The 72,089-nt window shown below is 29.9% G+C and overlaps 7 protein-coding genes across 9 annotated transcripts; 3 read left to right on the forward strand and 4 right to left on the reverse strand.

The window, feature by feature from the left end:
• Nucleotides 1-3,735: 3,735 nt before the first annotated feature.
• LOC130973832 (dof zinc finger protein DOF5.1-like) lies at nt 3,736-5,919 on the forward strand. 2 transcript variants are annotated; one of them, XM_057898507.1, is made up of 3 exons: nt 3,736-3,953; nt 4,220-5,129; nt 5,516-5,919. In XM_057898507.1, exons 1-3 carry the CDS (start codon nt 3,900-3,902, stop codon nt 5,548-5,550), a joined length of 999 nt encoding a protein of 332 aa, XP_057754490.1. In that variant the 5' UTR covers nt 3,736-3,899; the 3' UTR covers nt 5,551-5,919. The 2 variants fall into 2 exon arrangements, with proteins under 2 accessions (XP_057754490.1, XP_057754489.1); XM_057898506.1 differs by having other exon boundaries at nt 4,220-5,918.
• Nucleotides 5,920-22,457: 16,538 nt separating this feature from the next.
• Nucleotides 22,458-23,792, forward strand: LOC130973834 (CASP-like protein 4D1). Its single transcript, XM_057898510.1, has 3 exons — nt 22,458-22,655; nt 23,106-23,238; nt 23,482-23,792. Exons 1-3 carry the CDS (start codon nt 22,474-22,476, stop codon nt 23,683-23,685), a joined length of 519 nt encoding a protein of 172 aa, XP_057754493.1. The 5' UTR covers nt 22,458-22,473; the 3' UTR covers nt 23,686-23,792.
• Nucleotides 23,793-29,138: 5,346 nt separating this feature from the next.
• LOC130973833 (uncharacterized) lies at nt 29,139-29,972 on the reverse strand. The gene has a single exon (XM_057898509.1). The coding sequence runs from the start codon at nt 29,838-29,840 to the stop codon at nt 29,310-29,312; it is 531 nt and encodes a 176-aa protein (XP_057754492.1). The 5' UTR covers nt 29,841-29,972; the 3' UTR covers nt 29,139-29,309.
• A 1,005-nt stretch (nt 29,973-30,977) lies between these two features.
• On the forward strand, nt 30,978-34,919 carry LOC130973831 (transcription initiation factor TFIID subunit 6). The gene is made up of 11 exons (XM_057898505.1): nt 30,978-31,349; nt 31,425-31,526; nt 31,619-31,727; nt 32,257-32,360; nt 32,438-32,575; nt 32,672-32,767; nt 32,983-33,107; nt 33,443-33,575; nt 33,709-33,834; nt 33,920-34,031; nt 34,397-34,919. Exons 1-11 carry the CDS (start codon nt 31,137-31,139, stop codon nt 34,771-34,773), a joined length of 1,635 nt encoding a protein of 544 aa, XP_057754488.1. The 5' UTR covers nt 30,978-31,136; the 3' UTR covers nt 34,774-34,919.
• A 142-nt stretch (nt 34,920-35,061) lies between these two features.
• Nucleotides 35,062-35,905, reverse strand: LOC130973835 (uncharacterized). The gene has a single exon (XM_057898511.1). The coding sequence runs from the start codon at nt 35,634-35,636 to the stop codon at nt 35,223-35,225; it is 414 nt and encodes a 137-aa protein (XP_057754494.1). The 5' UTR covers nt 35,637-35,905; the 3' UTR covers nt 35,062-35,222.
• Nucleotides 35,906-37,396: 1,491 nt separating this feature from the next.
• On the reverse strand, nt 37,397-39,744 carry LOC130973829 (heat shock 70 kDa protein 4-like). Of its 2 annotated transcripts, none has more exons than XM_057898504.1 (3): nt 39,574-39,744; nt 39,190-39,436; nt 37,397-39,097 (listed from the first exon to the last, which is right to left on the reverse strand). In XM_057898504.1, the coding sequence occupies exons 2-3, from the start codon at nt 39,407-39,409 to the stop codon at nt 37,479-37,481; spliced, it is 1,839 nt and encodes a 612-aa protein (XP_057754487.1). In that variant the 5' UTR covers nt 39,410-39,436; nt 39,574-39,744; the 3' UTR covers nt 37,397-37,478. The 2 variants fall into 2 exon arrangements, with proteins under 2 accessions (XP_057754487.1, XP_057754486.1); XM_057898503.1 differs by having other exon boundaries at nt 39,190-39,426; nt 39,574-39,714.
• A 1,199-nt stretch (nt 39,745-40,943) lies between these two features.
• Nucleotides 40,944-51,823, reverse strand: LOC130975950 (heat shock 70 kDa protein 18-like). Its single transcript, XM_057900662.1, has 7 exons — nt 51,604-51,823; nt 50,351-51,358; nt 43,976-44,173; nt 42,265-43,878; nt 41,411-41,620; nt 41,313-41,346; nt 40,944-41,202 (listed from the first exon to the last, which is right to left on the reverse strand). The coding sequence occupies exons 1-7, from the start codon at nt 51,821-51,823 to the stop codon at nt 40,944-40,946; spliced, it is 3,543 nt and encodes a 1,180-aa protein (XP_057756645.1).
• Between the last annotated feature and the right edge of the window lie 20,266 nt (nt 51,824-72,089).

The following is a 72,089-nucleotide window of genomic DNA, read 5'->3' on the forward strand; positions in this document are numbered from 1 at the left end:
ATTAATTGAAATATTTTAAGAATTTTGTTAGGGTTGTGGTTTTAGGAACGAAACATTTTGGAATGGATTGGGATTTTCTTCTTTTCTTTTTCTCTGCATAATATAATTTATTTTTGTTTTTTAAAAAATATTAACAAATTTTAAGCAACACTTGAAACGTGAAGTTTAAAATAAATCTAAAAGCAACTTTTAAAAAAAGTAATATATTATTTTTATGAGGAGTGCTACACATACAAGTCTTACAAGTTGCTACACATACGGGCCTTTTAATGCGTTATTCAACCATTTCTTGTTTTCAAAGCGCTACACTCAGAACGGTTCTTCTTCTTCTTCTTCCCCTTCCTCTTCCTCTTCCTCTTCCTCTTCTTCTTCTTCTTCATTTTTTTCGATTTTCCTGTTTTCAAAGCGCTACACTCAGAACGGTTCTTCTTCTTCTTCCTCTTCCTCTTCCTCTTCCTCTTCTTCTTCTTCTTCTTCTTCGTTTTTTTTTCTCAATTTTCATGGTTTCTGAAATTAAGCTTTGAAATCGTTTTGAAGAAGAAGAAGCAGTAGAAGATGAGGAAAAAGAGAAAGAGTTCTGAATTATGCAACGAATTTTGGGTGTATTTCTTAAATCTTTTGAGTGTATTTCTATAATCCTTTTGAAGATAATGGAACTTCAGAAATACACCCAAACGATTATAGAAATACACCCAAATGATTACAGAAATACACCCAAACGGTTACAGGAATTCACCCAAAATGATTATAGGAATACACCCAAAGGATTACAGAAATACACCCAAAAGATTACAAAACTACACCCAAAGGATTTAAGAAATACACCCAAAATTCGTTGAAGTACATCTTATGCATAATTCAGAACTCTTTCTCTTTCTCCTCTTCATCTTCTGCTACTTCTTCTTCTTCAAAAACGATTTCACCATGAAAAATCGAAAAAAACGAGAAAACAGAGAGAAAAGAACGTAAATGAAGAAGAAGAAGAAGAGGAAGACGAGGAAGAAGAACGTGCAGAAACGAAAGAAAAGAAGAAGAAGAAGAGTAAGAGGAAGAAGAACGTGCAGCAAGAAAAAGAAGAAGAAGGAGAAAGAGAAGACAAAAAACGAAAGAAAAGAAGAAGGAGAAGACGAAGAGGAAGAAGAATGGTTCAAAGCGCGTTTTGAGTTAGTTTTAATTGAACTTGTTAGGTTTACAAGCTTTAATCGCTTGTATGCGAAAAATAACTCTATTTTTATAATAGTTGTTTTTGTATATTTAATATAGCAACATTTGATAAGTGTAATATATAAATATTATAAATGTTGTTTGTTTAATTTATTAAAGCAACGTTTTTTATATGTTTTTTAAATTGATAAAAAATAACATTTATTAACAAGGTGTTGTATTATTAGCTTTATTTTTTTGTAATAAATTTTAAGTGATGCTTTTAACCACTTTAGACAATATTTTTTAAAGGTTATTTATCACATATGTTACAATAGCTCAAAAATGTTGTAGTGTCTTGTATAGTTTTCTCTTTGGACTCTAAACATAATTGTTCTATTTCCTGTTAAGGCTCAACTTCTATATATAGCATGTGCTATAACTATCTAAAACACAATTCAATCTCTATCAATACACCGAGTTACGTTCTATTCATTTACATTTTATCACTACTCTTCTTAATTCCTTTAAGTAATGTTTGTTTTGAGACACTTAGAAATTGAGAGACTGAGATTTAGTATTATTTTTGTTGGTTCAGAGATTGATACTAAAATTTTTGTCTTTGTCTCCAAAATTTCAGTATTTCAGTACCTTAAAAAAGTGGGAACACAAGAGACTAAAATTTTTAGAAATGGAGACTGAAATTTTAATAACATTTTATATCTAAAATACCTTTATTTCAATTAATTAATTCCAATTTTATCCTTTGTACAAATTAAATTAGAATTTTATCATTCTTGTTTCAATTTCTGTCACTCACTTTACACTAAACAAAATACTGAAATTTATTTCAATCTCTATCTTTTAATCTCTGTCTCTCAGTCTCACTCTTTCTATTTTTGTCTCTCCACCAAATACTACCTTAGTGTTTATTAATTCTAATTTTCTTTGATATAGTCACTAAAAATAGCATTTCTCATCGTTCCTTTGATTTTACTTTTGTTATTCTTTTCCAACTAAACCATATAAAATAATTCCAATTCCTAGGTATCATTCTCTTTGAACTATGTAGCTTAATAATAAGGTGTGAGAAAAAAGGGAATAAAGTTAATACTTATTAATCAATCAATAAGTTTAGTTTTTTGCTTGGTTATATATAGTGCGCTATAGTTTTATATTCGCCATCTTTAATTTATTATCTACTTTATGAATTTAAATCATGATTGTGAATTTATTATAAACTGTAATAATGCTATAAGCCTAAGATGGCTAGTAGGGTAACTAAATAATTCTCACAATAATAATATGCAAAAGGTATGTGAATTTGTCACAATAATAATTGTTAATGAATAGTTCTACTACACCGTAAGGAAAAAGCTGTTGCCACAACAATAAAGTTTAGACTAACAAAATAAATAATAAAAAATAATGACTTTTTTTCTTCTTCTGCAACAAAGCCAAAGGGAAACCAAAGGTACATTCGATTGTGACACTTCCACCCAAGACCTCCCCACCATGAGTCCATGACTCATCACCTTTTTTCTTTTAAATTCCATGTTATTATGCTAAAAGCTTTTCTAAGAGACCTAAAAAATCATAGAATATAGAAGAATATAATGCCCATATATTATTCATATGGATATTAATAACAAATATTACTATATTATTCAATTTCCATAGTGTTAACACTTTTATAGAGGGTCAACACTTTTATTAAAATTTGGTCAGCACTTAATCATCAAAATAAAAATGATTAATCCTATATCATTAGATATCATCTCATACCATTAAAAACATTAATGATGGCTAATTGATGGCTACACATCACAAATTCTACTGACCCCTAACACTCCTCTATAAATATTTATGTGTCTTTTCTTATTAAATTAAATTTAAAAAAATGGTATTATAACACTATCAAATTTTTTATGACCGAAAAATTTAAAATTTAATAATCTTTGTTAAATCCTAAAATATTCATTAAAAGTACAATTATATGTTATATGTATACAAAAAATCAGTTATTAAATTAATATCCATATAAAGTAAATATTAAAATATAAAATATATATATATATATATATATATATATATAATAAGTTATTAAATAACACATGTTTATAAACAATATATATTTTTTACGTTTTTGTTAAAAATATATAGTTCAGTGATGAGAAATTTCAGATATATATAGTATATACTTAAAATTATAATTTTAATAGATTTCATTGCTTTCAATATATAATATATAAACTAGGGCTATGGCTTCTCTCTTTCATAACATAATTAATAACATGCATGAGAGTAAATAAAGTATTATTTTATTTAATAATGTTGATGCCACAGTAAAAGTAGAGAAAATGATAAAGATGCTTACAGAATAAGAAATTCATTCAGTGCCCTTCAATTAATAATCCCACAAATTTTAATAAAAACAAAAAGAGGAGAGTGTGGAGGAAAGAAAGAGAGAAGAAGAGGAAAAACAAGTTAAAGAACAAAAATAAATAAACATAAACTACCACTATACCCCCACAAGGCTAAGCCTCCTTTATCTTTTTCTTCTTTTTTTTTTTCCTCTCCTACTTGGTTGTGATCTCTTTCTTTCTTTCTTTCTGCAACTCTCTCATGTATGTTGATGTGATTCTCCACCCAAATACACACTCACCACTCCAAAGAACCCATCAAACTTTTACAAAAGAGAAAGCTCTCTCTCTCTTTTTCTTTCTCTCTCTCTCTAATTAAGAGTAGTAGGAGCCATGGTCTTCCCTTCTCTTCCAATCTATCTTGATCCACCCAACTGGTCACAACAGGCAAGGATTAAATTCTTTCATTCTCTTCCATAATTATTTATTTTAATTTCTTTTATTTTTTAGGTCCTTGCTTTTTCTTTAGCTTATTCATCAATAAAGCTACAAGAACAAAATTAATCAAAAGCAAACAGATATTCTTTACATACTTTATCAATCTTTACTTTTCTTTCTTTTTTTTCTTGAATATACCCATGTATATTTGTTTTATCTCTAATTATTTTTTTATTAATATTATCATCATGTACTTATAAAAAAAATTGAAACAGGCTAATCAGCAATTAGGAATTGGCTCTCAAAATCTTCCAGTTCCACCAATTTTACAGCCACCACCTCCAACGATTACATCATCAGTAGTCGTTGGAGGTGGTGGCTACCAGGGCTCTATTCGACCAGGATCAATGGCGGATAGAGCCAGACTGGCAAAAATACATCAACCAGATGTATCACTCAAGTGTCCGAGGTGCGAATCCACGAACACCAAGTTCTGTTACTACAACAACTACAGCCTCTCGCAGCCTCGCCACTTCTGCAAGACTTGCCGCCGGTACTGGACGAGAGGCGGCGCACTGAGGAATGTTCCGGTCGGCGGCGGATGCAGAAGGAACAAGAGAAGCAAAGGAACAACAAATACCAACACCAACAGATCTAGGTCTCCTTTGAAACCTGATCATCATCATCATCATCATCATCTTAATCTGCATGGTGGTGCAGTTGGAGGTTCTAGCTCCGCAAGTGGCAACTCTTCTTCCAGTGGCCGCAATAATAGTAACAGCAACAACAACAATAATGATCTGAATGTGATGAATCATATGCAAACTCCAACACCAACCCATCATCATCATCAATTTCCGTTCTTGCCAACAACAACTTTGCATCACTATAGTAGTGATCATGCATCATCGCTTCTTTTTGGCCCAAACCCTCCTTCATCTTCTTTGTTGGTTAGAAATGGTGGCAACACAGGTAGTGATGGCGAGTTTCAAATTGGAGCTAATAACAATAACAATGGTGGTTCTGGTTCTGTGTTACAGCAATGGAGGCTACCAAGTTTGCAACAGTTCCCTAATTTCCTGAGTAATTTGGAACCGCCACAACCACAACCGCAACCGCCACAAATCGGTTTGTTTCATCAATTTGATCAAGAAAATGGTGAATATGTGAGGGACCATCATGGAGGTAGGTTTCGTTGTTCTAGTAATAGTAACATTAATAAGACAATGGCTGATGATTCTAGTGTTGTCGTTGTTGGTGGAATGATACCTCATCATCATGAGGTTAACAATAATTCGGTGAAAATGGAAGAGAATAATAATAGTAAAAATAATAATCAAGGAGGGTTGAGTTTATTTTCTAAGAACAATGTTTTGGGTAGCAATGATCTATTTTGGAGTAGTAGTAATGGTGGAAGTGGCAATGTTAATGCATGGAATGAAGCTCCTAGTTTCGCTTCGCCGACGAATCAGTTATTGTGACAGAGAAATACTTGCATGTTTTTTGAGTATATTTAATTATTGCGTGTTTTTAGAATTATTAATTTTTTTTTTGTTTTGTGATCATCATAGAAATTATTGTCCAAAGTATAAAATATAAGAGCTAGAAATCAATATCATGCTAACTGAGGAATGGAATTCTACATACCATCTTTGAGTCTTACATCGATAGATGGAAAGGAATGAAGAAGGATCATGAGAAACACAGTTTTTAGCATTGCTACTCCCCAAGATGCATGAAAAAATGGTAAGCAAGTCTTGGAGTTATTTTCTTTAATTTCCCATCATCAAAGTATGGGTGTCATTATTATTAATATTTTGTTGTTGTTGTTAGTTGTTGTTGTAGAGCAATATTATGAACATGCTATGAGATTATTATTATTATTATTATTATTATTAGGTTGATGTATTAGTTTGTTTATTATGGGAATATAATGTTCGTGTGCAGCCATATATATGTGTGTTCTGGAAGGCTTTTACGTGGTCATGTCATTTTATATTAATTCACCTGAGCATTTAAATTTTCATTTTGTGTTTAGATTAAAGAATATACTTAGTTGCATATCATTAATGTTAATGTTATTGCTTACTAAAATCAGTTATTATATATTTATGCATAAATATTTTTATAATTTAATTTATTTTTAGTATGTATTTTAAATTTTAATATATATTTTAGAATAATAATATTATATATTTAAGTTTTTTTATTTATTAAATTTAATTAAATTGATCTAACATAAACAAAAATCAGTTATGCCTAGTATTATTTCAAGTCTTATTATTTAACTTGACTATAATTAATTCATAAAAAAATTTAAATGTGTAGTATTATTTTTTATTTTATACCAATAAATAATTTTGATAACTGATTTTGGTGTACACCTGACAATTGTATTATTAATGTGCTTTTTTATCTCTTTCTTTTAGTTAAATATACATGCTACATACATTATTCATCTCGTACTTAGCTTATAGTTATTTTTACCCTTTGTTTTAGATTCATAAGCACAAATTAAGAAAAAATGTGTTCTACTATCTCTTTATTTAAAAAAAAATCACAATTTAAGGGCTAATTGAATAGTGGCGACCTATTTTTTAAAGAATTCAACATGTGAGATTCTTTGTATTCATGCTTTAACAGGCTCTAATTTAATAATTGATTAATTAATTAAAAAGCTTCAAAGGAAAAAAAAAGGACACATAACCAATTTATGGTCTTAGACTCTTAGATCCAATCTTTAGAATTTTGGTGATAAACAAATATTTGAATCGAAAAAAAAAATAATAGAGGTGTTTGTTTATTGTATTTGAAAGTACAGCGTGGGAAATCTTAGCAATGAAGGTCAAGATATACCTGGAGTTGGATATATTTTTGGGATTTGGTCCAATTCAATATTCCTGTGTTTTACTTTTCACTTTGGAAAAATCCTCACCCAAAATAAAGATACCTGGAGTTGAATATTTTAGATTTTGATCTTCTAAAATTTGAATTTCATTTTAAAGAATAAAATGTGATTTTTCTACCTTTGAATGGTTTCTCTTTCATATTTATTTTTGGTCCCACATATGAAATAAATGGTGAGAGATCACACTTTATTTTTTAAAGTAAAATTCAAACTTTAGAAGAACAAATCCAAATATTTTAGGGTTGCATGTCAAATTCAATATTCTGGGGTTTCTTTTTTATCTTTTCATTCTAGGGAATTATTTTACTTTAATATTCTGTTTATGTTTGTGCTTTACACTAATTAATAACTTTTTCTATATATGTATCTAACAATAAAGGGTTATATATCAAAATGTTATACGAATTAAATGAATATAAAAAATATTTGTTCTTTCTTATGAGCACATTATTAAATAGATAAATAAATTAGGTTGCATTTGTTTTGAGGTACTGAGACAGAAACTGAAAGATTAAGAGTCAGTATCATGTTTGTTAGTTCAGAGACTAGTACTAAAATTTTTTTCTCTGTCTCTAAAATTTCAGTATTTCAGTACTTCCAAAAAGTAGGGATATAGGGGGACTGAAATTTTTAGAGATGGAGACTGAAACTTTAATAACATTTTATACCTAAAATACTTTCATTTCAATTAATTAATTTCAATTTTATCCTTTGTGCAAATTAAATTAGAGTTTTATTTTTGTTTCAATTTTTGTCTCCCATTTTACACCAAACAGAATACTGAAATTTATTTTAATATATGTCTCTTAGTCTCTGTCTCTCAGTCTCAGTCTTTCCGTCACTATCTCTCCACCAAACGCTGACTTAAAGTACTATAGCACTAAAATGAAACTGAACAATACTAAGGTAGGCCTTCACATATTAATACATAACATATTTTGTCTAAAAAAAATTTCTAACATGAGTCAACTCTTTTATTGTAAAATTATTTTGTTAATATTTATTTTTGAAAATAAATAAAATTGGTTAATATTGACTAAAAAATTTGACTCCCTAGTTAATACTAAAAGATCTAAAAGGTAACACTAAAAGAGTTCAATTAGAGAGTTAATTTTTTTAGTCAATGTCACTAATTTTTTAAATATTTTTATCTTAAATAACAAACTTAAGATTTTAAATTTTAAATCCCAAACTTAAACCTAAACCGCAAACCCTCTAAAACAATGAGATTATAAAATAATTTTATGATAAAAAAATTAACCAATAATAATAATAAAAATCAATTTTCTGTACTTTTGAAAATTAATTTTTATCATAAATTTTAACTCTTAAATTTTAAATTCTAAATTTTAAATCTTAAACACTTCTAACTCTTCCAAAAATTAGAGTTAAACAAATAATTTCATGGTAAATAAAATTTTCTAATATGAATAAGAATAATATTCCAAATTAATTCTTAAGAATTTTTTAGTCAGATGTTTTACTCTTAAACAAATCTTAATCACTAAATCAGTCTCTAAATTTTTATCTTATCCCACTCAAATTGTTCGTGTATATAGAAAAATTAATATGAAAATTTTAAAATTCTTAAGGATAACTATGTCTTTATAAATAATGATAGAGACTGATTTATCTAACTTTTTATCAAAATTTAACTAAAAAATTGATATGTTTAACAAAATAAAAGATTAGAGACTAATTTAATAATTAAACATTTTGAAAATTAAATTATCTGATTAAAAATTTTTTGAAAACTAATATAGAATATTACTCTTTTAATTAATTAAAAAGTAATCTTTTATATTTATTGAAGCTAAAATTAAAGCATGAAGATTCCCATTTTTAGAGGGCACTGAAGGTGATAACGAATAGTTCCTGATGGTTCAGCAGGTTCACAAAGATTATACATACTCACCAGTTTCCAATATTGTTTTGTCTTGTTGAAGTTAGCCCTAGTTTTCATATGATGAATCACTGTTACATATGTAGAGTACGTCCACCTTGCTTACTTTAATCCTCTAAATAGAAATTTCAAATTCCTAGATAAACTTCACTATTGGTGTGGTCTCATATTTTGAGAATTGAGAAGCCGCTTTTTATTTTTGAAATAAAAATAAAAAATTAATTTGAGTTACTTTTTTAATTTCCAACCTTCAATGGGAAAAGGACTTTGGATAAATCCAATAATTGGGGACCAAGGTGTGTAGTGTTATGTGTGTGAGAGACATTATTTTTTTTTGTATTTTTTAGATAGAAGAGAGAGATGAGTTTTTTTTTTCTTTCTAGTAATACAAATATGTACTAATATATATTGGTGGCCAGAATTTTTATGATCGTATTACAAGGAAATTGACCAAGTGGATCGTACTTGTTTGTTTTACATGTGAAGATTGAGAGTGGTGCAATAGAAAAGGAAATAAAGGAGCATATAATGTAACAAATCCGAGTGCAATAATTAAGACACTAATTAAGTGAAGTGTCTATATATATATATTTGAAACTTGTTATACATAGTGTTAATAAGGCACTAATATTGGTGGATTTACATTTATAATTGTTTGAAAAAATTTATTTTTATGTATTGTTACAGTAAAAATGTAACCTCTTTTTTTGAATTGATAATAATCTTTGGCCTGTCCCTTCTATCTTTTGGGATCAATAAAGGATAGTACAAAAATATTCACATGTTGTTCATCGACTACGTTTTTTTATCTGATCTTAAATTTTGCCTCACCTTTCGTAGACAAACCTTATGGAAAAACCCTTAAGTTTTTGAGACATTGAATTCTCACTAATATTGACGTTATTCAAGCCGACATTCTCGCTTCCTTCACATTAATAAAATAATTAATATTTAAATTTATAACTTAAATATTTTCTAACGACATAAATTTAATTGTATAATTGTATACATTTTTTTATTTGCATATTAGTATATTAAAATCAAACTTATTTTTATATAATACATGCTCAATAAACCTTCAAAATAAATATATGCATATATATATCATATATTATCATGAAATCACTTATTTATTCATAAAACATGAGTTAATTATTAAGTAACATACATAAATGACTATAAATGTAACACATGTGTCTATGTCATGTAATTTTTTTAGTAGTTTGGTGTGTGTTTGCATCTCTTGTCGTGTGGTGTGGTGTGTGTCTCTCATCCATATCAATGTTGGCAGGTAACATATATATGTTATGTTTTGGCGCGAAGAAGTGCCAAATTAACATTCCACTCAAAACCATGCAATATTAGTGCATCAACTTCTATTCCATGGATGGATGACTTTGTTGATCGAATGAAAACAAAAATAACTAAATAGATATAGAACAATTCCAAATACTGCTATAAGATATAGTCATTTAATTATTAATGTCCAAATTGATAAATAAATTATTGAAGTAGTCATTTAGTTTTAAGTGATTGGAGGCTTAATTATCATTATCAATAGACTTAATTGCTTTGCTTAATGAAATTTAACTTTCCATTTATGTCATGAAATCAGTTAATTATTTCAAAAATTTAGATCGATAGAGAGGAACACATGGGATTTTTTGGCTAATTATAAAACTTATGATATCATATCATACAAAAAAGTCAAAAACCTAGAATTGACATGTATATGTAAAATTAATAATTTAATCAAACATGCTAAATAATCTAATAATTCTTAATTTTATATGATGATACGGAGATAACTTTATGTGAATTTTTACGCATAAAATTAAGTTACTTATTTTAAAAATTTAAAATGATAAAAAAATATATTTGAGTGATTATGTGTTTAATATATATCATATAAGTATAATGTTATATAGTAAAAAATAAAGTTTTTATGAATAATGAATATTGTTTTTTTAATTAAAAAATAAAAATTATCATGTACATATAAATACACGTATTTTTTATAAATTTATTAAAGGTGAAGTATATTTTTTATTCTCGAAATTTGGTAAAAATTTTAAAAGTATCCCTAAATTTTATTTTGTTTTAACTTTATCTCGAAAATTTTCGATTTGTATTAAATATACTCCTGATCGCTAATTTTTCAAAATATTTAGGACCAATTCAACAACAATTTTATAATAACAACCTTCAACACAAATAAATCAAGTATAATTTTCATGTATTTTTATTGGATTGGTCTTGAATTTTTTTAAAAATTAATAGTCAAGAGTATATTTGATGCAAATAAAAAATTTATGAGATAAAATTAAAACAAAATAAAACTTATGAATATTTTAAAAATTTTTGTGAAATTTCAAAAACAAAATTTTTTTTTACCCATTTATTAAAAATCTTAGGTCTTCACCAAAAATTTTTCAACATATAATACTACTAGAATTAAGCACATGGGAAAGTAATGAATTTCATTCATCATGGGGTTTTGCGATTAATTAACCTAATTGTGATTATGATGTGAGTGATAGTAAAGTATGGTATAATTGAAGGGGGGCTAACTTGAATGTATTATTAGATATGGAATCTGGGGGTTGGAGGTGTTGCTTTTTTGCAATTGCCAAAGCAAGCTAATTTGCTGGGTTACAAGGAATAAAGTTGAAACAACACAACACTACTAGTCAATAAAGCAAACACGTACTACTCTCTCTCTCTCTCTCTCTGTTAGTGTAAACAGTAAGTGAAGGAAGGTTTTCTTTGGTCGGTTGGTCGATCTATGTTGATGTGATACTCACGCTTGTTATTTTTTATGTGGGAGAGAGAGAAGTGTATAACAAGAAGCTGTGAACAGAAACGTATTTTACATTGATATGGGATGTACAAATCGGATGCACCGATTTGTTTGTTTTATTTTTTTTTTCAAACAAACAATCACAACTCGGACGGTCCGTTTTGATTTTTAAAAAAAAAAAAAAAAACCTAAAAACGGAGGGTCCGTTTTGTTTTAAAGGAAAAATTAAAAAAAAAAAAATAGAAAACGGAGGGTCCGTTTTCGGTTTTTAAAAAAAACAAAAAAAAAACTGTACACGGAGGGTCCGATTTCATGTTAAATAAATAAAAAAAAAACAAAAACTAATCGGACGGTCCGATTTGTGATTAACGAATTTTTTAACAAAGAACTCGGACGGTCCGATTTCTCCCTGTCCCACACTTGTGTCTAACACCTGTATATACCATAATCAAGCACAACTCACACACCCTTCCAATATAAAAAAAAATTAGCCTGATACTCAATCCCTAAATACTAAATAATTATATAATATTCATTTTATTCACTTCATTTCTATCTATATATTATTGAAAAGTTTTTAAATATGCTGGTATACTGATATTTCATTAATTTTTAATCGTTGATTTTAATTATATATTATATAAATTTTTTATAATTAAAATCAACCGTTAAAAATCACTAAAATATCGATATACTAGTACACTTGAAAATTTTTTATATATTATTAATGGTGTTGCATGATTATTGACACTACTACGATGCTACTAGTTCTTTTACTGTCGACTCTGTCTTATGATATTATCAATAACAAGGACAAAAAGAAAAGGTCCCCACTACCACCTAATTTTTCCAAAGAAAGAAAATATGCATTTCATTTTAATATTCTATTAAATTTAACTCTTTACTGAAATTAAAATTATGTGAAATAATATATTTCATTGTGTTATTTTATTTCATCCAACAATTATCATTCATCTAAATAATTTTTCTAGGCAATAGAATTCAGCTAAAATATTTATGAGACTTTAAGACTGGACCGATCCGATTAACTAATATGATTTAAATAATGTTAATTACTATATTCAGTATTAAATCACTAAATTTTTCCTAAATTTTATTCACTACTTCTTTTCGTCGTGTTACGATTATAATCTCAAGACTAATTGTGCATGTCATTCATACCTCTATACAATAAATCTTGTGCATGTTGTACTTTTAGGGTTTGTAATTAAAATGGTGTTAAAAAAAAAAATTATTTATCATTACAAGAAGAGCAGAAATTTGTGGCTGGTTTTCTGTGATTAACGACAATTTTAAACCATCGTAAATATTAATACCAACGGTTGAGTGAACTGTCTTGGTTAGTGATGCGGACAGTATTTTGCGATAATTTTCAGCAACCGTAGATATTTGCCATTGCTAATCAGATAATATATTAATTTAATTTTCAAAAGATTAAACACTCTAAATTTGTCTTTAAAAAATATAATATTAAATTAAATTAAATTATTTTTTGTTGATTAGATGATAACTATATATCGCAAAATAACTATACCACGACCGTCATTATTTTACCTTATAAAAGAACCAATTTAATAATTTAGTTGTATTTTCAAAAATTAATTTGAGATATTTAATTTTTTTTAAAACTAAATTGACACCCATCACTTGTTTTTTAAAAAATTATTTTTAATATTATCTCCTTACTGTTATACAATGTATAAGGATTAAGGAGTATACCAGGGATTTCGTATATAGTTTCTTAAAATATTTTTTATTATATATAATTTATAAAAAAAATTTTATTTTTATTATTTGAATAAAAATAATTAAAATATATTAAAGAAAAATATAAAAAAACGTTTTTTATAATATTTTAAACAATAAATTAAAAAAGTTAATTTTAATTTTAAAATTTAAATTTTAAATTAATTAGATATAATTTTTGTTAATAGATCTAAAATATAATTTATTATTCATATTGTTCGTATATTTTATTATTCATCTAGTGAGATTGAAAAAAATTATTATTTTAAAAAAATATTATTTATCCACTAAAATCAGCCAATAAAATCAACTACTAATATAAAATACATATTAAAATATAAATATACATTGAAAATAAATTAAACCACACATGTAACTCAATTATCGATAACAATAAAGAAACTTGGAAGTTGCATAGGGGAAGATAGGAAGTTGTAGCTAGAAGAAGAAGAAGAGAAGGAGCATGAAGAAATAAAGGTCGGAATCCGAAGCAAGAATTAAATATTAATTATTGTTAAGCTAATAAGTAATAAGGTTTCTTTATTATTTTCATTTTTGTGATGTGGGCACATGTGTGTGTGTGTGTGTGTTTTGTGTAGGCGTGAATATGTTCTCTTCTGTGTTTCCTTTCATTGGCAGCTTTTGCTTTTCTGTAACGTCCTTTCTGTGTTTAATTTGTGTGCATGATCATCATCATCATCATCATCATCGCCATCATCATCGCTCTCTTTCTATGATTCCAATCTCCCTTCATCTTCTGCCCCACATTACCCTCAATCATTAATCTCTTTTAGATTCTTTCTCACTACTTCTAAATCATATCATAATAATCTATATCTTGTACTATGGCTGTCTTTGCTTGCTTTTGATGTGGATGAGAGACATATACATAGTGTTATTATTACAATTTACAAATCTATTATTTAGTATTTTATTAAAGCAAAAATCGTGACATAAATAATATTAAATACGTGATACTGATTTGTATTAGAATTTATTATTTTTTATTTTTTAAAATTTTGCTTTTTACCAACGACAATAAGGATAAAATTAGTTTTTAATAATAAATGTATTATAGATATTGTATGTATTTATATGTTTTTTTTTTAATTAAGAAAGGGGTTGAAGGCCCAAACACCCAAAAGTAGGGGTGAGCACGGATCAGGTTTAAGGTGAAATAAGAATCAAATCAATTAAATTGTAATTGGTTTAATTTGGTTTAAATTTACATTTTTTTTTGTATGTATCCGAACCAAACCAAATCGATTAAGAACGGATTGGTTCGGTGATCGAATAATTGAATACCCAATGAAACAAATTCATAAAAAGAAATGAAATTTTTATCTTAAAAATTCTGTAAGTACAATAAACATGTAAAATCAATAGAAATAATCTCAACATGTTAAATACAAAATACATTAAAAACTAAATATATTAAAATCCAAACATATTAACAATAAAGATATTAAAATTCAAACATATTAAAAGGCATATATATATATATATATATATATATATATATATATATATATATTTATTTAGTTAATACATGGTCGGATCTAAAGGTTGGTTCGGCTTCCGCACCCCAAAACCGTTATCTGAACCAGTTACTAGAAAGAGTCATTAGTTTGGTTCGAGTCAGACCGGATTATCTGTTAGTTCCACATAACCAATTTAATTGGTTGGGTTCAAATTCGGACGACTAAACAGGTACTCGCTACCCGTGCTCACCCCTACCCAAAAAAACTACATTCTTACTATTCTAGCAACAAAATTTTTCTCCTATCAGCCTCTAACAATGGCGCCAGGAAGAAGGGAAGAGCGACAAAATGGTGAATGCCCACCAAAAAATCGTGTGCGTGCTTAGCAAGGGCATCGGCGCTAGAGTTAACTTCCCTCATGACATGGTCAACACTGAACTCGCTAGGGCACGCTAGCAGGCTCTTGATTGCACGAATGAGGGACATGCAACCATGGAGAGGATTCGGATCTCTTTGCAGCAGCTTCATAGCATAAGTAGAGTCTGTCTCCACTTTCACCTTATTCAACTCTATCTCAATTGTAATTTTGAGTCCCATGTAAATTCTCCATAAATTTATAATTGTGATTGTGACCTTTCTTATAACATGTCATTTTGATCTTTAATGAGGCCACCATAGGTTCCTAAACCGGTAGCATGAATCAATGATCCATTAACATTAATTTTAATCCATCTAGTCTCCGACGGATTTCAACCAACCATAATGGAGTTCATGGCTTGCAAGGCTTTAATACTCTTTTCGATAAGCCCCAAAATTTTATCGTACATCTTGGTAAATTCTTTAATCTTTGGAATAGTATGCTGACGAGGGGTATACTCCTGTCTGAGAATTAAATCATTACGCTTTATCCAGATTATGTTGTAGTTGGTAAGGAAAAAAATGGGCCACGAAGTCCCATTCTCTGTTCAAGAGGTCTTGTCCAGGTTCTCTTTAAGCCAACCCGTGTTGTTATGAATGAAGAACGATGCTGGAAAGATCCTATTTGAGCTGCTCATCCATACACTCCGAGCGTAGGAACAGTCTCTCAGCACGTGGAGCAAATTCTCCTCCTGATTCATACACCTCTGGCAATTTCCATTATCAATAAGGCCTCTATTTCTTCTCTTAGTATTAGTTAATAAAGCATCGTGACTTAAATAGCCAAGAAAATATTTTTAGCTTCTACGGAGTTCTAGTTTTCCAATAGATTTTGTAAAGCTGTTCCGAATCATGTTCCTGTATGTAATAAATTTTGTAAGCTGTTTTGATGGAAAATTCTTCTTTTATGTTTAGTAACCAACTGAGGAGTCGTGTCCAATAAAGGGGTGATGAGCTTTAAGAGTGCTAATAAGATCCATAATGTCCTCTAGCACAAAGTGGATTATTTTTGTCCAATCCCAAGTCCCTTCTATTGTAGCATAATCCTTCCAACGTCTTAGTTTTCATCTCCTCACTTATCTGACTATGTGCTAGTTCATTTAGGTTGCTAATCTCTGGGATCCAATGCGCTGTCCAAAACTTGACCTGCTTTGTCTCATATTCTCCACATGAAACTCCTCTGAAAATCCTCCCAAACCTTGACAACCTCCTTCCAAGTATTAGAATAGTTTGCCTTACTAGCTAGTGACTTTGGGGATTAGGCTGTCTCCACACGCATATTTAGCTTTCATTACCTTCACCCAGAGGGAGTGATTATTGTGAACCAACCCCAAGAGAGCTTCATAAGAAAAATGTTATTTGCGTTCCTGAGCTTTGCGCAACCCCAGGCCTCCCATATCCTTTTACTTGCATATTTTATCCCAACTAATTAGATGAATCTTCTTATCCTCCTCATTTGACCCCAAAAAAATTTCTGCAGATTCTATCTATCTGGTTACAAATTTCTTTCGATATCTTCATGGTCTGCATGGTGTAGGTGGCTATGGTGGAGAGAGCAGATTGGATCAGTATACATCTTTCTGCTAGTAAAAGAGTTCGCATATTCCAACTGGACAACTTTGCCTGCATCTTGTCAAGGATAGTTGAAAGTGTTCCTCCTGCATTTTTTGTGAATGAGCGGCACTTTGAGGTACTTTCCGAGGTTGCTGGTCAAAGGGATGCCAAGGTTCCTGCTTAGCTCTTCTTTAACCGTGTGGTTAATATTCTTAGAGATGAATACACAAGACTTGGTAAGACTGACTTTTTGACCTGAAGCGTCACAAAAGACCTTCAAAGATTCTTTAATAACTTGAACTTGGTCTCCATCTTGTGTAAATAGGACAAGATCATCTATAAAATAGAGATGAGACAAACGAGGCCCGCCTCTACTTAGCTTATGAAGTTTCCATTTTTTTTGCTCTATGAGAGAATTAATTAAGTGAGATAACTTTTCAATGAACAAAACAAAAAGGTAGATGATAAATTGTCTCTTTGTCTAATTCCTCTTGTTAGCTCAAAAGATTATGACGAGGATCCATTTCACAACAAATTCATTGATGAAAAAGATATACATTGGTGAATGACTTTTATAATACTATCTGGGATGCTAATATCATATATTTCTGTATTTGTGTATATGTGTGAGTCTTTATATATGTGTCTTTATTACTGTTAAATAGTACACAAACACAATCTATGTGAATATGGGTACTCACCAATTCAGCATGCATCAACCTAATATATAGCGTTTACAGAAAATGAGAGTATTTAATTTATATATACCACGTCATTATTTAATAGTGCAAATTATTACACCAAATTAATTAGGAGTGGTAGCATGCACCTTATCCACGGGTATCCAACTCTATTCAATCAGGGTTGGCAATTCGATTCGTTGCGGATAGGGTTGAGTGCGGAACGGATTTGAGAGCGGGTCGAGTCTCAACCCTATCCGACCAACCCGCACCCTTTATATGTATATATTATAAAAATATATTATAGGTATGTGTTGAACCAAAGACCTCTCACTTAGTGCAAACAATTTTTACCATTGAGCCAAGATCTTCAATTGATAATTTAATACTTTTGTTTATATAAAAATCAATTCTATTTTAGCGATACAACGTTATATCACAACATTTTATTTGTTTGTGTTATTAATTTAAATAAAGACTTTTATGTATAATTGGACATTTGATGGTTATGTTGTTTATGGGATGATTGTATTGTTTGCGAGATGATTGTGTTGTTTGTATTGAATTTTTAATTTGCATGCTCATTAAGTTATATAATATTGTATATTTGTGAAAACCCGCAAGTAGGGTTGGATACTCGCGGATTAACCGCGATAGGGTTAGGGTTGGATTGTTCTCAACTCGTGGGTAGAGTAAGGTTGAGTTTTAGTAACAACTTCAACCCGCGGATAGGGTTAGAGTTAGGTTCAAACCCTACTCAATTGCCAACCCTTCACCAGATTGGATGATTAATTCCACCTATTTTATGACTTTTATTTTTTTAAGTGTCTTCATTAAAAAGTATTATGACATTTATATATGTAATTTTTTAACCGTTAGTATTATATCTGTACGATATCTCTCTTTTTTCTTATTTTTTATTTCTTTAGAAAGACCAAAATCTTATTTGTCGTTGTTTGAGATCGAGAAGATAATACCATAGCCTTGACCATGTTGTCGTTCGCGCTCGCGTTCGTCGTTAGCTCGTCCACCATCTGCCGTCCCTTCTCTTTCCTTCTTTTGCTAATGCGAACCCTAATCTTTGAGGCGGGAATCTTTGATATTATTACTAAGTAAAATTTATTTTGAAGTACAATGTTAATATTTTTGTGAAATTTTATTTTTTTTTTTGAGAAAAACATATTTGATATTGTAGTATTTGTGTAAATATAAACTATTATCTATAATGGAGATAATTTATGTAATAATTAAAAAAGAAAAATTGATGCTAAAGAGATTATGACGGCTTTAAATTCTAACAAGCTTTTAAATATGAAAATTTTGATTTTAAAATTTTTGTGACAGTTTAAAATCACAAAAGCTAATAATTTAATGACTATTTAAAACTAATTCATCGTCAAATATAACAAAAATACTTAAGTGTTACTCATTACCAATAGTGTTACTAATGATTATTTAAAATCGATCATTAAATTCACTGACAATGCTTAAATTAGCGACGTTTTTAAATTTTACAAAAAATTTTATGACTTAAACTGTCACTAAGTAATAAAAATAACTGTTGCGAAAATTCTATTTTGATGTAACGAATAAATGGTTTTAAATTTACTAAACTAAAACAAAATAAAAATTATAAAGATCAAAACTAATAATAAACATATAATTTATATGAATTCAAAATTAAATTTATAGCAGGGTCCCAAATTCCCAACCATGCAAACTAAAAATCTCACCTCCACCACCACGTTCGATGGATCTCATCCGGCGATGTTAGTCTTAGCTTACATACCATCATCTTGCAATAGATCAAGGTCTTAAAAATAAAAAAAAAAAATTAAATAAATAAATAAAAGAAAAAAAAAAGATCAATAACTTAGTACATCATGAATTAAAGAAAGCATCACATATTTATGCAGTTTTGCAACTGTAAAAGCTGTATCCCCTCTCTACTTTTTGTAGCTTTTTTTCATAGTAGTGTATGTGGCTAGTTAAGTGAAAATATCAGAATCTAAATCAAATTAAACATCAGCACTTATTAATTAGTATAGTAGCATATTATATATGTGAAATTAACATAAAATTAAAGTGTTTTTTTTATTTATTCTTCTTTTCCTACTAGATCATTGAGCTACACATAATACAGCAGTCTGAAAAGCAAGAAATTCGTTTCTACCAATGTGATTAATTATAAGAGTAATATTTTGGATTTGTTTCTAATAATTTTGTTTCAGAAAAATATTTAATAAAAAGTTCAATAAATTGATTCTTAATATTTTATAATATTAGACAAATTAAATTTTAATAAAGAGTAAATAAATGGATATATTAGCCTTTAATATTGTATACAAAGAGTAGTTCGTTCTTAATAATTTTTTAAAAAAATAATATGATTGAATGATTAAATTATTTAAAATTAAAAAATAATTAGTTTTATTTTGTTCTTGACTAATTTACCAAATATTTTAATTACTAAGAAATTAGAGACTAATTATTATTATTGTTTTTGTTGAAGATTAATTTATACGAAGCAAAATGATTAAATCAATATTATATTTAACGTAAAATATCATTACGAAAAATATTAAAAGACTATCAGAATTTATTATATTTTATTATTAATTAATAATTATTAATATTTAAAAATATAAAATAATTAAAATATATTATTAAATTACTAAATTAAATTTATAATTAAGTAATGACCAAAAAATAAATTTCGATGGAGCTAATATTTCTCTATTATTATATAAAAATAAATACAGTAAAACCGCTGAGCATCATTCAGGCACGCGTACCCTTTAAAGGTTCCAAAAGGTATGAACCAAAAAATTAAAGAATTATATTGATACGAAAAGCCATAAACTACATATCAATAGTGAAAAGCCATAAACTAATTAATTGTTTATTTCTTATATCCTTAATTGGCTAATATTCGCTATGTCCTTATCCTAATTGCTACTATACGTTTAGGTTCCTTTATTTTAGTTAATTAATATTAGAGATATTGAAATTTCATTTTTATTTCTAGCTACAATAATACCTAGTAATAAAATTAAAGAGATAATAGCCAAAGTAGACTTTGTATATATATCTTCATATGAATTTCCCCGTAATTAATTCTAACAAACTTATTAAACTATACTTTATAAATAATTTAAGAATTGTTTCCTGGCAATGCCAAAAAAACCCTATTATAAGGGTGCTGGAGACACATAGATAGGGATTTCAATAAGTTTTTTTTTTTCCCTCCTTACAATGATGAAACTAGTAGCTAGGTAGCAAGAACTTTCATTCTTGGTTCATACTGTTGACAAATTCAAAGAAGTTGAAAATTGCTGTTCATTCCTTCATCGAAGCTAATATTTTATTCAATGATGATATTATCATTATACATGATCTTTCCTCTTGCGAACACACAAAGTTGTTTTTTAACAGTTTAATTATTTTACTAGTTTTTATAATTTTATTAAATTTATAATTATTAAATTTTTTATACATTTTTTAGTTAAGTTTTTGTATTACTTTTAATTTTATAATTAATTTTTTTAGTATAAAAAATATTAAAATTAACTGAATATTTTTTTTTATAAATTAGTAATATACATAATTAAAAGCTTAATTAGATTATGCATATATTTTTAGAGAAATATCTTATTAATTTTAATATTTTTACATGAAAAGAATTTAATTACAAATTTAAAAGTAGTATAAAAACCTAATTAAAAAATGTGTATATAAAAATTTAATTAAAAATTTAATAAAATTATAAAAATTAATAAAATAATTAAAATTTTTTTAATTATAATGATTACAGTATAAAATATATGTTAAAAACTTAGAATATAAATACATATTAAAAATAAATTAAATTACACATATATTTATATACAAATATATTAGTAATTAATTTTAGTGACTAATTTTTAGTGTATGAATAATATTTTTATTATATTTATTTCATGCGGAATAATTAGTTCGGCCTATCAACTTATTTATTAATGTGTCAATTAGTCAAAAACAGTCAAAATTTACCTTATTTAGTATTTCTTAATTGTTATAATAATTAATAAATATTAAATAAGATAAATTCTGATTATTTTTTTTATCTCCCTACTATTACTAATATTAAAAATAGTATTTATATATTAAAATCAGTTATAATGACTATATAATTATATATAAATACATATATCATTTAATTTTTTTTTAATGTGTATTTTGTATTACAATATATATTTTATATTAATAACTGATATAACTTATTTTGATATGCATTTGACATGATTGTATATATATATATATGTATACTCTAATTCTCCTAGCTATACCCTTGGGATTATAGAAGACAAAGAACTTGCACCAATTTTAATTCAATACCATAGCGTGGGAATAAAATCTAATTAATTGTTAAGGATGGATAATGCTGTCTAGTGCACCCTCAAGTTCCAGAGTTTCAAGAAGTTTTGTTCATTATTCTTGTTCAATAGTCATTGCTGAAACAAAGCTCTAATTATGTAAACGAATGTTCATAGAAAAGTATGTATGTTACACCTAATAAATTAATCAAGTCAATATTATAAAATATTTAATAGCTAGGGAGATTGATCTGTAAATTGAGGATGTATTGCTTTAATTTGTTAGTTAGCTTAAAGTAAACTTAACATATAAATCAATTTTCTTGAATAAATATTTGTATATATACTAACTGTAGTAATATGAGTAGGATCTTATGGGCACAAATCCTCCAGCTAAGGTCAACAAATGGAAAGTCAACGATAAATGGAATGAGAGCTTTCTTAGAAGTTATAGAAAAGAGCAACCTCTGATTGTAGAGTTGAGTCAATGATTTTGGTTTAATTTAATTTGCATGGCACCATTTTTCAAAGTCCTCCGTTTTTATGCGGCACATTCATATTCTTATTATTAATTAATTCCCCAATTGGCTATGTATAATATAAATACCTTAGACTATACCCTTGAGATGATAGAAGACAAAGAAAATTGCACCAATTTAATTTTATGATGGATAGTAATAGTGCACCTTCAAGTTCCACAGTTTCAAGAAGTGTGATTCTCGTTTTGAGGGTCTTAACCTTTGTGTTCCTTCTCATTGCTCTCATTCTCATCTCTGTAACCAAGGGCACTGAAGATACAACAAATGGTTCTGTAGAAGCCAAGTTCAGCGACATTCATGCTTATCGGTAATTACTCTTTTTTATTTATATATCAATCGTGCTTTTCAGTATGGAGAGACTATGTCATTTGAGTTATAATTCGTTGGTATTTGACAGTTATCAAATTAGTTATTTATATAAAATACATATTGAAATATAAAATATATATTTTTTTACCAATAAATTATAACTCAAATGGCATAATTTCATCATATTCATCTAAAACGTTGTGAATTCGAATCCCCCTATCTTTATTATATATATATATATATTGAAAATGTGTGAAATAACATATGTATTTGTATATACAAATACATAATGGTCGATTAATTTGATGACTATTTTTTTGTGTGCATATTATAATAATAATAATAATAATAATAATAATAATAATAAATTAATTAATTAGTTAATGTTCTCATCATCATATAGAATATATAATTAATTAAACGTAATTACTTTGTTAACATTACATAGATACATGATCTCCACAATAGTCATTGGATTTGTATACAACCTCATGCAAATGGTGCTCTCAATCTTCAATGTGGTATCTGGAAAGCGTGTATGCGGTGATTTTGGCTATGTATTTGATTTCTTTGGTGACAAGGTACATATAACAAGTCCTTCGACTTAAGTAATTTATAATTTATAATTAGAATTTAATTTTAATACATTATTAGTATAAAATAGTATTACACGTACATCTAATGACATAATGTTGTATCAACAAAAATAACTATTTTTTATATTAATTATAAAATAATTATAAAAAAATGATATGATTGCATCACTATGTAAAACGTTTTACATTGTTACTAACGCTTATAATTAATTATATTTCTTTGGACAGATTATATCATACTTCCTAATTTCGGGTTCAGCTGCTGGATATGGTGCCTCTGAAGATTTACATAGATTTTTCAAAGCAGAAGATCTTCCTTTCAATTCGTTTTTTGCAAAAGCAAACGCCTCAGCGACCCTTCTCCTGGTTGGATTTCTTTGCAATGCCATAGTATCAATTTTCACTTCATTTGCTTTGCCAAAGAAAGCTTAAATTATCAGATAGCTTGTTACGTTGTTATGGATTTTTTCTTGTTTTCTTTGCTTAAATGATCAGCATCGCAATTGTACTTAATTATTTTGGGTTTTGAATATAATGGAATTTTATTGTTCTCCATCATCCATTTGGATTTTTTTTCTTTTTTTTCGAATTTGGTATATCATTTTATTTGATTTATTTAATTTTTTGGTTGTTATATTAAACTATTTTATATTGACGACGACTTGACTGAATTTAACAAAATAACTTCTTTGGACTTATATAAAGTTTTAGTACTTGTAACACACATATTGTTTTGGCTTCTTTATTTTATTTTATTTTATTTTGGTCATTTTTACTATTATTTAATTTTGTTTTATTGAATATTGATGCAACAAGAGGTTTTACATGAATATTTAATTGGGAACCACTTAGATAAAAACGTTTAAAATGTATTTTTATTAACGATATTTTTTAGTAATTAAAATTTAATACATATAATTAATTAAACCATGTTATTTTTGTCAAAATCATATCAAATAAATTAATTTGACAAAAAATTAGTAAATTATACCTTAAACAGGTCTAAATTAATATTTTTTTATAAAAAATAATTATAATATCTCTATTATAAAAAATGACTAAATTATTATTATTATAATATATATAAAATTTAAAAATTCTAAATTCTAACCATTCTCTTTTTTCTGTATCGTTATAGGATTAGGATTTAGGTTTTATATATATATATATATATAATAACAGTATTTTAGTCATTTTTTATAATAGAGTTATTATAGTCATTTTCTATAAAATTATTAATTTAGATCGATTCAAAGTTTAGTTTATTACCAATTTTTTAGCTAAATTAATTTATCTGATATAATTTTAATAAAAATAATATAGCTTAATAATTATATATATTAAATTTTAATTATTAAAAAATATATTAAAAAAGACATGCATTTTGAATATTTTCATGTGAGTGGCTCTTGTTTAATTTGATAGGTTAGTATTTAGGACACCACTTAGATAAAGATACAAAAAAAATCCTTTTTTAAAGACACATTATTTTTATCCATTAATATTTTGACACGTAGCATTTATCAAACCAAATGCGGTTCATTTTTAACCGATTTTTTTTTCTTTTTTTTTTTATTTGTGGTCATAAACGGTTCATTTTAGATTTTTTTTTCCTCTCGCCGATTCTCCCCTCTTACCGCCGCAGTCTCTCACTCTCACGGCCTCATCGCAAAGTCGCCGTCTCCGTCTGAGGGCTGAGGCAAAGTCGTCACCTTCCCTCTTTGCAGCCTGAACGTCGCCGCCTCCAGCCCGGTCTTCATCGTCATTGCAGCAGCATTTTTGCCGATCTTCGTCACAGTTCGTCCGTCAGCCTCTTCGCCGTTCTCCGCTCTTTCTTCCGATAAATCTTCTGTAATTTTATTTAGTGTGTGTCCTCTGACCTTGATGGGGCATGGTAATTGAAGACAGAGGAATGCTGACGAAGAATATTAGAACCATTATTATAGCAAGAATGTTGTTGAGGGTGCTGATTAGTTTTAGTGATTAATGATCATGATGATGAGATGATTGTGGGTGCTGTTGCCGAAGAAGTTCTATTACTTGTATTATTGTTTTGAAACAGAGTTAAGGATAATTAAGCAAAATGGCTCAATGGGTGTGCCACTTGTGCCATTGTTGAATATGAAGTACAAAATTAATGAATTTCTGTGCAAACAATTGATCTTGTGCCATGGTTAGAATTTGAATTTATAGTTGTCATGCATATTTGTATCTTGCAGTTTTGTATATGCAATGTAGATATTAAAGAAGAACTTGCAGCAATTCATATAATTTGGTGTTTCCTTGACTCATTTTAATATCTTTATTTTGATTATGTTATATTTTCTTTTTTTTTAGTTAGTTCTTTTGAAAAAGACTAGTACTAATGTTGTTGTTATAATTGATAAAGAGAAGAGAACATATATCATCTAATTCTTAATACAATTTATTCTGAGTTTCTATTTGATTATGAGTATTGTTGAAACCTCAGCACAAAAAGGAGTTTTTATAGTTCTTCACTTCTTTCCCAACTAAATGACAAGCTAACACCATGAACAAGAATCATGTATCATTTTGAATTGAACTAATAATGTTACATGCTTCATATGATTCTGTTTTTATATTTCACAAATGAATCAATCTATATACTAGAGTTTTAATTAAAACTAATGAAAATTGACGGGAAAAGTTCAAATGTATTTGACCAAGATCATACTTTGATTACATGTATGAACTTAACCTTTGCTATAAGAGGATAAGCTTCCTCAAGATAATACATTACAGAATACAGATAACTTCTACTACAACAATGAATCATGCCTATAGTACAGTGGATATTAAATATTTGGCCTATGTTTTGCCAATTTTTCCAATCTTTTGTTATTAATTCATTAAAATATATAGAATAGTGGAATCACGACGGATCTAAATGCCAACAGTCAAGTGAGCCTTTCACTCTATTCAAAGCTGCTTGTCTATGTTGCAGCAATGGATGTCAGGGATCTTCAATCTCTTTAGAGCTGCTGCCACCTTCACTTTTGCGGGAAGATTTCGTTGCAAATTTTTTCATTTGATTCAAAGGCACAAGCTACAATGATGAAAGAACACAGTACAAAATATATTAACTACAAAGTCATGCTGTAAAAGTTTAAAGGAGCTAGCTGATTATTTAAGCAAAGACAGCAACAAATTCAAGGTTCAGTCATGATTATCAATAACAAATTCAACTCGATGATTTTTAGCAACAAAAAAAATTAACTCATTGATTATTCAGCAAGACAACCACAAATTCAAGGTTCAATCACTAACAAATTCAACTCAGTGATGACTTTCAGCAACAAAAAAATTTACCTTAAGTAATTATTTAAGTAAAACAACAACAAAATTAAGGTTTAGTGACGATAATCAATTACAAATTCAACCAATTTAGGCATCGAGACAGGCCCTTATATTTGTTGAATGCACTCCTATGCTTTATTGTCTTTGTACTGCCCCTTAGTGTATTCAGGATAACAAAAGCAGAACACATTATTTAAGATGAAGCAATTGATTTCTTGAAAATGTTGACATAATATTAAAATTAATTGTGTACCAAAATAATAAACCATTAAAAGTGAAAATCCATTAGAGCTTAATGGATAGAGCTTCATGTCAACAACCAAAGAACATGCCTGGATAAAGTTCCAAAAAACAATTATCCTGTTTTGTCTACCTTTAGATAGACTTCAAATAGTATGTTAGCTAATCACTAAAATATCTCACAATACATAATATGCTCACACAATGCTGATTCTACCATTGTAATTCTTTATACAAGAATATAAACGAATAACAAATTAATATTAAATTTTATGCTTGCAGCAACAATTTGTACAAGTACTGTTCAGCATCCCCAAAACATATCTATCTAAATAAACCATTAATCCAACTTCTAGACTGAAAAATACATATGGTCACAATTAATTAGGTTCAATCCAAACACAATGTAAATAGAAAATTCCAGCTCAATAACAAATTATTCAAGGTTCAGTGATGGTAATCAATAACAAATTCATGTTAGTGATGATTTTTAGCAACAGAAAATCTAGTTCAGTGATATTCTCAGCAATAAATTTCAGCAACAAAATCAAAGTGCAGTGATGAATTACAACAATAAAATTGAAAAAAAAAAAACAGGAAAATTTATTGGAACTCACTAAATCAGAGACCAGCTTCTGGTTGCGCGAAGGAAGCTGACGGGGAAGTGGAAGTTGATGGCGAGAGTCGAAGCAAGAAGACAACAACGATGATCAGCCCCGGGACCTGCTGCTACTGTCGCTGCCGGCGACGAGCGCAACAAAGGCAACAAAGGCGCGGGATTGAGTGTGAGACGGTGACAAGACAGGGAGCGACGACGATGATCAGTCTCGGGACATGCTGCTTCTGCCGCCGCCGCCGACGAGGGCAGTAAAGGCGCGCGAGCGCGACTAGTGAGAGTTGGTGATGACTGACGACACAAAGAGGGACGACGAGCTTGCGTGCGACACCGGAGACAGTAGAGAGACCGGAGGCGAGAGAGGAAGAGAGCTTGTGCGAGAGCCGCTGAGCCACGGTGACAGAGATGAGAGAGCTCAACTTTAATGAGAAAGTGACGTTGAGGGAGGAGACGGTGAGGTGTAAGGGATAGGGTTGACATTGTTTACCAAAGTTTTTTTTTAAAAAAAAAGTATAACCCGGTCCGGGTTATATAAACCGACCGGGTCGAATCAAATCTAAAGAATAAATTAATCGGTTTTATAAATACACCAATCATCACGTAACACATCAGCATCTTTTAGAAAAAGACGTTTGAATCGTCTTGATGGAAGTATCCGCCTAGTATTTAATGGTATAAAAAACTAGAGACATTACTAAGATAGTTGACTTTTTATTTTAATCAAAATCAATAATTTTTTTAAGAATAGAAATCTTGACTTTTGCAATAATATATTCAGCTTTAACTGCGCTAGAAGCATGCATAACGTGCATCCGATAATCCAAGGTAATTTAAAGTCCACAGTCCGATTTTATTGCTAATCATTGCCATCGAAAATGCTTATAATTTTTGTTTTGGCTAGTGTGTATGGAGTCCATTGTCAACACTTTAACACTAATTAATCAATCAGTGGCAGGATTCTTAATTCATATAACCAGCACACATGGTACATTCGTTTCCAATTACATGAACATAGCAATGTTTAATTTAGGTGTGCTTCCAAGTTCCAAGTAATAACATCGATAAACATATATTCAATTTGTTTATATGTCAAACATTTTAGTGGGTCGTCCATAACTATTTTAGAAAAAAAAAATATGTAAAAAGTTTTAACTTTGAAATTATGTTTGTAGTTGATGTTGTTACTTTTGTTACGCTTTATTTTTATATCCTTACTTTAGATTTGAGTCTGAACATGAGGTTAAAATTTTTTTTTTACTTATATTGGAGTAAAGATGTCGTCATCGGAGAGCTTTAGACATATTTTTAGTAGATTGAGTTTTAAATATACTTGAGTGTATCAGTCTATTTGTAGTAAAATAGATAACCACCTATTAGTATATATAGTTCCATATTTAATGGTGGATAACCGTTCTTTTTTTAAGAAAGTTGTTGAGATCTTCTTTTTAGATAAGTGAGAAATATCTTAAGACTTAATTACTTATTTAACTCAGTAAGATTGAGTAGATGAGGTCACCCTTATTAGGTGGGCTTTTAACCTTTTTAAGCCTGACTTTATTTTGAGTCGGATATGCATAGCCATATTATAACTATATAAAAAATTAGTTACTAAATTTTTTGGTATAAAAATTAGTTACTAAATTAATCACACATATAAAATATATTAATAGAATTTAATTTTGATGCACTATTAATGTAAAACCGTTTTATACGTGTATCCAATCACATAACGTTACATTAACAAAAATAATTATCTTATACATTGATCATATGAATGATCATCTAAAATAACAGTTGTGATTACACGACTGTGCATGTCCATCAAAATTACATTCAAGAAAAAAAAAAGTGACAAAATATTAGCCATAACCGCTAATAACGACTAATCTAGAGGAGGAATTTCATCTGTTGACAAAAAACTATGAACCAAGAAATCCTCAAAGTTTCCCTTGAAATAAATGAACTTCCTAAGCATTCCTTCCCTTTGGAAACCTACCTTTTGCAACACCCTTTGGGAGGCCTTGTTCTCCACAAGGGTAAAAGCTTGCAACCTCTTCAAATAAGGTAACACATTGAACACTTGTGACAAAACAATCTTCACTGCTTTTGTTGCTATTCCTTTGCCCCAATACTTGAACCCTAATGCATACCCTAAATCAGCCTTGAAGTTGTCTTCACCAAGCCATGGAATCACCCAAATAATCCCAATCGACCGGTCGTCCATACAAATAGATCTTTTGAATTCTTGCGCCATGCATTCATCTCTGATGAATGCTATGGCTTGTTCTTTGGACACACAGACATCCAATCGTGTGTTGCCAGTGACTCTATCGTCGCCAGCCCATAACAACATGTCGTCCGCGTCGGCTAGCTTGAATGGCCTCACCGTGATTCTTGAGAGGTCCATTGCCATGGCAAACACAAGTTTTGGAAAAATGTGAAGTTGCTAGTGTTATGAGTGTGGAGATTCATTGATATTGTCCATAGTTCTTTATTAAGGGTTCAATCATAGAGGATATGATATCTGTACTAGTGATACACTAAAAAGATCAGATTATTTGGGCCACATCGATATAGGATAAGAAGTGTGTGGTAACTAATTCATACATAATTTACACATGCAAGGGAAATTGTCTTTTACCAAAAATATATTTCTAATTTCTGTTATTGCCATTGCATGCCATTTTTGTTGAGCTTCACATGCTTCATAGTTATAATCTCTGCTTATTATTTGAATTCTACTTCTAATAATTTGAAAATTTTCTCCAGTCAACTAAGGTCTCATGAAAACGGTGTGAGATTCTCAACAATTGTAGACATTTGCACTCAAAATATCTAGTTAAGAAACCTAGTTAACTGAAACCTACCACATTAACTAATTTTGGATGATCATATTTATTTATGGTGCTTATTTATTTGAACCATATTACATATACACAGAAAATTAATTATTAAATTAATTATTAAATTAATTATTTATATAAAATATATATTTAAATATAAATATATATTAAAAATATGTTAAATAATATATTTTTATTCACAAATATATAATAATTAATTTAGTAATTAATCTTGTATGTATATTTTTGTATTTATTATTTTTATAAATCATATTGATTTTTTTTACATGGGTCATTGGCAGAGTTGGGCCTCTCTAGATACTTTAGTACTATTTCTGTGACTTATGTTAGGCCCATAGTGTCGTCCAAAAACAATGTAAGGCCCATAGTTACTTGGGAAAAAGTTTAATTCGGACCCAAAAACTACTCAATAAAATTTCGTACGACTGTATGAGGCCCTTCCACCACCACGAAGGCGTATTCATTTATTATTATTAGTTTATTACTTATTAAGTTATAAGCCTCTTTTGGTTGGACCGTTGGAGTATTGAAGTTGCTATTTTGTAAATAAATTTCAAAGAGGGATTTCTTTGAAATTATATTAAGTTGCTATTTACTGCATATAGCTATATTAATTGATTAATTAACTAATTGACTAATCAATCCTTGTGAAAATTAAATATTAAAAAATTGGAACTGACACTGGCTCCAGTACTCTGGTATTATAAGAAGGAGCTACAGCAAATTGAAGCGAAGAAGAAGAAGAAGGAGGAGAAGAAGGTTGAAGTTGAAGTAATTTACTAATTTTCAGTTGCAGTTGCATCACTGAAAGGAATTGGACGAGAAATTAGAGAAGGTGAGTGGGAATGAGCATAGTAGGGAAGGAGAGAATAGAGGTGATTGCTCAGAGCATCGGAATTACGAACTTGTCCCCCGATGTCGCTCTCTCCCTCGCTCCCGACGTCGAATACCGCCTCCGCGACATCATGCAGGAATCTATCAAGTGCATGCGCCACTCCCGCCGCACCACTTTAACCGCCGACGATGTTGACAGCGCCCTCTCCTTGAGGAACGTCGAGGTAGGGCACTTTTTCCATTTCTAACTCTCAATTTCGCTTAGCTTTTTTCTTAACAATCTCTTTTTTCATTTTCAGCCTATATATGGATTTGCATCTGGTGGTCCTTTACGTTTCAAGAGAGCTCTCGGACACAGAGATTTGTTCTATATTGAAGATAAGGATCTTGACTTAAAAGATGTAAGTAAGGGACTTTACTCGCTTCAACGGAGTTCAATGTATTAGCTAGTTGTAATTATAGTTTCTGTGTTGATACTTGATTATGTTTATAGGTCATTGAAGCTCCTCTACCGAAAGCACCACTTGATACTGCGGTCACCTGCCACTGGCTTGCAATTGAAGGTGTACAGCCTGCTATCCCGGAAAATGCTCCTGTAGACGGTAGGTCTCCGAGTACCGGTAGTTCTTTGTTCATAGGTTAATGGTTTATGATGCAAAACTTCAAAATAGGTTTGTAAGTTACTGAAATTTAGCTCTTGAGGGAATTAGGAATAGTTGAGGCAATTGTGTTGTTTAATCCATGTAACCTAGCTAATCTTCTGGGAAAATGCTTTATTGTTGATGTTGTTTTGTTATACCAACATAGCTAGAGTAGATTTCTTAATATTACTGCAGTAGTAATCAACTTCTTCAGTTTTTCACAATACTAACTATTAACTAGAAATGCTTGACTTAGAAAACTGTATAAACTTAAATAACTATACCATTTGAGAGATATACATATGCATGTTAGTGGATATATATACTTGGGATGATGCACCTTGTGCAGACAAACATGGATTACTTGGAATCTTAACTTGTCATGGTATATTAATTGATTCTTTGTGAATTTGTGTCATGTGCCTTTTAACTTACACTCCCTTGCCCTTCCATGAGTAGTTAATTTTTCCTTTCTACATTTTATTTGCAGTGATTTCAGTTCCTGCTGAAGCCAAAAAGAATGAACAGAAGGATGATAACCTTCCTGTTGACATCAAATTACCCGTTAAGCATGTATTGTCTAGAGAGCTTCAGGTATGCAATTTACTAAGCCACTATGAGATATCTCGTTTTTCATCTTGTAATTTATTTACTTTTATGATTTCTTGCAGCTGTATTTTGATAAAGTGACTGAGCTAACTTTGACTCAGTCTGAGTCGGTTCTGTTTAAGGAAGCATTAGTAAGTTTGGCCACTGATTCAGGACTTCATCCATTAGTTCCTTATTTCACATGCTTTATAGCAGATGAGGTAATTATATTTGACTTATTATCATTCTGGTGGATAAGAAGGAAAATATCTTGTATCCTAGCTCATTTAGACCGTGTGCTTCTCTGTTCTTCTCAGGTTTCTCATGGTTTGAGTAATTTTTCTCTTCTATTTGCCTTGATGCGAGTTGTTAAAAGCATTCTGCAAAATCCTCATATTCATATCGAACCTTATGTAAGTCTACCTTTTCTGGATTTAGAGTATTTGTTTATATTGCTGTAATATCATGAATATGGTTAGTGTTGAAATTAATGCTTATTTCGTTTTCCATATTCTGTTGGAATTTTCTCAAATCATACAAAAGATTAAGATATTAATGGGAAATTGTTATTTTGTTGATCTTTAACAAAATCTGTTATCTCTGATTCTTTGTATATTCCTTGCTTCAGCTGCACCAGTTGATGCCATCTGTTGTCACCTGCCTTGTGGCCAAGAGGTTGGGTAGTAGATTGGCAGACAACCATTGGGAACTTAGAGACTTTACAGCTAACCTGGTTGCCTCAATTTGCAAAAGGTGAGATGTCCTCAATTGATTCTGTCATATGTTGTGCATCAAGGGAAATGAAAGCAATTTTACTTGAGATTTTTGTTGGTCCTCTATTTATTTTGTGCAATTCGTGCTACATTTCTTCCTTAATTTTAGAGTAGCAAAGAAAGAATCATGTGTTCTAATTTGAAATACGCTATTGTTTTTCAACATCAAGTCCAAAGACACAAGAATTATAGACCAGAAAATCCAGTATTGCTTTTTGTTAAGTATTGTGCATCATTTTGAAATATATCGCATGACTTGTTTGTTGGATAGTTACTGATTTCATTTCAAATTTTGCCTTGCTTCTAATCTTGCAGGTTTGGTCATGTTTATAGTAATCTACAGTCTAGGTTAACAAAAACATTGGTGAATGCATTCTTGGATCCCAAGAAAGCACTGACACAACACTATGGTGCAATTCAAGGGTTGGCAGCATTAGGGCCCAATGTGGTACGCATGTTTCCATGCTCTTGGCAGTTATGAAATTAGTTAAATACAAAAAATAGGATAGGATTCTTGTGGATAAATTTAATATTGACATATGAGCCTTTTGTCTTGCTTTTGACTCATTATTTTAAAATAGGTTCGCCTTCTTTTGCTGCCAAATGTTGAACCATATATAAGACTTCTGGAACCAGAGATGCTTCTTGAGAAGCAGAGGAATGAAGTCAAAAGGCATGAAGCATGGCGTGTTTATGGAGCCTTGCTGGTAAGATTTATTATTAGATACATACTTAAAAACCAAAAGACATCAAATTATAATATGGTTAGTCCAATGATTGTGTATTACTCAGCGTGCTGCAGGTCAGTGTATTTATGATCGACTGAAAATATTCCCAACTTTCCCGTCTTCTCTTCCTCATGCTGTCTTGAAGACCAATGCAAGAGTTCTTATGTCTTCACCTTGTGAGTATCTTACTTCTTGACCAAGAAAATGATGTTCAATTGTAAAAGAATTATTTGGTCTTCTTGTTAGATCTGTTCAGAGCATGCAGACCTGGTGCTTGGGTTGTTAATATAATGAATGCTCTTAGAAGTACTCATTTTTTCCAATATTATTCATTTCTTGCCAAAATATGTTCCACTCGTTTTTCTGTTTTTTATTTGACCGCAAGGTAATTGATATTTTCAGTATGAGCTTTCCACATTATTGAAAGATATAATATGTTTATCTTTTTGAAAAGTTTTCTTTATGAGGGAAGTTGCATAAACTTTTCATTGAAAATGACCGCCTGTTGTATACTGAATCCTCTCTATTTTCAATCATCAAGATAAACGCAAAGCAAGCCTTGAGCAGTTGGAAGAGCAGCCACCTTTGAAGAAAACTAATACTGATGGTGAGGTTGGTGTGGTTCTGACAAATTCCTCACCGTCTCATAAGCAAGGGGAGGCAGGGACTCAAGCCTCTTCAGTTGATTCAATCATTGGCTCATCATCGGCTTCTGAACAGATGAAAAATGACACAATTTCTAATGCCGTAGTTAGAAGTAACAAGGTTGATACCCGGTCATGGAAAACATTGGCTGCCCTTGCCCAAGTTTGGAAGGATGAGCTGAATTCTGGGCGTATCCTGGTATCATTGTTTGAGTTGTTTGGTGAAGACATTCTTCCCTTCATTCAGGCCCCTGAGTTGTATATGTTCTTGTAACTTTGCATGTATTATAGCTTTGCTCACAATTAGATCATGGTTAACCCCCAGATATTAATTCCGGGAGCAAACTAACATTGCTCCTTGTCCTTGTTATAAAATATAATTTTTCTTTTCCAGTTAATGAAATTTCTAGTTCCTTGTTATCCTTATTCTTTTAGACTTTAGAGATTGCATGATAGTTCTTATTGGATTGTGAGTGTCTGAGTGATAACAGTCCAATTGTGAAGTTAAAAAAAAATACAAATATTAGATGTTACCGTGAATTAAATCATTATTGCAAGGACATTTCCTTTTTCCTCTATCCTTATTTTGATGTTAGAACTCACATTAAATTTGTTTTGTTGATACACATTACAGTATATAACGAGAAAACAACACATCACATTACATTAAAATGTTTCTTTACTTGTATAACTTGTAATCCTTTGAACTTGGGTAGAGTAGTATTAAGCAGATACTTTATTGCACTCCCTTTCAACAGCTTTCTTCAGGAGGCTATCTTCTTCCAAGACCATCTGAACCGGCAAGAATCCCATTCCATCTGCCATGGCAAGCATCATCTGCTTGGTTTCCTTCTTGAATTCTTCAAGATCTACGGTCCCATTCAAGTTGTGGTCGAATTGTATGAACAAGGATTCATACACGCGAGCAAGCTCATCTGGGTCAGGCTCCACATCAACACCAAAGTGAGTCTCAAACACCCTCAGGCTTTGCAACTCCTTCAGCATCTCTGCATAGGAGAGAAGGCCATCGTGGTCTGCATCGAGGTAAGCAAACCTGTTTCCTACTAACACACTAAATGCTTCTTCATCTTGAAGGAAGCTCATAATTGTGGCACCATCCAAAATTTCCACACTCATTTTCTCGTTGGGTGAAAAGGAAAGTAGTTTTATGTGTAAGAGAAGCGAAGATGTTTTTTCTGGGGTTTTGAAATGCTTAGTGCTTTGAATAAAGAGTGTTGGATTCTCCTACTATATATATAGCCGTTGGTGGTCGGTTTCAAGAGCATATATTCTGTGGTAAACTAACGTTAAATTGCCAAAGAAGACAATAGTATAAGAAACTTTCTCTTGTTTTTGTGTCCCTTGTTTAACTTGGGTCTTAACTTGTTTATTCTTCAACCAATACCAACCAAATTGGATGCTTCCGTCCCCATTAAGTAGCAATTGTTGGAACTGTTATGATGTTTGCATTCTAGTTAGGTTACAATATGGCCATGACGTATGAGTCATGAGTATCGGGAGGATCTCATTGGGTGGTGTGATTTGAATCAGACGGCTGAGATTAATTGGGCCATGTTGTGATTCAAATCTTGGGCCATTTGCACATCATAATTGTGGCCTATGAATTATGAAATTCAAATTGGCTATGTTGGAAGTCAAAAAGTCAAAAACTCTTGTCTAGTTCTAGTTTTATTGCACACAAGTTGCTGCTTGGAAAGTCCTGGAGAATGATATTTGGATACCCACTGATTAATATAACACGCAATAAGTAGAAACTACGCGACGTAGCCTCTTCTTATTCAAACTGTCTTCTTTACATCAAATAAAATAAAGGATCTTCTTGGTTTATACCTTTAGGCCCTCTCTATCTCTCTTTTAAAGCGGTCAACGTTTTCCGGAGCCATAATTTTGTTTTATTTTATTAAAAACAATTAATAAGAAGCAAACAGAAAAGGTAGAGGGAAAACCATCAGACTTCATAGAGAATTTAAAGTTGGTTAATGTCAACTTGGAAGGAAACCCGGGAAGTTGTTTGAATATCTACTAATTCACAACATACTCTGGTCATTTTTATAACTATATATTTATTTTGGAATAGAAAAATATTCACGAGAAGTACAGATAAAATTTGTTTATAATTAGTAAGTTTTCACAAAGGAAGATACTTGGCAACAGAAAAATTTACTAGAAAAATATTAATAATAAATATGAGGCAAATATAGTTTAAAGAACTAATGATTTTTGCCAAACCATTAAGATATCTTTAGAGATAATGATTTATGATTTTAGAATATGAAAAATAAGTAATAACACAAATCTTTTTCAAGTGATAAGAAATGTTTCGGATATTTAGTACATTTTAATTAAATAAACCCAGAACTGGTGGTGCACAAGCATAAGCTTATGATATTTGATGATGTAGCATGCTAACACAAAAGCCACTCCTACACTGCTTCCATACCTCTGCTGAATGCTGATTTTATATCAGTGAAAGTTTTAACTGTGGAAAATCATGATCTGAGTTGATCTTAAGCTTGAGAAGATTGAAAGAGGAATTATGAGAGAAGATGAGCAAAGTGGAAACTTCACTGAGCTTCATTTCAAAGAAATGGTGAAAAAAAACCCACTAGGGAATCATCTGACTCAACCTTATATACTATGCTCTACATAACTAACTTTACTCTGAACCTGTTGGCACAAATCTTTAACTAACTATGGTGATATGGAATCTACACTGACTAATTAAGTTAACTTGGAGCTAAATTAACTGCTATTTACAATTTGGACCTTGCTGCAAACTACATACTATGTCAGAAACTGCTCTAGTTTACAAGTTTTCTTTAAGAAACAATTAACAGTTCAAAATATAATTTAAGATAAAGGTAATTTAAGTCACATAAAATTTGCATTACATACCAAATAAAACGAAAAGTCTGCACTCTATCCTTGAAAGATCTTAACATGCAGAAAATCAATGATTTAATTTTCCAATCTTGGCATCATGGGCTCAAAAACGATCTCAAGCTCCTTGCGATTCTTCTCGAACACATCTTTTTCATGCTGATCTCGACCACGATAAAGCAAACTCTTGGCCTTAATAATTGCATCAGTGATAATTCCCTTGCCCTTTGCCATACCTTTTAAAGCTTTTTCAATTTTGTAAACATAATCATCCAAATCATTTCTTGCTCTAGCCTTCTCTAGAAACTTTTTATCTTCAGCCTCATAATCTTTAGCTTCTTGAATTAATCTCGCAATTTCCTTCTGCGACATTCGTCCTGTATTATTGCTTATTGTAATCTCATTGCTGTTGCCAGTTATTTCATCTGCGGCAGTTACGTTTAAGATACCATCAGCATCAATTTCAAAGGTTATCATAATAGGGTGACCTCTAGGACCTTCAGGTATGCCTGAAAGATTAAACCAACCCAACAAGTTGTTATCAATGGCTCTTGTCCTCTCACCCTCAAAAACATCAATTCTTACGGCAGTTTGATTATCTTCTGATGTTTGAAATCCTTGTTTCATCTTCACAGGAATAGTAGTATTCCTAGGAATCACTACATGCATCAGATCTCCTCTTGTTAATATACCAAGTGACAGCGGAATAACATCATGCAGCACCAAATTTGGCGCATTCTTAAAGCCTTCACTCAACAAAGCAGCTTGAACTGCTGCTCCAAACGCAACAGCTTCATCAGGGTTGATACTCCTACACAGATCCTTTCCATTGAAGAATTCCTGCAATAGTTGCTGCACTTTAGGAATCCTAGATGAGCCACCAACAAGGACAACATCGTCCACACAGTTCTTGTCCATGTTTGCATCAGTAAGACACTTATTTACAGTATCTATGCACTCTCTAAAGAGGTCCATGTTGAGTTCCTCAAACCTAGTTCGAGTGATTGATGAACAGAAGTCAATGCCTTGAAATAAACAGTCTATTTCGATGAAGGCATCGACATTGTAAGAGAGTACTCTTTTCGCCCTTTCACATGCATTTCTCAACCTCCTCAATGCTCTTGAATTTCCATTTATGTCCAGATTGTTCTTCTTGTTGAACTCCTGCATAAAGTAATTTAACATTCTGTTGTCAAAGTCTTCTCCACCCAGATGAGTATTTCCAGCTGTAGCCTTCATTTCGAACACCTTATCTTTGATGGTAAGTAGTGATACATCAAATGTACCACCACCAAAGTCAAAGACAAAAATGTTCCTTTCTCCAACACAGTTTGATCTCTTGTCGAGGCCATAAGCAATAGCTGCAGCAGTAGGCTCATTGATTATCCTCATAACATTAAGGCCGGCAATGGCACCGGCGTCTCTGGTGGCTTTGCGCTGAGAATCATTGAAGAATGCAGGTACAGTAATAACTGCATTCTTCACAGGTGACTCTAGATATGCCTCTGCAATCTTGCGCATCTTCATAAGAATCATAGCTGAGACTTCCTCGGCAGAAAGGCGTTTCTCTTGACCCTTGTGCTGTACAACAATTGTTGGTTGGTCATCAACACCGGAAATGACTTTGAATGGCCACAAAAGTTTGTCTTTCTGAATATTGGGGTCACTAAATTTTCTGCCAATCATCCTCTTAGCATCTGTCAATAATTATTCTTGGTTATTATGAAGAGAAAAAGTTTATATATAGACAAGTAAAAGAAGACATAAACTAATAAAGATGGTGAATTACCAAAGATAGTGTTGGTAGGGTTGATTGCTGCTTGGTTCTTAGCAGCATCACCGATCAACCTTTGTTTGTCAGTGAAAGCAACATAGGAAGGTGTTGTTTTATTGCCTTGATCGTTGTGAATGATCTCAACTCTGTTGTGGTGTTCAAGCCACACTGCAACACAAGAATATGTTGTGCCAAGATCTATCCCCACTGCAACTCCCTTACATTCTTTTTCCATTGTTCTTTCAAAGTGAACTAATTGAACCTTAATCAGAAGGAAAGTGAAGTCAGTCTCAGGAATGTGAAAAACCAGTTTGTTCTTATTTACTCTGACTATATACTGAATATATAAAAGTCATTTGGGTATTTATACAGGTTGATAAACTCAGAATACATAACCACCTTTGTTGATGATAACCATTCCCTTCATTTGGGAGTTTGTTGAAACGTATGAAGTAGAGATAGGAGAGATTCGGGGGAGGTAGCTCCTTGTCGCGCCCGACCTCTTAAGAAGTCGGGTAAATGAAAGAGGTCACCCTTGGTGGGCATTTATTTTTAATGGGTCAATAAAATCTGTTTATAATTAATCAAGTTTCTCAAGGGAAAATATTGGTAGCCTTTATATTTTTTCTGCTGCTCTTTATCATCATCAAGCAAACTCGGCTTTTAACAATTGCATCACTGATCTTTTTCTTGTTCTTTTCCATGTCTTCTAAAGCTTTTTTATATTTTATAAACGTAATCATCCAAAGCAATCATTGTTGGAATAAATTAATTTAAATAACCCATATCATCCATATTAAATCATCAAAAATATATCATAATGCGGAAACGTACCTTTATTCGTAGAAATTAGAAATTGATGGAAAGACCCGGTCTTGTTGTTCTTTCGGCCTTCTGTATTCCTAGGCGGCTGAACTATTACTTGGGGAAAGAGCGACAAAGGCGGCTTTGGTATATTGGGGACCGAAACCCTATTTATATTTGAGCATAACACCCATTAAACCCTAAAACCCAAATAAAATAGTATCTAAAGTCCAAAAGATAATTATCTAAAGAACAAAAGATAATATCCGGTTTTATTTTCATTTAATTCCAAATCAAAAGTAATAATGACTTATTCAATTTAGCATTTATAACAATAAATGAGATCACCATTATATAAGTCATTTAATTTGAAATAGCATTATCTAAGAAATTAAAATAATTTCCTAACAATCATTGCTCTAGCCTTCTCAAGAAACTGTTTGTCTTTTGCAGATACATTGAGAATACCATCAGCATCAATATCAAAGGTTAACATAACAGGATGACCTCAAACATTAAAACATTCCTCTTCCAACACAGTCAGTAGATGCAGCATTAGGCTCATTGATTGTCCTCATAACACCGAGACCAGCAATGGAACAAGCATCTCTGGTGGCTTTGCACCGTGAGTTACTGAAGTAGGCTGGTATGGCAATAACAGCATTCTTTACCGGTAAATCTAAGTATGCTACTGCAATTTCGGCATCTTTGTGAGAATCATATATGAAATTTCCTCTGCACAAAGCCACAAAGGTTTTGCTCTTACACCTGTATTTATATTATCATTATCATTGTTTATTAAAACAATAATAAAAAAAAGTGAAAAACATTCACAATACATAATCTTAACAAGAAACTGACAATTCAAAATACTCCTAGAATTTACTATAACATGATCAGTCACGTAAGATTCTCATGACATACAAAATTAAAAGATCTTAACAATTATAAAATGTTTAAGGCAATCATGGATTCTTGTTCATCATAGGTTCAAAAACTTCCTTGAGCTGCTTCAGATTCTTCTTGAACACATCTATTTCATGTTGCTGTTTATCACGATCATTACGTAATCCCCTTGCCTTAGCAATTGCATCATTGATCTTTTCATTGTCCTTTTCAAGATCTTCTAAAGTTTTTCTCATTTTGTAAACATAGTCATCCAAATCCTTCATTGCTCTAGCCTTTTCAAGAAACTCTGTGTCTTCAGCCTCAATTTTTCGCCTCCTGAATTAATCTTGCAATTTCCTTAGATGACATTCGTCCTTTATCATTGGTTATTGTAATCTCGTTCGTGTTAACAGTGGTTTCTTCTTCAGCAGATACATTTAAGATACCATCTGTTAATGTTGCAAGTGTATGAAGTTTGTCCTACGTCAAAGAAAGCAAGGAAGAGTGATTAGTTTATAAGATCAGAGACTCATTAACTTATTACCTTTAAGATTTTGAATTCTCTCACTTGATTCCTCCCCGAAGTGTTTCCGGTGGTCGAGAACTCCCCACAGCAGCCCAACACCAAGCATAAATCGGCCCAGCATGTTGTTATCACTGGCTCTTGCCCTCTCACCTTCGTAAACTCGAATGCATGCAGCACTTATCCACAGTTGTGAAGCATGCAGCACCACATTTGGAACATTCTTAAAGCCTTCACTCAACAAAGCAGCTTAAGGAAAGTAGAGTCTAACAGTTCTGTTCTGGAATACTTCATAAAGATATCTTAAGTATAAAATTTTGACAGACTTTTTTTGAAGTTTTAAAAACAATGTTTTACAAGATAAAATAAATATTTCTACTCCTTTAACCATCGTACTTGTTAACTAAATTTATTTTTGGAAAATATAGTTTAAAGAACACAAAACCCATTAATGGATTTCTGCCAAACCATTAAGATATCTTCCGGGATAATGATTTATGATTTTAGAATATGAAAAATAACACAAATCTTTTTCAAATGATAAGAAATGTTTCGGATATTCAGTACATTTAATTAAATAAACCCAGAACTGGTGCACAAGCATAAGCTTGTGATATTTGATAATGTAGCATGCTAACACAAAAGCCACTTCTACACTGCTTCCATATCTCTGCTGAATGCTGATTTTATATCAGTGAAGTTTTTAACTGCTCTAGTTTACAAGTTTTCTTTTAAGAAGCAATTAACAGTTCAAAATATAACTTAAGATAAATGTAATATAAGTCACATAGATTTGCATTGCATGCCAAATAAAATGCAAAGTCTGCACTTGATGCTCGAAAGATCTTTAACATGCAGAAAATCGTTGATTTAATTTTCCAATCTTGGAATCATGGGCTCAAAAACGTTCTCAAGCTCCCTCAGATTCTTCTCGAACACATCTTTTTCATGCTGATCTTTATCACCGTAAAGCAAACTCTTGGCCTTAATAATTGCATCATTGATCACTCCCTTGTTCTTTTTCATACCTTTTGAAGCTTTTTCCATTTTGTAAACATAATCGTCCAATTTATTTCTTGCTCTAGCCTTCTCTAAAAACTTTTTGTCTTCAGCCTCATAATCTTTAGCTTCTTGAATCAATCTCGCAATTTCCTTCTGCGACATTCGTCCCATATCATTGCTTATTGTAATCTCATTGCTGTTGCCAGTTGTTTCATCTTCGGCAGTTACGTTTAAGATACCATCTGCATCAATATCAAAGGTTAACATAACACGATGACCTTTAGGACCTTCAGGTATGCCTGAGAGATTAAACCAACCCAACAAGTTGTTATCAGTGGCTCTTGTCCTCTCACCCTCAAAAACTTCAAACCGTATAACTGTCTGATTATCATTTACAGTATAATATTCGCCTTTCTCCTTCACAGGAATAGTAGTGTTCTTCGGAATCATTACACTCATTATATCTCCTTTAATTAATACACCCAGTGACAGCGGAGTAACATCACGCAGCACCAAATTTGGAACATTCTTAAAGCCTTCACTCAACAAAGCAGCTTGAACTGCTGCTCCAAATGCAACAGCTTCATCAGGGTTGATACTCCTGCAGAGATCCTTCCCCTCGAAGAATTCCTGCAATAGCTGCTGAACTTTAGGAATCCTAGACGAGCCACCAACAAGGACAACATCGTCCACACAGTTCTTATCCATGTCTGCATCAGTAAGACACTTACTTACAGTTTCTATGCACTCTCTAAAGAGGTCCATGTTGAGTTCCTCAAACCTAGCTCGAGTGATTGATGAACAGAAGTCAATGCCTTGAAATAAACCGTCTATTTCGATGAGGGCATCGACATTGTAAGAGAGTACTCTTTTCACCCTTTCGCAAGCATTTCTCAACCTCCTCAAGGCCCTTGAATTTCCACTTATGTCCAGATTGTTCTTCTTGTTGAACTCCTCCATAAAGTAATTTAACATTCTGTTGTCAAAGTCTTCTCCACCCAGATGAGTATTTCCAGCTGTCGCCTTCACTTCAAACACCTTATCTTTGATGGTAAGCAGTGATACATCAAATGTGCCACCCCCGAAGTCGAAGACAAATATGTTCCTTTTCCCAACACAATTTGATCTCTTGTCAAGGCCATAAGCAATAGCTGCAGCAGTAGGCTCGTTAATTATCCTCATAACATTAAGGCCGGCAATGGCGCTGGCATCTCTGGTGGCTTTGCGCTGAGAGTCATTGAAGTATGCAGGTACAGTAATAACTGCATTCTTCACAGGAGACTCTAGATATGCCTCTGCAATCTTGCGCATCTTCATAAGAATCATAGCCGAGACTTCCTCGGCACGAAGGCGTTTCTCTTGACCCTTGTGCTGTACAACAATGGTTGGTTGGTCATCAACACCGGAAATGACTTTGAATGGCCACAAAAGTTTGTCTTTCTGAATATTGGGGTCACTAAATTTTCTGCCAATCATCCTCTTAGCATCTACGATAATTATATTATTCTTGGTTATTACTACTTGGAAACAAACATTAAGAGAAAAAGTATACATACATAGACAAACAAAAGAAGGTGAATTTACCAAAGACAGTATTGGCAGGGTTCATTGCAGCTTGGTTCTTAGCAGCATCACCGGTCAACCTTTGTTTGTCAGTGAAAGCAACATAAGAAGGTGTTGTTTTATTGCCTTGATCGTTGTGAATGATCTCAACTCTGTTGTGGTGTTCAAGCCACACTGCAACACAAGAATATGTTGTGCCAAGATCTATCCCCACTGCAACTCCCTTACATTCTTTTTCCATAGTTATTTCAAAGTGAACTAATTGAACCTTAATCAGAAGGAAAGTGAAGTCAGTCTCAGGAATGTGAAAAACCAGTTTGTTCTTATTTACTCCGACTACATACTGAATATGTAAAAGTCATTTGGGTATTTATACATGTTGATAAAACCACATACATTTATTTTCTTAATGATTATTTATTATTTATTTATTACCACATAGATATCATACCCACAAGCTAAGCATATAGTACCACTGACTCTTGACTCTTCATTCTCAAATTTAACTTTTGCATTCTTCTTGTTGATAAAAAGTATTTTTAAAGAAGAAATGGGATTTTTGCTATTCTAATTTTACAACTATTCCCAATAGCATTGGTACCAGGCAGCTAAACAATACTAGGGAAAGAAATTGTCTTAAATACAAACATTTCATTTGAAAGCCAGTAACCAACCATAGGTGACAGTGTGACTCTACACAAATTCTAATGTTTTTGTGTTCCAAGAAACAAATGATGCGACTATCGGAGTATTATTCTCATTCTCATCCTTTTACAAAGTAGTAAAAGAATTGGAATTTCTTCAAAATTTGACCATGAGTTTGATTTTCAAAGAAAAAATAACGTCTTAGAGAAATTTAATCTCATTTAGGGATATTTTTTCACGTTTGCTTTTCTTTGGGGTCCTTAAAATTTTATAAAGTTGGTTAATTTGCTAGTTATTACTCTGCTGCATACTTTGATCGGTTTTATTACTTGTTTGTATCATTTTTGTTTACAAAAATATTCCTCAAGGGTACAAATAAAATCTGTTTATAACTAATCAAGTTTCTCAAGGGAAAATATTGGTAGCCTTCATATTTTTTCTGCTGCTCTATATCATCATCAAGCTAACTCTCTTAACAATAGCATCACTGATCTTTTTCTTGTTCTTTTCATATCTTCTAAAGCTTTTTTATATTTTATAAACCTAATCAACCAAAGCAATCATTGCTCTAGCAGTCTCAAGAAACTGTTTGTCTTTAGCTGATATATTGAGGATGCCATTAGCATCAATATCAAAGGTTTAACATAACAGGATGACCTCAAAGATTAAAACATTCCTCTTCCAACACAGTCAGTAGCTGCAGCAATAGTTGCATCAATATCTAGGTATGCTTCTGCAATTTCACGCATCTTTGTGAGAATCATAGATGAAATTTCCTCTGTACAAGGCTTTGCTCTTAACTCCCCTATTTATTAGCAATACTAGTACAGCCGTTTGCTATTTTTCTTTATTAGAATACAGATAGTCCAAAAGTTAGTTACCTCTAAAGTAGGTTTTTATGGAAGAGGTCATAAAGCTATTTTCACTTCTTTAACTAATGTGCTTATTGACTAAATTTACAAGTAAACATTTATGCTCAGATTTCATTGTTAACATTCCGATCATTATATTATCATTATCATTGTTTATTAAAGTAATAATAAGAAAAAATAGTGAAAAACATTCAATTTTTATATATTATTATTCAATTAAAACATAAAGTACTAATTAAACATAATAAATATACATTAAAGTGTCATAATAATAATAATTATAAAAATTTCCAATGACAAATATTAAAATTCTACAACTTATATATGTTATTAATACTCTTACTACTACATTATTTAGTCTACTTATGCATGCTACATAAGACTCTACTACTCTTTATTTTTTAATCTCTCATATCAATTAGCAAAAAATTCTTCAATTAAGTTTAAATTTATCATATTTTTTTACTAAATACATTTAAATATATCATAATTATAAAATTAATTCATAATTTTATATTTATATTTTTGTATTTTTCATTCTCATTCATTTTTCTAAACCCAAGTTTAAATTTGACACATCTCCTTAAGAGGTATATTTAAATATAACATGATTATAAAACTAATTTATATTTTTGATGTTTTTTATTCTTATTTATTTTTTAATTTTTTTATTATTATTTGCAACCCAAAAACACCATATGAAAAGACAAAGTATAACAACTAAAGCAAATTAGAGTGAATAGAGCGCAACTTGAAAGACTCTAGGTGCTTCAATGTCACCCTATTCAACAGACACCAGTCTGAGTATAGCGTTGGGAGACGACACCTACCGGAAACTTTTTCTTTGGGACGTATCGAGTTTTCCTTAGGGATCTTCTGAGTATACTGTTGCGAGACGACACCTACCGGAAACTTTTTCCTTGGGACGTATCGAGTTTTCCTTAGGGATCTTACCTACGATTGTGGATACTTTCAAGCTCTCCATTATCCATGTTGCCATGCGATGGCATGTTGTGCCCAGTCGCGACTTGACTGGTCTATCTATGTCGATAAAGTCTACAACATAAAAAAGGTGTTTAGCATATACCAGATGGATTTTGTGCCGCCAATTCCAGAGGGACTTTGGCCACCTTATGATGGTCCAACTGTTATTCCTAATCCTACCTTGAGGCGTTGTCGTGATGGATGACCAAGGTCTACCAGAATTCGAAACACCATGGATGACGCAGATCCTAACCGGCCGAAGTGATTCGGCCTCTGCAGATTGAAGAACTAATAAAGTATCGAAAACACAAAAAAATAACTTACATCTCGACCACCCAGTTAGTCTAATGCAAGAAAAAACTGAATCATTCTTTGTTCCTTCCCATCAGATATGGGTAAATAAGTGGCCCACCTGAAGGATAGTAATATCACATCAATATGTAATTTCAGATCTAGAACGTTAATAACTTGTAACGAAGAATGAAATTCTAAGTGTATTAATGGATACCTGGATGCCAACGGAAAAGAAAAGTCGTCAAACCCATGCGGCCTTAGTATGGGAAACTGCCAAAAGATCCATGACTGTAGCAAATGTAGGAAACTAGCTAAGTTTTGGTCACATTTCTGTTGGCCACCCGACACATGCATCGGTATAGCCATGCCAACGCAGCTGACCCCCAACTATAGTTGCCCATGTCGTTAAGTCTCGCCACAAATGACAGCCATTGAATGTGGACACGATTCCCACTCTTGTCCCAAAACAGCTGGGTCGACAGAAGCATCATAATATATGCACGTGCATATATGCGTACGGTCTCCTCAGAAGCATCAGCCGGTAACACCCTGAACCTCTCATGGAACTATGTGAAGTGGACCGTGTACTGCTTCACCTTCTCCGGTGGCGGAAGCTCACCAAATAACTCCTGGAATCACTCTCACGCCGGTCTACCCCCTTCGATATGCAAGTGGAAGTCTGTCAGACACCCAGAAACAACCTATCTATCTACGGGCAGCCCCAGCTGATATGCCACATCTTGGAGCGTGATAGTGCACTCTTCGAACGGCATATGAAAAGTGTGGGTCTCAGGCCGCCACCTCTCACTAAATGTACTGACCAGATGCTCATCCAACTAGAACCAATGCGTGTTCAGCCTAGCCAAGTGGTACAAACTAGCCCTCTCCAAATAAGATATGATCCTATCCTACAACGACATATTCTGTTGCCCGCGAATGCTATAAACACACCTACTTGACTGCATATTGTGACAAAAATAACGAAAACCTAATTAATTTTTAACACTTACAGATCCAAACCATAATTTATGTTTCAAAACAAAAGCTACATAGGTTCTAAAATTACAAATTTTCATCTGTAACTTAAATTTCAACTTCGGGTCAACAAACTTCACCGTATTTACTTAAAATATAAATATTAAATTTCAAATAGTAAGCCCTATATTTTCAAAAATTTAAGTTTAAAATTTCAAAATTTAAATAATAATTTAAAAAATTAACAACAAGCCACATATCTTACATTTTAAATTTCAATCTTGATTTTTAAATACCTAACTTTAAATTCTCTACATTTATTTTTAAATTTTAAATTTTAAATTTTAATTTTCAAACTCTAAACTAAACTAAAGTTCTGTTTTTCTAATTAACATATCCTGAATACTAAATTAATATATGGATATCATCTAAACGAAAGAGAATAAAAAAAACTTATTTCTTCATTGATGTCACCGACAACGTGAGCAACGCCATTGAGCCGGTACAAACGTCTTTCATCCGCCATGATCCCACTTGAAGAGATTACTCCAAGAAACAGAAAACCCAATTTTTTCTCTCTACCTTCTCACTACTTTCTCTCTCTATCTCACTTTCAAAAGTCCTCAAATGAAATCCGCTACAACCTTACGCGGTTTTATAGAGAGGTCAATCTTTCATAAACCGCTACAAGGTCTTGCGAATTCTTCTAGCACCTTATTCCTTCATAAACCGCTACAGTGTATAGCAGTTTATGAACTTGCAGCATCCAAACGTAAACCGCGACAAGGTGTAGCGGTTTATGTGCACTCTAATTCCCGTCAGGGTGCCGCGATTTATATAAAAATAGAAAAATTGCAATTGTGTCTGGTGTTTTAAAAAGTTGTAATCTGGTAAACTTTATCTTCAATTGTTTTAAATACGTAAATTGCCCAAAATATAACTTTGTTACATATTTTGTTTGTGTAGTTTCGATTCTCCAAAAATTGTAAAGAGCATTTAACCGGGTCCTGTGTGACTCTACACAAACTCTAATGTTTTTGTGTTCCAAAAAAAAAATGATGTGACTATTGAAGTATTATTCTCATTCTCATCCTTTACAAAGTAGTAAAAGAATTGGAATTTCTTCAAAATTTGACCATGAGTTTGTTTTTTCACTTTTGCTTTTTCTTTGGGGTCCTTAAAAGTTTATAAAGTTGGTTAATTTGCTAGTTATTACTCTGCTGCATACTTTGATCAGTTTTATTACTTGTTTGTATCATTTTTGTTTACAAAAATATTCCTCAAGGGTACAAATAAAATCTGTTTATAATTAATCAAGTTTCTCAAGGAAAAATATTGGTAGCTTTCATATTTTTTCTGCTGCTCTTTATCATCATCAAGCAAACTCTTGGCCTTAACAATAGCATCATTGATCTTTTTCTTGTTCTTTTCCAAATCTTCTAAAGCTCTTTTCCATTTTATAAATGTAATCATCCAAAGAAATCATTGCTCTAGCTTTCTCAAGAAACTGTTTGTCTTTAGCAGATACATTGAGGATGCCATCAGCATCAATATCAAAGATTAACATAACAGGATGACCTCAAAGATTAAAACATTCCTCTTCCAACACAGTCAGTAGCTGCAGCATTAGTTGCATCAATATCTAAGTATGCTTCTGAAATTTCACGCATCTTTGTGAGAATCATAGATGAAATTTCCTCTGCACAAAGGCTTAAACTCTTGATTCCCCCAATACTAGTGGCCTGCTAGTAAAGCCGTTTTCTATTATATTATCATTTATGCTCAGATTCCATTGTTATCATTCCTATCATTATATTATCATTATCATTGTTTATTAAAATAATAATAAAAAAAAGGTGAAAAACATTCACATTACATAATCTTAACAAGAAGCTGGCAATTCAAGATACTCCTAGAACTTACTATAACATGATCAGTCACGTAAGATATTAAAAGATCTTAATAATTATAAAATGATTAAGGTGATCTTGGATTCTAGGTCATCATAGGTTCAAAACTTGCTTGAGCTGCTTCAGATTCTTGTTGAACACATCTATTCCATGTTTCTGTTTATCACTAAGTAATCCCTTGGCCTTAGCAATTGCATCATTAAGTAATCCCATGGCCTTAGCAATTGGATCATTGATCTTTTTATTGTCCTTTTCCGTATGTTCTAAAGTTTTTCTCGATTTGTAAACATAGTCATCCAAATCATTCATTGCTCTAGCCTTCTCAAGAAACTCTCTGTCTTCAACCTCATAAGTTTTCGCCTCCTGAATTAAGCTTGCAATTTCCTTAGCTGATATTCGTCCTTTATCATTGGTTATTGTAATCTCGTTCGTGTTACCAGTGGTTTCTTCTTCAGCAGATACATTTAAGATACCATCTTCGTCTATATTGAAGCATATCTTAATAGGATGGCCTCGAGGAGCAGGAGGAATACCAGAAAGCACAAATCGGCCCAGCAAGTTGTTATCACTAGCTCTTGCCCTCTCACCTTCGTAAACTCGAAAACTTGCACAAGATTGATTATCCACAGTTGTCAAGTATTTTTCTTTCTTCTTTATAGGAATACTAGAATTCCTAGGAATCACTATGCTCATAACATCATATATTGTGTATACACCAAGTGACAACGAAGTAACATCATGCAGGACCACATTTGGAACATTCTTAAAGCCTTCACTCAACAAAGCAGCTTGAACGGCAGCTCCATAGGCAACAGCTTCATCAGGATTAACTCCCCTGCACATATTTTTCCCTTGGAAGAATTCCTGCAATAGTTGTTGCACTTTGGGGATCCTAGAAGAGCCTCCAACAAGAACAACATCATCTATACAACTCTTATCAATATCGGCAACAGTAAGACATTCCTTTACTGTCTGAATACACTCTTCAAAGAGGTCCTCGTTGAGCTCCTCAAACCTAGCACGAGTGATTGATGAAGAGAAGTCAATACCCTTAAATAAACCATCTATGTCAATGAAGGTATCAATAGAGCTTGAGAGTGTTCTTTTAGCCCTTTCACATTCGTTTCTCAACCTCCTCAAAGCTCTTGAATCACCTCTTATGTCAACTTTGTTCTTCTTTTCAAACTCTTCTATAAAGTAGTTCAACATTCTGTCATCAAAGTCTTCTCCACCAAGATGAGTGTTTCCACCAGCGGCCTTAACTTCAAACAACTTATCATTGATGGTAAGGAGGGTCACATCAAAAGTACCCCCTCCAAGGTCGAAAATCAAAACATTCCTCTCTCCAGACCAATTATTACCTAGTTTGTCAAGACCATAAGCAATGGCTGCAGCAGCAGGTTCATTGATTAACCTCATAACATTCAGGCCAGCAATGGCACCGGCATCTCTGGTGGCTTTGCGCTGTGAGTCATTGAAGTAGGCCGGTACAGTAATAACTACATTCTCCACAGCTGAACCTAAATATGCTTCTGCAGTCTCACGCATCTTTGTAAGCACCATGGCTGAAATTTCCTCAGGACAAAGGCGTCTCTCCTGACCCTTGTACTTAACAACAACAATCGGTTCACCATTAGCACCAGAAATGACTTTGAATGGCCACAATACTTTATCTTTCTGAATATTGGGGTCAGCAAATTTCCTACCAATCATCCTCTTAGCATCTGTTAAGAGTAATTAATAAATTGAAATAAAGACAATGATTTCAATGGATAATTTATAATTTGTAAAATTGAGCTTTTATTCACAGTCTTTTAACGTGCAAACTAATAAAATGGCAAATGACTTACTAACTTCAATTAACTCAACTAATGACATAAGTTGCATGGCTAATATACAGGAAAATTAACTTAAAATCAGAATGATTATTGGTTTTTATGTGGAAAAAAAAAGAAGATGAAATACTTACCAAAGACAGTGTTGGTGGAGTTGATGGCAGCTTGGTTCTTAGCAGCATCACCAATCAACCTTTGATTATGAGTGAAAGCAACGTAAGAAGGAGTTGTCCTGTTGCCTTGGTCGTTGGGTATGATCTCAGCTCGAGAATGTTGTTGCTGCCACACTGCAACACAAGAATATGTTGTTCCAAGGTCTATTCCCACTGCATGTCCCTCGCATTTTTTGGCCATTTTTCTTTCAAACTGAATGGAATGTTATCAGAAGAAGTCTAAAAGTTCTGTTCTAGGAAACTTAATAAAGATATCATAAGTATAAAATTTTGGTAGACTCTTTTTTTTTTTTGAAGTTTTAAATACAAGGAATTACAAGTTAAAAAAATATTTCTACTCCTTTAACCATCTTACTTGTTAACTAAATTTATTATAATATGATACGATATTGTACTGACGGTTCATTGTCGAATTTTAATTTTTGCATTGGTTTTTGTTGAAGTATTGCCATTACTATCTTTTGGCAACTATTCCCAACAGTATTGGAACCGGGCAGCTAATCAGTTTTAAATACAAACATTTCATTTGAAAATCATACTACGTTTATTTTTTCTCTCTTTTTGGAGGCTGCATCTACTTAATATACTAAAACTGGGTTTTCTCCCAGCTAATAAGGGTGACGTGTCGCTCTCTCGTGAGTTCGTTTCCCTCCAAAACGAATGAAATTTTTCATCTATTCTAAATTATTTATTATAATTATATTATTATTATATTATATTTAATATTTAATGAATAATATATAATTATACTAATTTAAGAACATATCTTCATTATAATTATATCAAATCAATATTTAATGCACTATTAAACTACTTATCAATTATAATGCGTAATTGCTGTACATAATAAAAAATTGCCTTAATAGTAATTAATTTACATATTTATATTTGTTTTACTATGATCTATAAATAGTATTTTCCTGTCGTACATGAATCTAAATTTGAGAGTCAGCTCATAATTTTATATTTAGTATTTTTTTTACTACTTCATAGAATAAGAATGTATTCTTCGTTTTTTATTGAAGTTGATTATTTTAAGGTACAATTTATAATTTTTTATAATGTTTTTCATATACTCATTCTATTATATTATTCTTTTGATAATTTATTTATTGTTGTTACTCTAAGTTATTGTTATCGTCTAATGTTCCAGTTCAATTGTCTTTTGCCATAATCGTTTACAATGCATCACATCCATGAAATACCTCATCGAGTTGTCTTCACTGATTCGGGTTCCAACTACATGAATGTAAGCGTTCAAAGAAGGGGCAATAATCTCTACTTTACCAAATGATGGTTAGATCTACTCACCTATCTAATGGAATGTGGTTAAAGTTAGCTTTCTTGGGAGGAGCTCGATTTTTTATTGAGGAATTGTTTCCACGAATTTCAACGATTCGTAATATATTTAAATTTTCTTATTTTAAGTTTTTCGTTATTAGAATAATTTTATAACATATTGTGATTTTTTTGAGAAATTACTGACTTTCTTTTGCATGCATGTAATGCCATTGAGGGGTTTAAGTAATTACCTTGCCGCATTGCATGGATAGCGGATGATGAAGCTTATTTAACACGATGATGGTCTGAATTTGCACTAAGGACTAGAATAGATTCAACATTGTTTAAGTAATTTTGTTTTAATATTAGTATTTGATTAAATTAGTATTATAGAATTTTAAATTATTGCCTCAATTATATATTATGAGTATTTTCGTGGATGTGCTATTTTTAAATATTTTAATAAAATGAAGTGGTGTCAGATATATTTAAGTTTATTTTTATCCTTTATTTCTTTAATTGTATTTTTATTATATTCGAAAAAAATCTCTACCTAAACATATATTAAATCATTGACCTAAACACAATTTCTTTACCGATAAAAACAGATTTTATTTAGAAAAAATAATAAAACATACATTTTTTGATGATATATATAAAGTGTAATAGAAATATAGTAAGTAAATATTATGTTATAATAATATCTTTAATTGCATAATAAATAGCTCATGAATAATGTATGATTATATTATTTTGGAAAAATATTTTCATTATAATTATATCAAATTAATATTTAATATATTATTAAACTAATTATTAATTAATGATATTTTTATTTTAATAATAATAATAATAATAGTCTATCTTTTTATTAAAACACTCATCTAACTGAATTAATCTAAATATTTAATGAAAATAAAGGATGAATTTGTGTTTTGAATGATAATACAATTGTATATTTTTAAAGACTTTAAGACTGTGAGTAAATAAGTGATATAATAAAAAAAAATGCTTCTTAATATATATTCTTTCTGTATTAATATACGTATGCATGTCACCTCCATATTTATTTTTTAGATCACTTAATTTTCACTAAACGTAATAGAAACCATAAAAACTAATAAATAATTACTTGAGTTTTTCATTTTTTCTATATATAGGCTTTATTTTTTTTAATACAGTTTATATCCATTTATATTTATTTTTTATATAACAATAATATTATATATATTTATATATCACTTTTTTTAACTCATTCTTATAAATATTGGCATATAATTAATATAGATAACATATATACTGAATAAATATCTTATTGAATTAATTATAACAATTGATACAAGATAATAATATAGCAATAACCTAATTATAGCAAGAACTTTTATTAAAATAATTGACTAATAATTTGAATATAATTGATATAGTTAAATTGATATAATCGATATGATTGAGAGTATATGGCAATTATAGCAATTATATCAATTTCAAGCATAATTAATGACTTCATAATAATAATTCACGTGACTAATAACCTATTATGTAATAATAATAATAATAATAATAATAATAATAATAATAATAATAATAATAATTTCGAATTTATATAATTGATATAATTCTAATTCTCATTTATATGTAATAATTTTATCAGTATATATTCACAATTGTAATCAATATATAATAATAATAATAATAATAATAATAATAATATAATAATAATAATAATAAATATATTATTATTATTATTATTATTATATGGACATAAGAATAATTAGTTAACAAATTAAATTTAAATTATGGAGTTTTATTTCTCAATCAAATTTTTAATTATTAGTGATTTTATTTTTTACATTTACAGTCAATTTTGACTATAAAAAGAAAAAAAATTGTTTTGATTATTTTCTATTTTATTTATTTAAATTCATAATTAAAATTGATATAATTATAGTAAATCTCTATAATTATAGCAATATAAACCTGCTTCATATATAACAATAATATTATACATATTTATATACACTAAAACTGGATTTTTTCCCAACTAATAAAAATGAGATGTCGATTCCTCATGAATCCATTTTTTTGCTAAAATGAATGCACTATTTTCTCTTCTAAGTTTATTTTATAAAAATATCTTTATTATAGTTATATAAAATTAATATTTAATTCATTATTAAACTACTTATCAATTATCAATCAAAAATATTTTTAATTATTTTGATAATAATAATAATAATAATAATAATAATAATAATAATAATAATAATAATATGATAATTATATAATAACTGTACCGGTTATTAATAACCAATTTATATTTCTCTAAATAAATTTATTTTAGAAAAATATCTTTATTATAATTATATTACAATATTGTAATTAATATTTAATGAATAATGTATAATTATACTAATTTAAGAAAATATCTTTATTATCTATTTATTCTATTATTTAAAAATCGGATTTTTGCACTTAATGATAAAATTGATGTGGCATGCTCTTGGTGTGTTTTCTTATTTATTTCATTTAATTCGTTAAAGCAAATCAATTATAATTAATTAATTATATCAATTGATTAATTTGATTAGACATTCAAATCTCACAATTTATTATAATTTATATGAATTGATTAATTATAGTTAATTATATCAATGAATTAATTTGGTTAATTATATTAATTATTTGATTTGATCGGAGTAAATATCAAATTTTTTAATAAATAATAAATGTGATAACGAAATATATAAATTAATTTAATTAGTTTTTTTTTTCAATATCATCTATTTATACAAGATCAAATAATTTTTACTCATTCGCTCTCTTTTCTCTCTCTTTCACTCCCTCCCTCTCTTCCTCTCTTTCTCTTTCTTTCGTGTTTAAGGTACAATTTTTATAATTTATTTAATTTTTATTTTTTATCTTTATTTATACATTTTATTTTTTATTTTTTAAAAATTTTTATTTATTTAATTGCTTCTTATTAGGCGCATACTTTTTTTTCTTTTAGCTTCTGATTAACAAAAAAGATGTGTCATCTTTACATTATTTTTAAATAATCTTACTATAATTTTATTTGTAATATTATATTTTGTCATGTATACTTCAATTCATATATATATATATTTTTTTTTTGTGATCCACAATGTTCGTGTATGTGATTTATTTGTTAATGCCTTTATTGATTTTCTTTATTTTTTTTGTGTGTCTCTTTATTACTCTTTATTTTAGTTATATTCATTGATTTCTTTGTATTTATATTCTTTTTATTTGAAATATTGTGATAATTTAGAGTGTATATTGTGATCCATGTGATATTTGTTAATTTGGTATATCTTTTTAGATGGTTTATGTTATAATATGTTTAAGAAGTTGACTTAAAATTATAATATGATAAAATTATACTTTTTTTAATTGCTATTTTTACTTTATTTTTTATTATTTATTTTACTTTTACTTCTCATATATAAATTTATTATAATTCATCACAGGTTCTTTTTTAATTTAAGTGATTTTTTGGGTTATATTTTACCATTGATACTTTTATTTTGTTTAGTGTATTTTTTTAGTTTGTGATTAATATAATAATCTGTAAATATCTATTTTATCTATTTTATTATATAAAATTTAAATTTCTACACTTAATGATAAAACTGTCGTGGCATGTTTCTGATGGTGTTTTTTATTTATTTCTTTTAACTCATTAAATTTAATTTATTATAATAAATTAATTATATCAACTAATTAATTTGGTTAATTATTTAAATATCATACAATTTATTATAATTTCTATCAATCAATTAATTATAATTCAAATTAAATGATTATTTTGTTATGAAATTATTATTTTCTAATCTATTCATGCGTAATACATATATTAATTATAATCGTAAATTAAGATATTTTATATTAAATGACTTATATAATGGTCATCTTATTAATTATCATAAATGCTTAATTAAATAAGTCATTATTATTTTTGATTTAGAATTATATGAGAATAAAACCAGAGATACTATTTTATTTGGCTTTTGTATTTAATGGGTGTCACACTCAGATATAAATAGTGACTTTCGAATTTTGGTCCCCAACACATCAAAGCCACATCCATAACTCTTTTTTTCATAAAAGGAATTGCGATTCAACTCTATCAAGGATACAGAAGGTTTTCAAAGAACAAGGAAATGGTCTGAATTTGCACGAATTCTAAATGTTCGAACTTACGATATTGTTTCAGTTGGTTGTCGTTACGGGAATAACTCTAATCTATACGTGTCTAAGGAGTAGAATAGATTAAATATTATTTAAGTAATTTATTTCTAATATTGATATTTGATTAAATTAGTTTTAGAGAAATTTAAATTTTTGACTCAATTTATATATTACGACTATTCTTTTTGAATATATTATTTTTATATTTTTTAATATAATTTTTTTCTAATTTTTAAGTTTATTTTCTTTCTTGGATATATGTATCATCTTTTTTTTCTCATTTTATATTTTAGATTAGTAATGTAATTATTAAGAAAATTGTATTTAAAAAAATATTAAAACATCACTATTTAAGAAAAAGGAAAGATACGTGAAAAAAAAGAAAACAACAAATTAAAACATCATTATTAGAAAAAAATAATAGAGTTGAGATTGAGGAATATATATGGATATAAAAAATAAAAAATTATTGCATGATTGTTGAATAAAAAATAATTATATATATATAAAACAATATAATTGTAACAAAAAATAATTAATATATGTGATTTAAATGTTTTTAATAACCGGTAATATAGAATTTAACAAAATATAATTTATATATTTTTTTATTTATGTATATATATATATATATATATAATTATTTATGTATATGTATATATATTAAGAAAAACTACTGATATATATATATATATATATATATATATATATATATATATATATAGAGAGAGAGAGAGAGAGAATTATTTAACAAAATTAATATATATATAAATAAATAATTTATTCTAATTTTTAAAAATTACACATGAATTCTTTTTTTTTCTCAAATAAATTTATTCTAATTATATTACAATTAGCTCATGAATAATGTATGATTATATTAATTTAAGAAAATATCTTCATTATAATTATATCAAATCAATATTTAATGCGTAATTAAACTACTTATCAATCATCGATATTTTTAATCATTCTAATTATATCAATTGATATAGTTCTAATTTTCATTCAAGTGCAATAATTTTATTAGGAGATAGTTAATGCAAACATTAATCGTGACCCATTTAATTTGATAATAATAACAACAACAACAACAACAACAACAACAATAATAATAATAATAAGGTCTACATGGTACATGCATTATATTTTAAAAAGGTAAAATATATTTTTTAAAAAAATTAGGGTATCAATAATCAATTGTGATTAATATCAATATATCAATATCAATAATTAATTCTTATTATTTTTGTACTACTAAAGGCTATATATAGTATTTTTTTAATAGAATAAAAAAGGTTGTGATTCATAACATTTTCGTAAAGTTATATTGTATGGACACAAAATTAATTAGATAACAAATTAAATTTTAATTAATATATTTTATTTTCTGCTCATATTTTTTTATTAATTATTTTATTTTTTATAATTACAGTAAATATTGAATGTAAAAAAGAAAAAAATAATAATATTAAATGTTATCTATTTTATTTATTTAGAGTCATAATTAAATTTGATATAATTATAGCAAGTATCTAGAATTAATAATAACATGATACTATAATTTTAAGTTGTATAATATAATAAAAAAAATGTAGCAATTTATGTATGCTTCCTATATAGCAATAATATTATATATATTTATATCTCCTCTTTTGGCTCTTTCCTAAACATATTGGCATATAATTAATGTCGATAATATATATTGAGTAAATATCTCTATTGAATTAATCATAAAGGTTAATAAAATATAATGTCATAAATTCCATCTAATTATAGCAAGTATCTCCATTGAAAATATTTGCTAATTATTATCATGTATAATTAGTATATATATATAAGGATTAATAGTGAATTATTACAATTATTTATCATCTAAAAAATTCGTACCTCATACATAGATCTTCTTTTATTTATTATTTCTCATATCTAAGGACTACTAACTATGATTCTATTAACAATATTATCTATGGTAGATTATGTAATGAAAAAGTTTGAAAAATAAAGGCAAGAATTATAAGGTTATGGAAAGTCCCATCCAAATTTGATAAGAACAAGACGACCTACTTAGAAATGATTCTCATAGATGATAAGGTAAGTTGATTATTTTTCATGATTCTTTCAAGTAATGCTAAGTCCATTTTATAAATATTTTTTGTTCATATTTTAAGTTTATTTGATAAGTAAACCCTTGCACGAATCAAAGACAGTGCAATTTTAAAGATTTATAAGTGATAATAGCCTTTATATTTAATTTGTTTTATATTGTGATAATAGCCAATATATTTGTTGGTGGATTTGACTATTACTATATTATATTTATGATCACATTCAGTATATATGTCTGATTTATTGAAAAAAATAGATTATTAAAACTGATTAATAACTATTTTAGAGTTAATCTAATTAACACTAGATTAAAAAAAAATCAAACAATACATAACATATTATTTTTTTATTAATCAAATTATTATAATTCAAATTAATTTTAAAAATAATTTAAAATTATAATTTCAATCTTATCACGTGCATGGCACGGGTAATTAAACTTGTTAATGTACTAATGTTTGCTTTTTATGTAAAACAAAGATGTGTGACTACTATCGTAGGACAAAGGATTCATGGTTCCAGAACGTTTGGACCATTAAATGGTCTCATAACAAAACATGTTTTTTAAGTTTTTCAATAACTGCTAAATAGTCCGTTTCTAATTTTAATTACAAATTAATTTCATATATTTATTTAATCATAAAAAATATTTTTTATTTTATAAATTATTATTTTATTATTAATCTATTATGTTTATTAATAATAAAAAACAAAAACAATAACAAATTAGATCTTTTTGGTAATCCCAATCGATTAAAAGTTTATCTTTGATCTATTACATCCGTCGAGAATTTTAAAATCGTGTTTCTTAAAAAATCAATCGATTGGATTAACAAAACAATCGATTGAATTTCAGGTTTTCCATAACTCAATCGATTGGACTTCAGGTTACTACAAATCGATCGATTGAAAGTTGCAAGGCAGTATGGTTTTCGCAAAAATCAATCGATTGAACGATGAATAGAATGTGGGTTTTTTATAATTCAATCAATTGTTTATATTACCCAATCGATTGAAGGCCGTTATTAAAATGATATATGAATGTTTAATCGATTGGTATGATAATATAATCGATTGAATTTTATACGTGACTAATGGTAAATTCCAATTCAATCCATTGGTATGATCATTAAATCGATTGAAATGTGACGTAAATAAGTTTTTTTCTGCATTCAATCGATTGGTGGGATAATTCAATCGATTGAATTTTGAATCGCGCCGTGACTAATGGTTTATAAATCGATTGAGTTATAGGAACCTAAAATTCAATCGATTGTTTTGTTAATCCAATCGATTGATTTTCTAAGAAATACGATTCTAAAATCCTCGACGGATGTAATGGATCAAAGATAAACTTTCAATCGATTGGAATTGTCAAAAAGTTATTACGATCAATAGAAGATCTAATTTGTTATTGTTTTTGTTTTTTATTATTAATAAACATAATAGATGAATAATAAAATAATAATTTATAAAATAAAAAATAATTTTTATAATTAAATAAAATATATGAGATTAATTTGTAATTAAAATTAGAAACAAAGTATTTAGCAGTTATTGAAAAACTTAAAAAATATATTTTATTATGAGACTATTTAATGGTCCAAATATTTTGGGATTATCGAATTCGGTACCCTATCGTAATATTATTCTCATCCTTCACAAATTAATAGTAAAAAATTTGGAATTCTCTTTAAAATTTGACCATGAGTTTGATTTTGGAAGAAAAAATACTGAGAAAAAAAAGAAAGCCTTCTAAAATTTAATCAATCTTACGATTTTTTTTAAAGTTACTTTTTCCTTGTCGGACTCACAGAATTTAAAATTGGTTAAAATTAACTTCAATTCAAAGTAAACCCCAGAAGTAATTTTATTTTGATCAATTTTGCTACTTTTTTAAACCATCAGAAACTTATGATTTCACTAGAAAAATATTTATCATGTATTTTTATTGTATAAAAATTGATACCTAACTTCTCTTATATTATGTTTAAGCCATATTTTTTTTTTCTAATGATATTAAGCCAATAATTTTGCTTACTTGACAAATTTTAGAAATCAACAAATCATCTTTTAGTAAAAAATTTTAAAAAATAAAAAAAAATTATATATTATTATTCAATTAAGAGATAAAATACTAATTACATACAATAAATATACATTAAAGTGTCATAAAAATTATAAAATTTTTCAATGACAAATATTAAAATTTTACAACTTATATATATTAATACTCTTACTGCTATATTATTTAGTCTACTTATGCATGCTACTCTTTATTTCTTAATCTCTCATATCAATTAGCGAAAACTCTTTCAATTAAGTTTAGATTTACCATATTTTCTTAATATATCATGATTATAAAATTAATTCATAATTTTATAATTATATTTTTTGTATTTTTCATTCTCACTCATTTTTCTAAATCCAAATTTAAATTTGACACATCTCCTTAATAGGTATAGTTAAATATAACATGATTATAAAACTAATTTATATATTTGATGTTTTTTATTCTTATTCATTTTTAAAATTTATTAATTCATAATTTTATAATTATATTTTTTGTATTTTTCATTCTCATTCATTTTTCTAAATCCAAATTTAAATTTGACACATCTCCTTAATAGGTATAGTTAAATATAACATGATTATAAAACTAATTTATATTTTTGATGTTTTTCATTCTTATTCATTTTTAAAATTTTTTCTTTAATTATTTGCAACCCAAAAACACCATAGGAGAAGACAACATATAACAACTAAAGCGAACTAGAGTAATGAATATATTTTAATAAGTATTATATTGTTTAGAAATTAATTAAAATATATACAAATTAATATTAAATTTGATGTGTTTTTTATTTGAAATATTTTGTAATACAAAAATTTTTTATATTGAAGTTGTATAAAGCTATGTCTCATTTGGTGTTTTTATTTTTGCATTTATTTTAATTGACGAACTTAGCCTTCTTATATGGTGTTTGTCCTAGTTTTTTATTTTTGGTTATTGATGGAATTGTTTCTTTCTTCTTCCTATCATATGTTCTTGTGAAAATATATTTTGAACGGTTGACTTGTACATTTTTTATTATCTTTTTTTATTCCATCTTTATATATATATATATATATCTTTATATATATATATATATATATATATATATATATATATATATATATATTCTTCATATAAAGATGTGTCTTAGATTTATTTATTTTTCTTTTTTCTTAATTTTTTAATTTGTATATCATCTAGGTCGGATGATATTAATAATATTGGTGAAGTTGATTCCTATAAGCAATTAAGAATATAAATAAACAATATAAATGATGTTTTGAATAAATAAAATTTTTGTAATATTACCTGCTTTATTTGTTGTAATAGGAGTTGAGTTTTAGTATTTTTTGTTGGGACAAATATCTTGGTAATAATTATTATTAAAACTTGAGAGCATAGTTAAAATCATTTACTTTGACTTTAAATATAAATGTGAAGTTGTATAAATTTTTTATTGGAATGATGCTTCAGTGTCATTATTATCTTAGAGTATAATTAAATTTAAGGTAGTTATTGTAACAGTTCAGACCACCCGCTAGCACGATATTGTCCGCTTTGGCACACAAGGTCTCACGGTTTTGTCTTTGACGATAGGGATAAGAGAACCATCATTAAATCCAAATAGTCTCTACCAGAACCATCATTAAATCTAAACAGTCCAATATATCATATATCGTGCTTCTATATAGTACATTATACGTACCTTTTGCATGTCACTCATGAAACACCAGTTATGCTCCTGATAAGGACTGATGTCTTCATGCAAAAGTTCTAAGAACCACTTTTAAGTTGTTGTGTTCTCAACAAGAACAATAGTCCATGCCATGGGATAGATGTGATTGGTTGCATCTTGTCCCACGACACACATCAGCCATCCTCCATAAAAAGTCTTCAGAAATGCTACATCCAAATCAATCAACGGTCTATATCTACGTACAAACCCTTGCTTGCAACCATGAAGACACACATAAAAATTCTGAAAGATAGAGTTTCTCTTAGGCTGTACATTCACACCTAGTTTCACAGTAGATCCCAGATTTGACCCAATAACTCCTTTGCATAATCCCTAAACTTGGCATACTGGACTACTTCATCACCTCTCACAATCTTTCTAGCATCTCCTAAAGATCTTGTAATGGTGGTCCTAGATAATTGAACTCCAATTTTTTTCTTGAAATAGTCAAATATCTCACAATGCCTAAAAGTAGGTTGCTTCTTTACCTTTTTATATTAGGATTTCAATAACCTACTTCCTAATTGCACACCTATTTTTTGTTTTTCTCTCACAAGTATGGTCATCATTAAGTGTCTTAATCTATCAGTATGCATGCCTCTTGTTATAAGAATAATAGACCAATCAAGGACACTCTTTATTTTTACAAATAATACTAGTTCTAGTCCCTGAAAGACTAAAGATATCTAAACCATCCAATGAATATTCACAGGAGTTATACTCAATTAAATTGCAAAGATCTTTATATGATCTAAAGCAATCTGGACGAATGTGGTATAATCGTCTTACTAAGTATCTGGCCAAAAATGGATTCAATAATGATGATATCTATCCATGTGTTTTCATAAAGAAATCTGCATCTGAATTCATTATAATTGCTGTGTACGTTGATGATTTAAATATCATTGGGACTCCTGAAGAGATTCCAACAATTATAAAAACTCTAAAAAAAGTTTGAGATGAAACATCTTGGAAATACTAAATTTTGTCTCGGCTTACAGATCGAACATACAAAAAATGGGATCTTTATTCATCAAACAAAATACACAGAAAAGATCTTGAAAATATTTTATATGAATAAGTCACATCCATTAAGTACCCCAATGATCGAAAGATCTTTGGATATGGAAAAGGATCAATTCCATCCTAAGGAAGAAAATGAAGATATCCTTGGTCTTGAAGTACCATATCTTAGTGCCATTGGAGCATTAATGTATCTTGCAAATAATACGACCCAATATATCATTTGCTGTGAATTTACTAGCAAGATATAGTTCCTCTCCAACCAGAAGACATTGGAATATAATCAAGCAAATCTTCTGATATCTTCATGGAACAGTTGATATGGGATTGTTTTATCCCTATAGATCCAAGTCACAACTAGTTGGCTATGCAGATGTCGGATACTTGTCTGATTCACATAAAGGGAGATCTCAAACAGGATACCTGTTTACATATGGTGGAACAACTATATCATGGAAGTCTATGAAATAGACAATTGCTGCAACATCCTCTAATCATACCGAAATACTAGCGATTCATGAAGCAAGTTGCGAGTATTTTTTGCTCTGGAGTTTGATCCAATATATTCTATCATCATGTGGACTGATTGATCATAAGATAGCTCCAACTGTCCTGTTTTAAGATAATACAGCATGCATTGCTCAACTTAAAGGTGGATACATCAAAGGTGATAGAACAAAGCATATTTCTCTCAAATTCTTCTTCACTCATGATCTTCAAAATCAATGAACAATTGATATCCAACAGATCCGCTCAAGTGACAATCTGGCAGATTTATTCACAAAGTCACTCCCAAAATCCTCCTTTGAAAGATTGGTACATGAGATTGGGATGTGCCGATTTCGAGACATTAAATGATGTCGACAAGAGGGGGAGACTGTACTCTTTTTTCCTTGGTCAGATTTCTTTCCATTGGATTTTTCTTGACAAAGTTTTTAATGAGGCAGTCCCATCACAAAGGATATTGTACTCTTTTTCCTTCACTAAATTTTTTTCCCCACTGAATTTTTCTTTAGTAAGATTTTAATGAGGCATATTCCTAAATGGTCATATAAGAGAGAGTGTTGTGATAAGATTGTCTGAGGTGGATGCCCATTTTCCACGAGGCGCAAATTTTCAAGGGGAATCGTATTTAATGAAAATTGAAAATGATGCCCATGTATGCCTATAAATAGAGAACTTGATATGAAATAATATACACAATTACAACAATAAACAAATCAATTCTCTCTCTTTACGAAGACTTTTCTCTCTCTTTATATATATATATAAATTAATATTAAACTAATTATATTAATATTAAAATTTTTTATTTATATATCTTTATTTTATATTTAGTATATCTTTATTTATTTTACAATCATGTTAAGACTTTTTGTATAATGGGCAACTACAAAAAGTTTCAATCATTGACAGAATTGACAAGCTAACAATATTGCTAAGATTAAAATAATAAAATACATTATGCGTGCAAAATGCGGGAGGATAAGATTTTTATTTTTATTTTTCCCCTTTTTTTTTTGTCTTTTGGGAGGATAAGATTGAAATATATGTGATAGGAATCTTAATTCTATAACTCAAATTTAGCGAATATGGTTTGTGTGATGTTTTTATATTTCTGAAAATTTTATATTAAAAATTATTTTAATATACAAGTTTTAGCGTAATATAAAAAAATTATGTGAATCAGATAGTTTAGATAATTTAATAAAAAATATAGACATGGAGCTAGAGAAATACTTAATTTAATAACAAACTTTTTTTTTTAATTGAATCAAGTCAATTATTTATTTTTGAGTAGATAGACAAAAATATATATAAAAAATATAGAAGAGACAAAAGTATATCCTAAAAATTTAGAAAATAGTTTAATACGCTTCAAAAATTATTTTTATCAGACAAATTTTTTTATTTATTATTTGAGTTTCATAAACATTAAAAAAAGTATTTAGACAATAATTATGGCTAAATTTTTAAAGTGATTCTTCATATTGAGTGTTGCACTAATTTTATTCATAAGTTTTTAATTGTACCATTTTAATTTTTGAAATTGAATTCTCGGCTCGAATAACAAAAATTTTATTTTTTTTGTCATTAAATTTGGCTTATCAAAATATCTTTTAATAAATTATTTTTTTATTGATTAAATTATATTTTTACTAAAATAATTTTAAAAAAATTTAATAATTAAATTATTTTTTTCTAAAATACCCTTCAATAATTTTTTTATTATTAAATTGTGATTTTACTAAAATTTTTATAAAAAATTATTTTTATTTTTTACTATTATTTTTCTGATATCGATACATATTATTTTAACATTAAATAAAAAAAATCTTACTATAGTTAATATGTATAGAAATTAATTTATATTGATATCGAAAAATAATCTTATCAAATTTTTTTATATTTAATGTTAAAATAATATATATTGATATCGAAAAATTAATAGTAACATATAACTATAATTGTTAATGAAAATTTTGGTAAAATTATAATTTAATAATTAAAAAATTACTAAATGGTATCTTAGAAAAACATAATGTAATTATTAAATTTTTTTAAAATATTTTGATAAACAATCAATTTAATTAATAAAAAATAATTTATTAAAGAGTATTTTGGCAAGCAAAATTTAATGACAAAAAAATAATTTTTTTGCTAAAGAATATTTTTATAAAAATTAATTTATTTTTTCTTGAAAAATAGATAAAGTTAATATTAGTTAACATAAAAAATTCAAAATGGATTAAAGAGGAGGTTTTTTTAAAAGTTATAAAAGAAGAAAATGTATATTTTACAAAGAAAAGGGAAGAGAGTGTCATTTTAGCATTTATCTAGAGAGAAAAGTAGAACTTTCTTTCATATATATTATATTATTATATATGACCATTATTTATTTGTTTTTAATTACACTGAGTAGGGTTGTGAATATACATGTGTTTTGTCGATTTTTAGCAAATCGATGTTGGTTTGATTCTAATGGTCTGAGAGCGAAACCAACTCCTCTTTTGCAGGTACCAGTTTTTTATAAGTGCATCAAAGGCCCTCGAATTAGACATGCATTAATATAGGAAATAAGTTCAAAAAAGTTCATAAGACTAAAAGAAGTGAAAAATAAAGGATTCAAAAAGTAAACTGACTGAAATCGAAATAGTTTGCTTTGAATTTTAAAGAAAGTGATTAAAATGTCTTCGATTAGATCAAAGGGCTTTTTGACATAAAACTTAAAGATACTGAAACGTAAATTGAGCAAATAAATAAAAAAATTTGAATGTAAATCTGACAATGAAATTAAAATATACTTTGAAGATAAATCGGACAGGAAAAGTAAAGTTTACAGAAATTGTAAATGGAAAATTAAAGACATGGAAGGAATCCTACAGAAATTGAACTCGAATGCAGACTCATGAATTCTTTGGGATGTGAGTGTGCTTGAGTGTATTTCTGAAGAAAAGTTCCAACCTCTATTTCCTAAAACTTACTAATATTTATAACCCACTTCCATAACTGACCATTAATTACATGATGCTGCCTTGTATGTGAATTCCAAGGTAACTGTTCCTGCTCTTTTGCTCATGAGTGTTACCAATAAGTTCCTAACTCTGAGAAAGCCTTCGACTTCCCTATTCATGTAACTGCTTGATTCTCCATTTGAAAAACTATTCGATTCTTCATTCGAGTAATTGTGCGATTTGTCAAAGTATTAAAATCGAGTCCATGTCAAATAATCTCCACTTAACGCTTGCACGTGAGTCTTTTCGGCCTCTACTTCCTTCCTGACCCTTCACCGGCATTTCGAATCAGCTTAATCTTTCGAAAGTAATTATTTCGACTAACAAATTGCCCCCTAGGATTAATGTGTTTGCCTTCGAAATTATTTCTTGGAAGATGAAACACTTAATCCTAATCTAGTCTTCAGCTACTCTAACTGATCATAATTACCATTTACCTTCTCCATTAATTCTGACCCGTTTGACACGTCTCCCACGATTCACACTTTCTCTCTCTCTACCACTTCGCCTTCTTCGCAAAGTTACCTCCTTTCTCTTTGAATTCCCTCTGTAATAACGGCTAAACAAAAACTTTCTTTAAATTCAACACTTCCATCTTTGCTCAACTTTCTCGAATTTTTATTCTCTCAACTTCTCTTGCATTCCTTTGCTCATTAATAGCTGCTTCTTCGTCTCACATTGCTGCTCAAGACAAGGGCAAACATCCTATGGTGCAACCACCAGCTCCTCCAGCCTTACATGTGGTAAACCAGGTAAATGACGAAGTCATCGATGACCCATAGCTTCAATTTGATGACTCTAGGATCCTCATTCTATTTACTGTGGGTGAAGATACCCAATGTTTTATTGGTCCCATTAAAAATTTGGAAAGGGCGAACAAAAAACTCCCTTTCTTCCCCAATACTAGAGGAGAAGATTTGTTGATTAGTCAAGACTTTGACATCTCTTTCTTTACTAATCAAAAACCCTTTAGGAATAACCCGAAAATCACCCCTCGCGGAACTGATTTCACAGCCTGGCATGAGCGTCTTGCTCCGTCGAAGAACGTTGCTTTGGGGGGCTCTCGGGATTCAAGATCTTCTGAGACTTTCACATTTTTTGCCTTCGATGCTCCCTTGGATGATTGGAGCCGTAACCTTTTTCTGGAATATGACTACCAATAATTTCCACCTTCCTTGTGGGATGATTGGCATGTCACTTCTAGATGTAGCTGTTATTACAGGACTCCCGATTAGTCCTCCAGATTTCACCTCTGATATGCAATCTAAGCAACAGTACAACATTGCCCCCATAACTTTCTACGGTGACTTCATTGTTCATCATATGGGCGCAGAGAGTAGCCCTGTTACAAATGATGAACATGTGACCTTTTTGTTCTACTGGCTAAACGGAATTATCTTCTGCTCTCGAAGTGTTTAAATGCATAAGTTTTTCCTTTCTCATGTCGCCTTACTTCATGAAGGAAACAACCTCAATTTGGCCAAACTACTTCTAGGGTATATTTTTGAAGAAGTTGGCCAATTCGTTAATTGTCGAAACAATTTGGGCTGTTTTTTCCCTTTTTCACTCTTGTAAGGACTTCCATAATGAGGACCTCAATTTCACCCTTTTTTTGCGTCAAAATTGTGGTCCTGCTTGGCTCGAACGTCTCCTCTTCCCCAACGATACCGAAGAGAACGAATTTGCTAACAGGAGTTGGGAAAATTTACTAGCTGTACAGGTGATTCCAACAGGGCTACCTCATCATAAAAAAGAACGTTTCAAAGCAACTCTGTATGCCCCTCATTATACAACTAGACAGTTAGGCTTTTCACAAGCTTTTCCAACTCCACTCCCCAGAAATAGTAAACCCTTTTGTCATATTACTTTGGCTTCAAAGAAATAGCTTGACATTTTCCTCTCAAAGAATCAACAACAAATAGAGAGTTATAATCATCTTGTCTACTAAATCTACCAATGCTGACCTGGTTACCTTGGTCACCATCTTGAATCAAGCTATTCAGGAAGATAAAGTGTTCATTTCTACTCCTGCACTTATAGGTTCTTCTGCATCTGGTCTTCTGTCCGAGCTAAATGTTAATGCTCAAGAACAATTTTTGTCACTTCTCAAGCTCCTGGACCATCCACCCATCGAATGGACCAATGATGTAGCCCTAAATAAGCTTTTGTCTGATATTTTGAGTTCATCTCTTAAACTTTAGGTTCTGTCCCCACACTCTACTATAGTCAATCAATTCATACAAGTTTCCAACAGAAGAGTAACTACCCAAGAAAATCTACAAGAGATTAAAGATGAAGTAGCTAAGATCAGAACTGAATCAGAAAGCTATACTATAGCTCTTCAGCCAATTAAAGCTTCCCATGAAGAATTCGACTTAAGAATTTCTCAAGCCTTTTCTGTTCAGGCTCATTATGATAAGGAAGAAAGAGAACTTGAAGTAGAATTGGCTCAAATTAATGAAAGACTTGCCAAAATTTGGAAGAGGAAAGCTGATATAGTTACACCTCTAGCCACTGTCCAGCACGAACAACAAAAGCTTGTGCAAGAAATCCGTTCTATTGAGGCCAAGCAAGAAGAATGTGAGAAGTAACTTGATAAGGCCCAATATGAAGAATATAAGCAAGTCGAAACACTTTCAGTTCTGGACAGTGAAAGGGTTAAGTTACGTTCAGACTTGGCAGAGCTTATGGCACCTTACATTTCTTTACCTTAGAATTCAATACTTGTAATGATTTCCTTTACCTTCAGACTTATGCATTTTAATCCTAATTTAGCAAACAATGATATTGCTTCAAATACTTTCCATTTATTGAATTGATTATATTTCCAGATTCGATATCCTTGACTCGATATGCATTTCCAGAATATAATCCAATCACTTGGAAATGGCCTTCCTATAGGACCATTTGCCAATAACTCTCGATTTCTTTTTCATTGGCAAGATAACTTTCAAAACCAACTCACCTATACTGAAACATTTTTCTTTTATTCGATGATTGTAATTTCGAGTAACACTTTTTTTTTGTCGAATCATGTTTTCAAGTGCCAATATTCGCTCTGAGTCTAATTCATTCAACTCATCAAACATTGTATTTCAATAATCATTGACTAGTAAATTATTTTGTTTTGACACCCTCAAAGTATTAAGATTAATTTCGAATGGTAGCATTGCATCATGACCATATACTAATTTATAAGGCAACGTACCTGTCGATCCCCTTAGTGAACTTCGATAAGCCCACAATACTTGACTTAACGTTTTATGCCAAGTTCGAGGCCTATTTTCGATTTGTTTTTTTTTATCAAACTAATCAAAATTTTATTTGCCGCCTCAACTTGGCCATTGGCTTGTGCATAATAAGGGATTGAAGTAACCATATTAATATTTCTCGAAGCTGCAAAATTCTTGATTCACTGACCAATAAACATAGTCCCTTAATCAGTACTCAATGTTTGAGAAATTCCAAATCGATGGATTATATGTTCCTCAATAAAATCTATTATTTTATTTTGTCCAACTTCTATTAAAGGAACTGCTTCGACCCATTTTGTAAAATAATCTATTGCTACCAAAATAAATTTATGCTGTTTCGACAAGGGGGATGAATCAATCCAATAAGATCCAGAGCCCAACCTCTAAACGGCCATGGCTTAATAATCGAATGCAACTCAGACGCTGGGATCTGTTGTATCGACCCACCTTTGACATTCTTGACACGCTTTTGTATATTCGATACAATCTTTGATCATGGAGGGCCAATAGACATGATTTTGATATAGTATCCATTTTATTTTCATCCTAGCCTGATGAGCACCACATATGCCTTTATGGACTTCTCCTAGAGCAATGTCTTTATCCTCTTGACTTAGATATCTCGAAAGACTCCCGTCGATTCCTTTCTTATACAACTCATCAGCCATCAAGACAAAATTCATTGCTCGCAATTTTATCTTTCTATCGACTGGCATGCTAGGATTCTTTAAATACTCAGCAATGGGCTTCCTCCAATCATCATCTTCCCATTCGCCTACACACAAAACATCCCTATCATCTGCAGGCACCAAAATTTGATGGATATTGGCCAAGTTTCTTAAGGTTTCTGGGCTGATTCTATATCTTGAAACAATTTGGGCTAACTCATTGGCGATCTCGTTCTGGACCCCTAGGATATGAACCAGGGAAGTTTTTCGAAAAGAAGTTAACAACTCCCAAGCCGTTGCCAAATATTTTTGTAACTTCTCATTAGTGCTCTTTCTTCTCCCTCTCCTCTCAATGTAGCTGTGTGTGTGTGTATGTGGAGTTTATGAGCTGAAAAACTCATTAAGTGTGCCTTTATATGTTAGAGTTGGGCCCAACTTGGGCCCGGTCCAACTCGTTAGCATTTTTGGCCCATTTGGCCCAACTTTGGGCTAAACCTTTAAAATTAGCGCCTGATTTTCAACTTTAATTTATTTCCTAACTTTTTCTACTGTTTTTATCTTACACGCACAGTACCGGACAGACTTAAGCCAGTACTG

The sequence above is a fragment of the Arachis stenosperma genome, chromosome 4 (assembly GCF_014773155.1).
Source record: "Arachis stenosperma cultivar V10309 chromosome 4, arast.V10309.gnm1.PFL2, whole genome shotgun sequence".
Lineage (NCBI taxonomy): Eukaryota > Viridiplantae > Streptophyta > Magnoliopsida > Fabales > Fabaceae > Arachis > Arachis stenosperma.

Coding starts and splice junctions, on each gene's coding strand:
- LOC130973832 (XM_057898506.1), top strand. CDS start 3,900: ATGGTCTTCCCTTCTCTTCCAATCTATCTTGATCCACCCAACTGGTCA. Junction 3,954..4,219: donor CACCCAACTGGTCACAACAG/GCAAGGATTAAA, acceptor AAATTGAAACAG/GCTAATCAGCAATTAGGAAT.
- LOC130973834 (XM_057898510.1), top strand. CDS start 22,474: ATGATGGATAGTAATAGTGCACCTTCAAGTTCCACAGTTTCAAGAAGT. Junction 22,656..23,105: donor AGCGACATTCATGCTTATCG/GTAATTACTCTT, acceptor AACATTACATAG/ATACATGATCTCCACAATAG. Junction 23,239..23,481: donor TTGATTTCTTTGGTGACAAG/GTACATATAACA, acceptor TTCTTTGGACAG/ATTATATCATACTTCCTAAT.
- LOC130973833 (XM_057898509.1), bottom strand. CDS start 29,840: ATGGCAATGGACCTCTCAAGAATCACGGTGAGGCCATTCAAGCTAGCC.
- LOC130973831 (XM_057898505.1), top strand. CDS start 31,137: ATGAGCATAGTAGGGAAGGAGAGAATAGAGGTGATTGCTCAGAGCATC. Junction 33,108..33,442: donor GTTGCCTCAATTTGCAAAAG/GTGAGATGTCCT, acceptor CTAATCTTGCAG/GTTTGGTCATGTTTATAGTA. Junction 33,835..33,919: donor GTGTTTATGGAGCCTTGCTG/GTAAGATTTATT, acceptor TGTATTACTCAG/CGTGCTGCAGGTCAGTGTAT.
- LOC130973835 (XM_057898511.1), bottom strand. CDS start 35,636: ATGAGTGTGGAAATTTTGGATGGTGCCACAATTATGAGCTTCCTTCAA.
- LOC130973829 (XM_057898503.1), bottom strand. CDS start 39,601: ATGAAGGGAATGGTTATCATCAACAAAG. Junction 39,427..39,573: donor AATGGTTATCATCAACAAAG/GTGGTTATGTAT, acceptor AGGTTCAATTAG/TTCACTTTGAAAGAACAATG. Junction 39,098..39,189: donor CCCTACCAACACTATCTTTG/GTAATTCACCAT, acceptor AATTATTGACAG/ATGCTAAGAGGATGATTGGC.
- LOC130975950 (XM_057900662.1), bottom strand. CDS start 51,823: ATGGCCAAAAAATGCGAGGGACATGCAGTGGGAATAGACCTTGGAACA. Junction 51,359..51,603: donor CTCCACCAACACTGTCTTTG/GTAAGTATTTCA, acceptor TACTCTTAACAG/ATGCTAAGAGGATGATTGGT. Junction 44,174..50,350: donor TGTTACTTCGTTGTCACTTG/GTGTATACACAA, acceptor AATGTAAGGGAG/TTGCAGTGGGGATAGATCTT.